Source organism: Mustela erminea, chromosome 14 (assembly GCF_009829155.1).
Source record: "Mustela erminea isolate mMusErm1 chromosome 14, mMusErm1.Pri, whole genome shotgun sequence".
Taxonomy (NCBI): Eukaryota; Metazoa; Chordata; class Mammalia; order Carnivora; family Mustelidae; genus Mustela; species Mustela erminea.
The window spans coordinates 9,367,296-9,438,080 of NC_045627.1; the positions used below are offsets into that span (position 1 = coordinate 9,367,296).

The 70,785-nt window shown below is 48.1% G+C and overlaps 2 protein-coding genes and 1 pseudogene across 3 annotated transcripts; 1 reads left to right on the forward strand and 2 right to left on the reverse strand.

Annotated features, from left to right (window-relative positions):
- The first annotated feature begins 9,929 nt into the window (after positions 1-9,929).
- Positions 9,930-12,806, forward strand: LOC116573593 (annotated as a pseudogene).
- Positions 12,807-27,267: 14,461 nt separating this feature from the next.
- LOC116573085 (spermatogenesis-associated protein 31E1-like) lies at positions 27,268-31,007 on the reverse strand. 2 transcript variants are annotated; one of them, XM_032312750.1, is made up of 2 exons: positions 30,956-31,007; positions 27,268-30,180 (listed from the first exon to the last, which is right to left on the reverse strand). In XM_032312750.1, exon 2 carries the CDS (start codon positions 30,063-30,065, stop codon positions 27,327-27,329), a length of 2,739 nt encoding a protein of 912 aa, XP_032168641.1. In that variant the 5' UTR covers positions 30,066-30,180; positions 30,956-31,007; the 3' UTR covers positions 27,268-27,326. The 2 variants fall into 2 exon arrangements, with proteins under 2 accessions (XP_032168641.1, XP_032168640.1); XM_032312749.1 differs by lacking the exon at positions 30,956-31,007 and having other exon boundaries at positions 27,268-29,840; positions 29,874-30,195.
- Positions 31,008-32,185: 1,178 nt separating this feature from the next.
- Positions 32,186-33,630, reverse strand: LOC116573594 (spermatogenesis-associated protein 31E1-like). The gene is made up of 3 exons (XM_032313761.1): positions 33,445-33,630; positions 33,032-33,089; positions 32,186-32,485 (listed from the first exon to the last, which is right to left on the reverse strand). Exons 1-3 carry the CDS (start codon positions 33,628-33,630, stop codon positions 32,421-32,423), a joined length of 309 nt encoding a protein of 102 aa, XP_032169652.1. The 3' UTR covers positions 32,186-32,420.
- Positions 33,631-70,785: the final 37,155 nt, after the last annotated feature.

The window sequence follows — 70,785 nt, forward strand, 5'->3', positions numbered from 1 at the left end:
GATCTGACTAGCTCCTTGATCAGCGTTAAGAAGTGGGTCAGATTGAGCAGGGTGGAGATGCGTAACAAAGAAATAAACGTGGACACCTGTGGCTGGCTGATACTCAACCTGGATGGCTCAGTGGGTTAAGGGCCTGACTCTTAATTTCAGCTCAGGTCAGGATCTCAGGGTCAGCTGGGCTAACCAGCACTTAGCAGGGAGTTGGCTGGAGATATTTTTTTCTCTCTCTCTCTCTCTGCTCCTCCCCCCTGTTGTACTTTCTATCACTCTCTCCCAAATAAATATATAAATCTTTTTTTTTTTTTAAAGAATGATAAGAAAGGCTGCAGGGCTAAACAAAGTGAAAGGCCAGTGAGTCATCATGGCATCTCAGATTTCAAAATGATAATGAAGAAAGTGGAGAACAACCCATCCTCCAAAACATGCCAAACTCACGGGGGGGGAGGGGGAATCTGTTGCCTTTAAAAAAATGTGCCCTTGGAAAATATTTCCAAGGACATCTTCTGTTACTCACTCATTGGGCTTCTTATGAATATTTATAGCACAGGTATGGGATGAATGCTGTTACATAGAGCATGAACATGGAAACAGGCAGAAGCCATGAACCCGGCATCAGAGAATGCATTGCTAAGGCAATTTCTGGTGCTTCAGGATTTCTTGTCAATTTGGCTGTGACTGTAATGGTATCTGTGGGGTGCTGTATACTATGGACACGGCTCAGGGGCCAAGCCGTGGACTACAGCTTATCTTCCCAGGTCTGTTTAGGGAGAGGGCCAGAGATCAGTATTGTTAAGTAAATTGCACATTTTTATTAAAGCAATAATCTTTGAAGAGTTTAAGTACTATTTTCCATTTCAGATGTTATGTACCACCTGAAGGGACAGTCAGCACTTAACATCATGGGAAAACTGGGGGTGACCCATGGGTTTATGCTGTTGAATAAAGGTGCAAGAACCTCTAGGAGCTTCAGAAAAGCACACATTTGCTCAAAATAATTTTTTAAGTGAAACTGTATTAGGAACTAGTTTCAGTCCCTTTCTGGCTCACATTGGCCACTTTTAAAAAGGGGTAGAGGGAATGTAGCCACAGCACGGATTTAACCATTTCCACACCAGACCTGGGGAAACTCATGCTCTGCATTCTGTGTTCTCCAGAGAAGGACGAGCACCACTGTGATCCAAAAAGCGTGACCACACAGCATTCCCATACTTTCATGTAATCAATGGCGCAGGTGGAAACACAGGTGACCAGCCAGTCAGGCAAGTGACTGTAGCTGGGGTCGCTGGGGCCAGGGAGTTAGTCTGAGTCAAGTCAGCCCACGGAAGTGCTTTTTTGTATATATATATATATATATATATATATATATATATATATATATATATTTACGTTTTTTTTTTCATTTATTTATTTTCAGCATAAAAGTATCATTATTTTTTCACCACACCCAGTGCTCCATACAATCCATGCCCTCTATAATACCCACCACCTGGTACCCCGACCAGTGCATTTTAAAGGAAACTTGATGTAATGGGGTGTAAACATTGGCAGAGAGAGGAGCCCTGTAGATTTCCTGCTCCTGCCGCCTACAAATACCAATGATTATCTCACTGTCAAGGAAGAGCCATGCATCATCTGTTTTCTTATAAATGGCAGAATCAGAATCTACAAGTGCCTTTGTGTAACAGAACAGGTCTTATCAACTTGACATTCAGCACAATCCAATGTCCTAGTACAGTCTGCTTCAGATTCACTTCAACTTGCTTGGTCTTTTGAGGATCCAAGAAGCTAATTAGTACCATTTCATAAAAATTTCCTAATGGGGGGTCAGGGCTCAGATGGTTAAGTGTCTTTCTCTGTCTGATCTTCAGATCCTGGGACCCAGCCCTGTGTTGGCATCCCAGCTCAGTGGGAAGTCTGCTTCTCCCTCACCCTCTGCCTGTCCCCCTGTTTGTACTCTCTGTGTCTCTCTGAGTGTGTGTCTGTCTCTCTCTCAATTGAATAAATAAAATCTTAAAAAAAAACCCTCCCAACATCATATCTGGGGAGGGACTGTCACTTCCTCGTCAATTAAAGATGACAATAACCCAAATTGTTGAAACTTTTGTGCATATCCAGCTCTGATCCTGGGATAATTTGGTAGGTTGTCTTCATCATGTTGATGGTTTCCTTTTCTGTGCGCCATACTTTTCAGTGCTCTGAGAACATGCATGTAAGCCCATTTTTAAAATTCAATAGCTCCTCCTGGAATATTCTGGAGTGGATGACCACCACTCACACCTCATCAGCACATATGAGAGCACCTGTGATTCTGCTCCTTCCCCAGCATCATTTTTTAGCTTAGCCAATCTGATGATTGAAACACATTATCATATCCTCCAATGTGTGCTGTTCACTCTGTCGATGGAAGACTCAGGTAGGAGGCAAAGTAGTTGCAACGTCACTAATCCTAGAAAGCTAAAAGGCTAGAGAGGATATGAGGCAGGAGCATCCTCTGTGTAGTGGAAGGGACCACAAAAATCCTTCAGGTCTCACTGAACTGGCTTTATTTACAAAAATATTTATATTGGAAGCTAAATTCCTTCTCTAGATACTAACATAAATATTAAGAAGGTTTCATTGTAACTCTGGGAGATATGCAGAACCATTTGGGAGTTCTTGTCTATTTCAGGGAATGTTCTATAATCTGGGGCTTGTGTCTCTCCACCCAGCGTTTGGGCAGGAGGACCTCAACTGACCTTTCCGGATTTGAATAGATGACACTGAGGCACAAATCTGCTCAGTGCTACCACCTGGGCTGTTGAGTGAGCACTCCGAGGTAAAACATTTCTCAAACCTTGGCATTCATCACAGAAAAGGCAGGGTGGTACACCCTGTGTTCTATCATTGGAGATTTTATTATGTATCAGGTGAAGCACAAGGGAGAGGAAAACAGGAGTGGAATCCATCTCTGTGAGCATCAGTGTCATGTAATAGTGCACTTCAGATGTCTGCCCAGCATAAATACATGGAAACACTGATTTTCTTACAAAAAGATACATATTACACATAAATATGTAGATCAGTGTTTATAACTAAACAACCAAAATGTTCCAAACATGAAAGTCCCATCTAAATTTCTCCAAAAGCTGCTATATATCTCAAATGTTTACTTTTCCCTATGCTTTATTTATGAAAAGCTCCTTTTTTTCCATCACTTGGAAAACTCAGGGCTTGTTAGCTTGAATGTCCCTGGCCTATATTCAAACACATTTTCCCTCCTCTTCTTTGCTTTAATAAAATCCATCCCCAAGTGTGAGGCCTGGTCTGATCTGTTTTCTGTTGCGTCACGGTCACCTTGTTCCACGAGCCCTGGTGGTGGGCCAGCCAGACCCAGGCCCTGCTGCCTGGCACAGTCAGAATGCAGCCTGCTAACAGCCACAGCCCAATACCTTCATTTACTGCTGAAAATCTCCAGCCAGGAGGAATCAAATACCATCCACTGAGAATCAAAAGCCTGCATTTTCTTTTAGGTTTGGGAACCATCAGAAAGTGATCTTAGCTGGAATCAGCTTGTCATAAGAAGGGCAGTGGGGAGGTTTCAAAACTGAAAGTCGCACTGGGATCTTTAAGGTCTTGGCAGCAAAGACCCTTGCAGGGCACAAAGCATCTTACAATCGGTTTTTCTCCTCCCTTCCTATCGGCCATTTAATTTTTGTTATGTCTGATTTTATTTCCAAAGGGGTTGTTTACATTAGAGTGTACCTTAGTGTTTAAAAGCTACAAGCTGACATTTATGAATTATATAGAAGATGTAAGGAATAAGGAAAAGAAGCCCATACACATCCCAACCATTTTAAGAAATGCGGTATCATCCACATCTTTAGAGCCGTCTGTACATCCCTCCCCCTGTTTGTCCATCAGTCCTGTTCACTATTCTCTGTGTTTACCTTATATTTTTACCAAAGTAAATGCATCGCTAAATCGTATTTGATTTTGTATAGTTTCGAAACTAGAACAAATGCAACCATCCTGCACAATTTTTCTGCAAGTCGCTTTTATCTCTTCCTCAGTAGCATGTCTAAGTAATGTACACTTACGATGTTTCACGGTAGTTCACTGTAACTTGAGCATGATACTGCAGAGCACATACCTTCCACTCGACAGGACTGGGTTGGTCCCTGTTTTTTATTACTACAAAATGGCAGGTTTTCTCTAGCTCTATCAGCAGAATCACTCTTTCAAAAGGCCTGCTCTCTTCAGCCTGGCCCAGGTCCTGGTGAAGCATTTTCAAAAGCGATGGCTCTAATTCACAGCCCTACCACAGTCAGAACCCATGGGCAGAGGCATGACATCATCACACAGGCAGCTTTCCGTGGTGTCAGCAGAACACTCCATACCCAAGACATTCTCAGAACTGAAGCTACTTTCTAGACAGCACCGTGAATGTTGAGAAACTTGGGCTTCTGGGTAGCAGTTCGCTGCAAGCCTGGGATAAATGTGAACTCATTTGGAAGTCCTTACCTACTTCCTCGGCTTTGTAAATTTTGAATAATCATTAATTTTCTAAGTCCCTCTAGCTGAAGTTCGTGAAGATTAATTGAAATAAAACATCTTAAGATGTTTTCAAAATGTACATGGCTAAAGAAGCACAAAAGAAGTTTGAGTTTCTTTTGTACTAGGGTGATGCAAGGAAAGAACATATTATGTGGGGACACTGGAGCTGCACACAGAGGACAAAAGTTCCTGGAATTAAACAAAATTCCAAGGACAACTCCAGATTTTTTTCTTTTTTTTTTCTTTCTTTTCAGCATAACAGTATTCATTGTTTTTGCACCACACCCAGTGCTCCATGCAATATGTGCCCTCCCCAATACCCACCGCCTGGTTCCCCCAACATCCCACCCCCTGCTCCTTCAAAACCCTCAGGTTGTTTTTCAGTGTCCATAGTCTCTCATGGTTCACCTCCCCTTCCAATGTCCCTCAACTCCCTTCTCCTCTCCTTCTCTCCATGTCCTCCATGTTATTTGTTATGCTCCACAAATAAATGAAACCACATAATTGACTCTCTCTGCTTGACTTATTTCACTCAGCATAATCTCTTCCAGTCCCGTCCATGTTGCTACAAAAGTTGGGTATTCATCCTTTTTGATGGAGGCATCATACTCCATAGTGTATATGGACCATATTTCCTTATTCATTCGTCCGTTGAAGGGCATTTTGGTTCTTTCCATAGTTTGGCGACCGTGGCCATTGCTGCTATAAACATTGGGGTACAGATGGCCCTTCTTTTCACTCCATCTGTATCTTTGGGGTAAATACCCAGTGGTGCAATTGCAGGGTCAGAGGGAGTTTCTATTTTTAATTTCTTGAACAATCTCCACACTGGGAATGCAAGTTGGCTGCACCAACTTGCATTCCCACCAACAGTGGAAGAGGGTTCCCCTTTCTCCACATCCTCTACAACACACGTTGTTTCCTGCCTTCCTAATTTTGGCCATTCTACCTGGTGTAAGGTGGTATCTCAACAGATTTTTAAAAGCTATGAAACTGATGGAACACAACTGGAGATCACAATGGGAACAGGTATTCTCTGAGCTTCACGCAGGATGAAAGGCAAATTGACAAAGGTCTGTCTAGCACGGTGAGTGGGTAGCAGTGTCAGGCCTGGGCGGGTGGAGGGATGACAGAGCTACAGGGCTAGCGGTGGAGAGGGGAGGTGGTCCGGCTACTTGTGTCCCTTACCTGCCCTCAAGGGCCCTTTGTGACCAGACCACAGCTCTGTGATGTGGGCATGAGGCTTGTGTCTGCATGGACACACCCAGGGCTCAGTTGCCAGAGGGCAGCAGTGCGATCGGTCACTAACTCTCAGGGCTCAGTTACCTGAGGGCAGCAGTGCGATTGGACATTAGTACTTTCTAGAGGGAAGGGATGGAGAATTATCTCTTCCCTCAGGAATTCCTTACTGATGGTTGGCTGAGCCCCAGTCCCACTCTCTGGGCCATTAATGCCATCTTTGCCTTTGTGTGTGGACTGGGGCTCTTCGTCTTTTTACTTTCCTACTTCCAGCCTGATCCGTCCTCACCACGAGGCAAGAAACACAGGAAGAGTGGGAAGGTAAGGAACCCTTGGCCCAGACCCAGCAGAGTGTAACTTGATCATCTTTTCTATTATTCTTTCCACTTTTTCCAAGTCACTGGAAAGACCCCTGAAATGGGAAAGAATAGAATGGGTATTCTCAGGAGAGAGTAGACCACCATCCATCCAGGACAAGCCAGACCAGGCAAGGGTTAGAGGGACATGAGGTTTTCTCCCTGAAGATCTCGGGCCGGAGTCCAGGTGTGGTGGAGGGGTCCAGGGCAGCGTCCCAAACACAGTGACCGGTGGCCAAGAACTGGAGGTTAAGAGCTGCCTCTCTAGCGGAGGTCAGGCCCCTGAGCACTGGGTCATCTGCTGCTGGGGTGGGGGTCTCAGCCTCCCCGTGTTCTCTTATCTCAGTACCAAGTGGAGCCACTGGAGAAGGAGCAACAGAAGCAAAAAACATCAGACCGTGAAAGGTGAGTGTCCGCCACTCACCCCTGCGTGCCCCAGTTACACTGTGTCCCCCGCTCTGAAGGCCGAGTCCCACTGTCTCCAGGACACCAGGGCCTGAGCCCATCCCTCAGGAAACAGAGCCCTGGGTGGGGGTTGGGGGCTCTGAGGAGGGAGAGTGAACCCGGAGGCTTCCCAGATTGTGCACCAGAATGAAGCCCTGAGGGGCTGGAAACTGGTATTCCCTAACCAGGCGCCCCAGGGCCTGGACTGGGGGCGGGACCTCCCGCTCCCACTGTGGACAAGCTGTTCAACTCTGCTTAGATTCCTCTGGAGGCTACAGTAGGCCTTCCTCCCCCAGCAAGGTCATGAATGGGGAAGCACTTTGGAAAGACAAAGCGATCCCCATCATGAATCCTGTAGTCACCATGCGGGCATGTGGCCTTGGACAGTGCTGTTTGGGACTCCCGAGTCCAATCCCCCAAAGGTCTCCCCTAATGGGAAATTGTACCCAGCCTCCCGTAAGATCCCTGGACCCTGTCTTCTGCTGTGACCCGGTCTCCTGTTTCCAGGTTTCAGAGAATTTATGAAGAGTCTGGAAGAGGTTCAGGACCTGTTCTCCCTTCTGGAAAGGTAAAGAATCTGCTCCCTTCTCCCCTGGGTGGGCCTTCCTGAGTCTATGGTGTGACCCCTGGGCTGCAGGGAACAGCCTCTGGGGCTGTTTGTGGGGGCTGGGAGGAGCCATGGGGACAGACTGTGACCAAAGACCCAGGGTGAGGGACAGCAGGAGCATTGTGATGTGGGTGTGGGGCGTGGACGGCCGTGGGGACTGCTCCCGGACTCAACTGCTACAGCGGCAGCTCATGCCTCCTGTCTCCCACAGCCACCTGGAGAGGCTCTCTGACCAGGGGGGCTTTCACCATTTCTTACGTCAAGCAGCCCCTGGGCAGGTGCGCCGAGGGGTGCCAGCTGGAGCCCGTCATCCATGTAGGGAGCCTCTGCAAGATGCTGCTCCCGCTGTGGCCTCATCACCTGCCCTAACTCCACTGACGGGGTCTCCTCAGCCTCTGGCCTCCACCGTGCCAGCAGGACCAATGACCTCAATTTCCGTTGCTTCACACTCCTCCCTTACTACTTCCTGGATAGTAGAGCCTTTCCTCCCCCCGGATGGCTTTCCACACCAGCCACTCGCTCTTCCCCCTTCCCCGCCATGTCTCCCTCCTTCAGAGGCCTGCCCTGGCCTCTGACAGCCTCCTTGGCCCCAGAGCGGCCAGACTCTCCTTTGACTCTCCCTCAGTGTGACTCAAGGGCACCCCTGCCGTGCCCCATCCCACAGAGCTCGGCTCCGCACACGCCTTGGTCAGCTGACAGGTCAGCTTCTCCTGTCCCAGCCATCTCGGGCCTGAGCCGCTCACATTGCCCCATTTTGGCCCTGTCCTGGTGGCAGGCAGCTGCCAATGCCTGGAACCTGTCCACCTCAACATGCTTGGAGTCCCGTCAAGCGCCTCTGTCCCATGGCCCACCAGAAGCCTTGTTCTGGGGAGACCCCACACCCAGACAGGAAGAGACTAGGATCCCCCCTTCCATCAACCCGGACGTCCAGAAGCTTCTGGAGATACTCATTGCCAAGAGGTCTTGGAGGGAGAAGGACAAGAAAGAAAGGTCAAAATACCAGCTGACCTCTTTCAGGAGAATGTTCAAGTCCCCAGGTGACGGGCAGGACACCATGGGCCGCCCGTCCTTCTGGAGCATGAGGGGCAAAGCAAAACAGCTGCTTGGTCCTGAGAAGCCCCCACGTCCCAAGAGTCCAAGGGACAATTTAGAGCAGAAATGCCACCAGTTCTTCTGGGGTCTCCCCTTTCTGCACAGCGAGTCACTGGTGGCCACTGTCAGGGTGACCGATCCCCCATTGGAGTTCCCGTCTGTCATATTCAATGAGCTCTCTCATGCCTTGCCACTCCAGATTCAGGGCAACGTGGTTCCAAGCCTCTCCCTGACCCATGATTTACATGACCCTTCAGCCAGTCCCCAACCCTTGACCCTGAGATTGTCCCAGTCCCTGCCCCTTCCTCCATCTCAGCCCCAACCCCTCCCTCTGACTCAGCCCCAGCCCCTCCCTCTGACTCAGCCCCAGCCCCTCCCTCTGACTCAGCCCCAGCCCCTCCCTCTGACTCAGCCCCTTCCCCAAGCCCTCCCTCTGACTCAGCCCCAGCTCCTCCCTCTGACTCAGCCCCAGCCCCTCCCTCTGGACCAGCCCCTGCCCCAGCCCCTCCCTCTGACTCAGCCCAAGCCCCTCCCTCTGACTCAGCCCAAGCCCCTCCCTCTGACTCAGCCCCAGCCCCTCCCTCTGGACCAGACCCTGCCCCAGCCCCTCCCTCTGACTCAGCCCAAGCCCCTCCCTCTGACTCAACCCAAGCCCCTCCCTCTGACTCAGCCCAAGCCCCTCCCTCTGACTCAGCCCCTGCTCCAGCCCCTCCCCCTGACTCAACCCCAGCCCCTCCCTCTGACTCAGCCCCTTCCCCAGCCCCTCCCTCTGACTCAGCCCCAGCCCCTCCCTCTGGACCAGCTCCTTCCCCAGCCCCTCCCTCTGACTCAGCCCAAGCCCCTCCCTCTGACTCAACCCAAGCCCCTCCCTCTGACTCAACCCAAGCCCCTCCCTCTGACTCAACCCAAACCCCTCCCTCTGACTCAGCCCCTGCCCCAGCCCCTCCCTCTGACTCAGCCCCAGCCCCTCCCTCTGACTCAGCCCAAGCTCCTCCCCCTGACTCAGCCCCAGTCCCTCCCTCTGGACCAGCTCCTTCCCCAGCCCCTCCCTCTGACTCAGCCCAAGCCCCTCCCTCTGACTCAACCCAAGCCCCTCCCTCTGACTCAGACCTTGCCCCAGCCCCTCCCTCTGATTCAGCCCCAGCCCCTCCCTCTGGATCAGTCCCAGCTCCCACCTCTAACTGAGCCACAGACCCAGGCAGGCCTTGCACCCTCTGTCCCAGTTGGACCCTCGTCTCTGCCACCCGAGATGGGGAGGTGCCAGGTGTCTTGCCCTGTAGTCCAGAAGACACCATCTTACACGCCAACTGCTTTTCAAAACCTGGAATGTCACTTTCTGGAGAAGCAACTAGAAAGGGGCAAGGTACCCCCTGTGATGAAAAGATCTCAGCAAGTCTTTAGCCAAGGTCCTCCTGACCTTCCGCAGGGTGGCCAGGCCCCCGAGGGCCATGGGTCAGTCTCTGTCTTTCCTGGAGAATTGATCGACTCTGAGCTCTGGGAGCAACTGGATTGGCACCTTTGGAAGAGGCTCATGAAGCAAGGAAGGGGCTCGTCCTGCAGGATCCAGCTATCCCTAGAGATACAGCCTCACCAAGAGTTCCAGAAGGTGCCCCAGGCACACAGCTGGCACAGTCCCAAGGCCAAGTCTGAGTCTACAAATGAAGCTGCCAGGCCACACAGAAGACTGGGTCCAGGTACCCAGGGAAGGACCGTGCCAAGAAAAAGACTGGGCAAGGATTCAAGGTCCAGTGCAGGGAGGATCCAGAAAGATCTACACAGGGGCTCAGCGAGGCTCTCCAGAGAAGGCTCCAGGAAGAAATCGTGAGGAGTCAGACACAGACATGAAGCCCTCCACAAGCAGCACAGACGAGAAGCGCCTAGAGAAGGACCTGAGAGCCCATTTAAGGAAGTTGGGGCAGTTCAGAGAGGGTCAGATGCCTTTGGATGTTCATCCTTCCAGGCTTGCTGCCCACCACTCCTCGGACCTTCCCAGGAAGCCAAGCTCTCACGGGAAACCTGGAAAGCCAGCGCTTTCCAAGTGCTGGGAGCCCTCCCACGATTTTTCCATCCTCAGTCCATATGCTCAGCGGATGCTAGAAGCACATATCAAAAGGCTCAGGGTGAAGCACCGTTGGGGCCTCCCCCTCAAGGTTCTCAAGGACTATAAACCTCTTCAAGTTGAAGAAGGGCTTCCTCCTCTCCCAGTCCTTCCCTTCCCGCTCAGCCACCTGCATATCCAAGGCTGGCTTGAGCACCAAGTTCAGTGGGAAATCCTTCTCAGCCCTATCAAGGAGAGGTGATGAAAGAGTCTTACCCCACTTGGGGGGGTCCCCTCGGTGCTCCCCAGCCTACGTGTGAGGAAATCCAGCAGGCTCTGGAAGGGACCTCACCTGGGGGTGGCCCTCTAGCTGGAGAGGGGCCCAGGTCACCTTCTCGGACCTTCACATACAGCTTTGTGGGCAGAATCTGGCACAGTGAGACTGTCTCTAGGACTCTTATGAACAGCAGCTTGCAGTCAAGTCCAAGTCCAGCAATGGCCACAAAGGAGCTAAGGAGGGTGAATGGGGGTCGGGCCTCACGGGACATGACCATGCTAGAGCTCAACTTAGAGCACCAGAATCTGAGTGCCAAAGAGCCCGGGGAGGTGGGGGACTTCAAGGAGGCCCCTGCCTGGGGAGTCACCTTAGAACCCCGTGTGCTGGCCAACAACCAAGGCCTCCGTGGCAAGCTGAGAAGATCGGGGTCTGCAGAGAAAAGTGACAGTCCCTTGCAACGTACAAAGTTGGTCACCCGAGACCTCGAAGAGCTACGCCTTGAGGCACGGCGCAGGGGATCGGAGCCCCAGAAGTTGATGGAGTCAGCGACCCGGCTTCGTGATGCCACCCCCACTGTGCGCCTACAAGACTGTGAAACTGGGGTCCTCCTTCAAGACTGTGCGACGGAGAGTCTCCTTCAAGACTGTCAGTCCAACATGTTCCTCGCTGCTGACATCTTGGCTTCTCAGGGATCTCTGTCTAGCTTCCAGAGCAGGTCCAGTGAAGACACATCTACTTCTGAGGTGCTGCATGGCCAAAGATCCCGTGGCCAGAGCCCCCACAGGCAGCCAGGACCCCTGGGACTGGAGCACCAATGTAAGAGCCTGAGCAGGTCATGTGTCCCCCCCGTGGAGATAGAGAGCTCCACGAGGTCCCCCTCGAGAGAGCCCACCAAGGAGTGGTCAGAAATGAAGCTCCTCCAGATCAGTGAGGTGAGACATCCAGTCCAGAGCAAGGAGTCAGGAGAGGCCTCGGGAAGCAAGGCCTGTGAGATCTTGCTGAAGAAAGAGGAGGCGCCTCCGGAAAACTACTTCAGGAGAAGGATGACGCACTTGCTCCAGTGGTTCTTTCCCAGTAAAGGCAGAGGACTGGAAGATTCCCTTCAAAAGGGCAAGTCTTCATCATCCCAGGGCCGGGGACAAGTCATGGGCAGGTCAGCCATGGACAGGGCTTCTGCCGAGGCTCAGGTGGTCGTGAGGGCTGTGGAGCAAATCCTAGAGGAGAAACTGTTGCCCAACCAGGGACTCAGGGTCCCGAAGGTTGGCTGGTGCAAAAAGGATCTCCAGGCTTCAGCAGACCCCAATGTCTGCTATCACAGGGTTCTCTCCTACCAAGAGCAGAGGAGAGTCATGAGGGAGACAGCCAGTCCACAGGGCACCCCCAGGGGCCACAACTATGCCAACAAGACCGAGTGGATCGGGTGGCCCTTCCCCACCAGGGTGCCAGAGTGCCCGAGCAGACCCTGCCAGAACGGGTCCCTGGTAGGGGGCCCTTCAGGCCGCACCCTGCAGGCCCACTGCCCCAGGCGCTGCCTCCTTAAAAAAGACAGTTCACCTGGCCAGCCACTGCGTGCTTCTCACGCCTTTCCTGGCAGAACAACTTTCCCCCAAGAAAAAACGCAGACAGTGCAGAGAAAACCTTTTTGTTCTCACATTAGTACATCATCTATGGGCTAATGGCGTCTTCATGCCACAGTTACTTTGCTTCCCCAAAATAAATGTGATTTGTTTTTGGGGTTTTTTTTCCCCCTCAAGAGTGGTGCTGGCCTCTGTGTGTGTCCTGCTGCGGTGGGAGGGAAGGATCAGGGTCTGCTCTCCCCGAGGACCTGCTTTGGTTTCCAGAATGAATGGGGCCTTGGAGGATGGTTTATCTCGGGGTCCACCCCCGCCCCCTTCCTCCCTCTCCTTCAGTTTCCATGACAAGGTGAACAAGACCCAGACCGGGACCTCTCCTGCTTTCCCTCCACCTGGAGCTTGTGTGGCTTTAGGGAGGGTTTGCGAGGCAGAAATCCCGCGGAGGCTTTAGGAAGACGGAATCCTAGGTCAGAGTGGGGCCCGCAGTTGGGAGACACAAGACTGGCCTTGAGGGCAGAGGTGAGAAATCCTGTCCCACCCCCCGCAGTCTCCTGTGGGGAGTAGAGGAGGGCCACCCCAGGAGCCATCTCACCCCAGGGAATCCCGTCTTAGCTCCCTTAGCCCCTCTTCTCACACTCAGATCCACAAGGGACAAACTCGAACCCGGTGCTGAGGGTGTGTGGGGCGTGCCACAGAGATCCCCAGGGTCCAACCTGCCCAGGCCCAGGGCACTGAAGGGGCCTGCCCACCAGCACCCCCTTCCCCTCTTGGGGGATTGAGGGAGTGTGGCTGTGGGCAGGGGCCCCTGTACTTAGGGTGGGACGCCAGGAAGGAGGACAAGTGACAGAGTGTGCCCATGCCTGATGTGACGACTGAAGACCCTTGGTGTCCCACTGCCACCTATGGGCCCAGAGGGGAGAAGTTAGAGGCCCTGGGGCTGTCCCCGCAGGGTCTGTGCCCCACTCCAGCTGCCAATCCCAGGGGTGAGGGGGTGGGGGTAATGGGGTGGGGGTTGTACAGAAGCCACCTGAGCTCCCACACAGACGGCCAGGTGCCCAGAGGCAGCAAAGCCTTCAGGCAGAGAAGTGAATTTCTGCACAATTTGATAAGCTTGTAGGACTGGGGTGCCCAGACGGACTTGTGGTCTGTGACCTTTATGTACACGTGTGGCCCAAGGATGGCTCCCAGGGGACTGGTGGGGACTCAGAGGCCAAGGGACTGGCCTGGCTCCTGGTCTTGGTTACCCCAGAGCCTGGAGGGGCAGGAGGCCCTCAGATGGGGCTTCTCCCATCCCCGGCTGGAAGGGACGTGTCCAGAAGGAGGGTGGAGTCTAGGAGGGCGCCCCCTGCATGTCCCGCGCCCAGCCCAACATTGTCCTCCAGGGTCCCCCACACATCGCTCTGATGGGAGACCCACACAGAGACCCAACACAGAGACCTCTGACAGAGACCCACACAGAGACAGTGCACAGAGAGCTCTAACAGAGACCTCTGACAGACACCCACACAGAGACTCCACAGAGAACCCTCAGCACGACACTACACAGAGATCTCTGCCAGAGACTCACAAGGGCAGGGGCTAAGTTTCTGCTTATCATGATACCATTACTTATGATCATGCACGTTGTAGACTGCAAGGCCTTCTCAGAAACACCCAGAGACCAAGCCCATCCCATACTGAGAGATACCCAGCAGCTGTTGCTGTTGGACTGTGACAAACACCATGGCAGGGGCCACGAATGCCCTGGTGTGAACAGGGGAGTGGGGAGGGCACCCTGAGGGCAGGCATCCCGCACGCCGACTCCTATGATGGGGATCTCCCCCGGAAGCTTGTGTGCACACAACTACGGACCATGCCTCTCCCCGTGACAGAGGAGCTTTGCTACGCATCCTCGCAGTCCATTTCCGATGGTGTTTGGCCACTTATGTAATGGAAGACCATCGGTTTCCAAAATTTCATGAAATTTACATTAACTGAAAATTTTGTTTTCTAGACTCTATCTATTGGGAGGGGAGGGGCAGAGGGGGAGGAGTAGAGGAGGGAGGGAGAAGGACAAGCAAATTCCACACTGAGCGGTGAGCCTGGGCCCACCGGTTCTCAGGACCTGAGATCCTGACCTGAGTTCAAACCGAGAGTTGGTGCCTTAACTGACTGAGCCAGCTGGTGCTCCTGAGATTCTTGAACTAACTTTTGAAGTACGCAAGAGAGGAGAAAATACGGTACCAAAGTATTCACAAAATGGTAATGATGGTGATGTTCTGTGCTTGTGGAGGGTTTCCTCCTCATGAAGCCCCGACTCAGGACCTTGGCTTAGAGCACCTCGCTCACAACCCTAACCCCCTCCTCTAACCCCTCCCCTAACCTCTCTTCCAACCACTTGTCTAACCCCTCCTCTAGCCACTCCCCTAACCACTCCCACCTTCCCATGAATCAATCCATGTAACTGATGAAGAGCAGGAAAGTTTGTTGCTGTTGTCTGCTTTGTAAAGCAAGGTTGCTTGTTGCCACCTCTCTTCTGGATTATTTCACAGACATTAGACGAAGCTTTAGAAGAAAGTTCTCCCTCATCTAGGAGAGTGGGTCTTCCCACGTTTTATCACAAACCTTTCCTACAAACATCTCAGAAATGCCAATATAATACATAGTATTTTCTACAGATGAACAAAAGCAAAGATTTATCTCATTCATGTAAATGCTAAGAAAGCAAGACAGCGAATTAGTGATTGAAGCCTCACACCTGAGGCTTAAGCAGACGAGCAGAGACCTGCAGTCGATCAGCTACAGAGAAGGACGAAACACGTAAGCGACCTCGACTTCGCAATCAGGGGGAAAACTAGGATGTAGGATTTGAAAAGTCCTAGAAATGGTCACTGCCTTTCAAAACATCCCCCCTATTCTTCCCCACAGAGTCCGAGAGGCCAGCAAGGCCTCAAACTTTTGATTTACCATGAGTCATAAAAGCTTTTCAATCTGGAGAAGTCCCTTTCTGAAATGGAAACACCCTTTTGTGGCATTCTTTTAAGTCAGGTTCTTTCCTTCATTTCTTCATCCAAATGTATTGGTTGAACAGGGTAGACATGGAGCCTGGAAGAGGACCCCCCATCAGTCTCTCTGCTGGCTTGAACCACACAGAGAGACAACTAAAGAAAAGGGCTCACCTGCGGTGAGATCTGTTTCTAGGACACTAAATGTGATTTTTTTCATAAGCAGGATCTCAAGAAATCCATGCGTTGACCCTGTGTGTTAAGGTTAATCAGGCTGTTTTTTATGGAAAGAAAGAAAAACAGAGGTTGCGGTCTGGAAAGTTTCTTGGCCAAGGGGTCATCCCCCGAGAGGCCTGCCCCTGAGACTGAGGGTGGGAGGTTTCTGGAACAATGTCCCCCACACTAGGGCATGTGCTGGGAGGAATCCACTTACTGACAGGAGGTTTTATCTACACATACTCCTTGGTTTTCCTACCAAATAGGACTGCTGAGTCATGGAATCACAAAGTAGGAATTCTCAGGGGAAACACCAAGAAACAAACATCAAGACTAGGGTGCTGAGTGACTGTCTGTCTTAGGTCAATCCTTCATCGGTCTCATGCCTTCAAACTACCCTTTGTCTCATGCCACAGCTACCCATGTCAGCATGTGGAGGGTTCGGACAGATGGGCTTAGAAGCCCTACAAACCCTGACTAAAAGAAAGACCCCATGACAAGATTTCACCAATGCCCAGGAGTTTAAAGGACAGCAGAGAGAGCCAAGCTTCCACATCAGAAGAAGCCAGGGACATCTGGAGGAGAAAGGTACAGCTTAGCCCCTCACAGGCCTGCTTCGCATGGAAAGAAAGGCAGAAAATTCTGGCACTCCTTCCTGTGAGCATTGAATGACCATCCTTCCTTCATTCAAAACTTACCACCACCCCACCAAAAAAACGTAAACGAACAAACAAACAAACGTAACATGTGAAAAGGCTGAGCCAGGGACAGTGGTTTCTACCCCAACTATTCCTGAGTCAGTATTATGGTCTTACAATACCTCACTTTTATTGTTTAACTGTCTCTGCTCTGAATACATTTCAGAGAAAATTCTGAAGTAAGCATTCAAGTGAAGCCATAAAAATGTTCTGTACTATGATCAAGTGGGCATTTTAACGACTTATAATTTCGCTTCTAATGTAGGAAATGCTCCATACCTCCCAAACTAAGCTTGTTAGGGGTCAGACAGATTCATGAATGTGGGCAGTCTCTATTAGATTTCTGTCCTGGGTTGTTTTACTTCTAAATGTTTATAGCTGCTTAAGCAGTGATTTAGAAAAAAATACTTTCACTACTTTTTTTCACTCTATGAACCCACCTCAAGTATTGTGGAAATATTAAAAGATATAATTCTCTCATTCCATCCTCATGCCTCGAAGCCTTTAGTTTGTGTTTTTGAGAACACTTGCACTGAACGTGATGTAAGTGTGCTTGGGTGTCCTGATATAAGGGTGGTGTTTTACATTCAATGTCTGTTTCTCGAAGGTTCACTTCAGCCCAGAGGAGCTGCTGACATGTTCTGTTGCTTCTATGGGGGTTCTGCCTGTCTCATCCCTGGGCTTACTGCCCTGCTCTGTGCCACCAACAGTTTACCAAACTGCTGGGGGTCTGTGTTCTGGGATCCTGGCTTCTCAGCTGGACCCACTGGGAGAGACCTGGAGACCACATGATCTGCCCACAGAGTCCTACCATGGCCCAGGGTAGTAACAGGGAAGATCAAGGGCTGTGAGAATGCTTAGCACTGCTTCGCCTGGGCTCCCTGCCCCCTCTCGCCAGGGCAGCACCCCACCTCAGCCCCTGGCCACCCACTCCCAGGACGCAGTGGTGGCTGCTACAAACTAGGGTTGTAAAAGCCTTCTGCCCACATGTGGCATACATGTCATCTTAGTGAAGCAGTGACAAACCAGGGAAGAAAACAGTATCTGTTAATTAGCTCTAATGCAGAGTTCGACTGTCCTGCAGTGTCCGTGCCTACATCTTTGACTCTTCATGGACTTCCACTCTTTCCATGCAAAATCGAAGGGACAGTGATGCCCTGGCTAGCCCCCACCATGGAGGAGGGAAGGGGTGCTTGTGATTTATAGACTAAGAGGAAAGCACAGGAATCCCATGGGCAATGATTTGTGGAACCAGGCCAGGTTGGAAGAAGTAAAAGGAGGAATGAAAACAGAAAGGTGCAGTGTCCTTTTCTTTCAGAGAGTAACAGATGAACAGCGTCTGAAAGGTGGCCAGGAGCTGGGGTCCAGGGCCCCTGAGCCTCAGCAGAACGCACAAATCTCAGTTCCACATCACCATTAATGAACTGAAATGTCTCCTCTCTGTCAGTTTCAGGTGATGAAAGACTGTTTATATATTTTGGAACTGTCCCAGGCAGTACCAGAGTCTTGGTTCTCTTACCTGAGAAGGAAAGTAAGGTTGAAAATGAGAATACAGGGTGAAGACTGATCATAAATTGTTAGCATTTCCTCTCTCCCTGATGACTCAACATCGCCAGGCAGAGGCTGTGAGCCCCCTCCTGGGCCCACCAGGGTGGTCAGGCTGGCTCCCGTCATAAGGTCCCCATCTTACCTTCCCCTGTCTGTGACCCAGGGACTCCAAACATAACAGTGAAATCCCCTCAAGTCTTTGTGGCCATCCCAACCTGAAATACAGGGACCTGCCCAGGGTTTCTCAGTGATTCAGGTCTGCACCTGCTGGATACGGTCACCTCCTGGACCCGCCTGCCATGAGGCCACCAGCAAGGAGTGCCGGTTGTGCCTCCTGCCCTAGCACCTGTGAGCATAACAAGTCCGGTCATTTCTTAGCTTTCCTGTGCGTGACTTCCACAACCACGTTGGAATGTTCCTTAAAGACCCCACAAGGGGGACTAACCTCGCCCACTCACAACAGAGTGGTATTGGCAGAAAACAGAATCTTCATTACAAATACATGTGGTCTGGGAAAGCTAAGCGACTTACTAAACCTGCATCTAGAAGGTGTCCTGCATCCTAGATGCCTGATGAACTCAGAGAGCCCGTTTCATGCACAGTGGATCACAACAGCTCAGTTCCTCTTCGCCCCGAATCCTTGCTTCCCTGCTCATGACTGACCCTGTTCTCATGACCATCAGCGGGGGCTTGTGACTAGTCAATTCTGATTGTGTAAAATACACTAGAAGGAGGACCTTGCGTGACAAATGATTGAGACAGGAGAAGTCATACTTCTGCCACAGTCTCTTAAAACACCAAGAAACTTCTTAAAACTTGAATCAGAAGATGTCAGGATACCTAGCACAGGAGGCTATGCAGCTCTGTCGGAGTGGGCCAGTCCCTCAGATCACTCACCATCTACGACTGATTTTAAAAAGACAGTGTGTACTAAGTAAATGTAATTTAACTTATATAATTTTGGAATGCTTTACAAAAAGGACAGAGTTCCTGATATTATCTTTTTATAATTAAGAAAAGAGTTAGTTTGACCTTTGCTCCATATGTATTCAAGTGTGTTATTTAAGCCTCATTTTACTAAATGAGATGAACCATAAAGCTATGGGATATTGTAGCATGAGCAATTCAGAAGTTCCGAATGCAGCTGAAAGGTTAACCCGTGCAGAGAGGATCTAAGGGCAGGGGACCTGGAACAATGTGCTTGTAGATGTCACCATAGGCTTATGTCATACACGACTTTTCAGTCTTATAATGAATGGGTTTTGTGAATTCAAAATTATTCTGTAGAAGCTGTCATAGCTGTCCTTGCTCTCCGCATCACTCTGGTGATTGGGCACTAGGAATCCTGTAAAACATTTTACATCAGACCTGCCCACCCACCAGTGATAAAACTACAATATGCTCTATATACAAAGAATCATTTAAAAGGATTTTTAGGAGCTGGGATTCTATGAGATGACAGCTGCTTTCACCTGAAAATGCAGTAAATACGTTCCTTACAAGATTCCAATGACTGACGGGTGAGAAAACATACCGAACACCAAGTGCAAGGGGCCGGAGCCAGGCTCTCAGGGCTGCGGGCCAGGAACCAGCACCACCAGATCGGGAGCCCCAGAGCCTGGGGTCCACAGCGAAATGCAGTAGGTGCACTGGTCCGAAGTCAGGGAGTGCTCCCTGGAGGAGGAGGCAGTGGATGCGGGGTTTCCACAGCACAGAGTTTAGACTGAGGCCACCAGAGCAGGGACGACGTGGGCAGGGCACACTTGCAGGGAAGAAACTGAGCTGGAAGGAGGACACTGGGGGCTGGCAGGCTGCCCCCAGGGCACGGGAGGATGTTTAGGACACGGGCTGGCCAGGGGACGAGCCTGCAAACCAGGTAAGGACATTGCACTGTGAGGGGTACTGAGTGTCTGAGCCAGGAAGGGTGACATGGTCCCTAGGCAAGGGGAACCCAGGGAGGCTTCCAGGTGCCGACCGGCACCTGCTCCAGTGGGATGATCCAGCAGGGCCTGGAGTGGGGGAGGGAAGTGGGGCTGCTGTGAACCTGGGCTGGGAATCTATCTTTACAGACTGTATCTGAAATGGAGCTAATTAGTGATCAGGACTGAATGAAATGGAGTGAGACCAGTTCTTGGAAAGTTGCAAGGTGGTTTGCCTCCTGGTGGCCAGCCTGGCTTTTGTCGTTGTTTGGTTTCCCTTCTTTTACAACCAACTGCCATGAAGTAAGCGTCTGGCAGAGTTCCAGTGACTAGCTGGGCATGGGTGGGGGCCACGTGAAGCAGGGTCCCCATCTTCTCGTGTGGATACAGCTCACACAGGGCTCCCAGGGGGAGGGCCTGCACCCTTAGAGACTCACGTGGATCCTGAGTCCTTGACCCTCCACAGGCTGAGGTCAGAGAGAGGACTGTTCCTCCTTCCTCTGGAGGGGGTGCCCTGGAGAGGGCCCTGAGAGGGGGCCTGCAGACCTGTCCCTTCTTTGCCAGTGGCCTCCCTGCTGCACTTGTTGGGGTCCCTGGGCTGTGAGGATGTGCCCCACAGAAGTGGTAATTTAGTGAGTCCCCAAGACTTCTTCCCCCTGGGTGATGGTCACATCCAGCTTGCCCTCAGGAAACATCTAATAGGAAATGGGAAGTGTGGGTGCCTGAAAATGGGCTGGAGTAGGGAAGGGCAGAGGGGCTTTGCAAAGCCAGTGATAGAGGTACACAGGACATGGCTGGAGGTTAGCAGGGACATGGGAGGAGCCTGTCCGAGTGCTGCGTCCCAGGTGGGGTTCCAGCTCTCCGTCAGTGTCACACACTGCCCACAAACCTCCCCTGAGGAGGGAAGGCTGCTTTGGTTGCCAGTGTGTTATTACAGTAACTATCATGGCCTGAGCACCAGTGGGATGATCCCTGGTACCCGGGAGCCTTGGTAGTGCCCTTTCATGCTATGAATGTCCAGACACGTGGTGTTTCCAGCAGCATCTGGAGAGACGGATACCAGCCCTCAGTTCAGGAAGCACATCTGTGTGCAAAGAGGAGCCTCTCCACTCATACACGACCAATCAGTTTAAAGGTCCTCTTAAGGACCTTATCAGGCTGGCAGGGTAAAGATTTCTTCTTCCAGCAGTGACTGAAACCTACTAACACTGTGTTTTCATTTTAAAAATATGGAAACTGGGAGATGAAAATAACAGAACATGAACATGTATGCACCAGCACATTTTGAAATAGACTGGATACTTAAAAAACCTACTTAAAAATTGAGGAGAGTGATGTCAGCAAGATGACACACAAGAAAACTCCAGGCCTGTTCCCTCCACAGAAACACCAAAAACACAACTAGAGACTGACCAAAATAACCATTGGGAACTATGGGAATGGCCAAAGAGTCACAGCAACCAAGTGAGTGCTTGGTCAAGAATGAGTCACCTGTGGCAGGGCAGGAAATTCCGTGACCATGCTGGGCAGAACACCTTGAGCAGAGTAGTCGCCACAAGCAAGTCCCCTTTGCAAACCAGAGAGAGCAAAGTGGACTAATCTGAGATCCTTTGATTTCTAACCTGTCTAGGGGATACCTGAGGGACTGGTCTTGGGACACCCAACACAGAGTTCAGACAACCAAAAGTGGCTCACGGCTCAGAAGGGGGGAAAACACTGGAAGCAGCAGGTACAACTTGTGAAAACCGTCCTAAAGGTCATTACAGACACAGACATCTGGGGCAAGTGATTATAGATTGAGGAATACAATAGAACAGCTAACATCCCTAAAATGAGCAAGGGTGTGAGCCTTACAGAGGAAGAAATTAAAAGCAGCCATACCAATGGGAGACCTGGGAAGAGAGCATGTGCACAGATGTAGGGATAACACAGGTATGAGAGAAGTGCATGCCAGGCTGATTAGCAAGGGTCTCCCCTGCATGAAGCCAGCATGCAAAGCCTGGGAGAGGGAGCTGTTTTTAAAAATACCTAGTTTTCAATAAGAGATCACAAGCTATACAAGGAAGAAGGAAAATATGGCTCATTCAAAGGAACAAAATACATCTCTAGAAACCATCCCAAAAGAAACATTGCCTTTGGACTTACTAGAGAATGGCTTTAAAACAATTGCCTTAAATATGCTCTAAAGGCTAAAGGAAAACATGGACAAAAGAAATAAAGGAAATCAAGAAAATATATGAGCAAAATGAGAATATTTACAAAGAATTTGGAATTATGAGAAACAATCAAACGAAGGGACACCTGGATGGCTCAGTGGGTTAAAGCCTCTGACTTCGGCTCAGGTCATGACCTAAGCGTCCTGGGATTGAGCTGTGCATCCAGCTCTCTGCCTAGCAGGGAGCCTGCTTCCTCCCCCCCCCCCCCAAATGAGAGACAAAAGAAAAGAAGAAAAAAAAAAGAAGAAGAAGAGAGAGAGAGAGACAGGAAAGAAAGGGAAGATGAAAGAGAAGGTTCAGCCCAGATGGGCCCCAAGGTAAGATTTATGAAGTAGACAAACAAAAAGAGACAAAAAGACTGATACAAGTATATGACAAGAGAAAAAAATCTATATATGCAAATAAAGGAAGAGCCTCGTCAAAAAGAACCCCAAGTGTAAGATTTATATGCTATCAGGACAAACACAAAAACACAGAAACACTGGTGGAAGAAGATGGGGGAGTTCTTATAAATTCTCAGTGTGTGCGAGGAAGGTTGTTTTGAATCTTCCTGGATGTATCTTGATATCTTTGTTAAAGGACTCAACTTTCCTAAGATAAACGGGATTAAAAATTGGTTTACCTATAGGGGTAGTATTGATTGGGGAAAGGGGATTACTTTCAAGTTTAACTCTATATGAATATTAGAGGATAAAAATAAAAAGGAATAAACTAGACTAAACTAAACTAAAATTTAAAAAAAGGAATTCAAAAAAATAAAAATGCAAAAGAAAAACATAGGGGTATGTATCAAAAAGTCCAGGATAGAAGGGTATTATGGAATTTGATGTACTGTAAAGCTCGCTGTGGTGGTAAATAGGTTAAAAAAATTACCTATGTGTAAAAAAAAAAAAAATGAACCAGAATAGTGGGAACGAGTGAACAATACAAGTTTTCCTATGAAGTAGTGGTTGTTCTCTTGTAGTCCTTTTTTTTTTCCCTCTTTTTTTTTTTTTTCTTTCTTGGTTTGTTTTCTGGGGGAGGGGCCTGCCACTTGGGTTGTCAGTCAATGATGTTTCCTGAGTTAAGTCCTCCCGCCCCCCTCAAGGGGGTGGGCTCTGAGGAAACTGGTTTTTTTCTGGCTTTTGTTCTCTGGCGGTTTTTATGTTTGTTCACATTTTTTTTTCTCTCACCTTGACCACCTTTGATGGTTTTTGTAGTTTTAGAGGAAAACAAACTGCACCCTGATCTCCCTCTCAGAGAGAAGCCTAAGTCTGGGTGCAGAGCCTAAATAAGTTCCCCCTTGGCCGCTGGCAGAGCTGGTTCCAAGTTGCAGACCCTGGGGGCACAGGATCTTTTGCTTGTACCCAAAGCCAAGGAAGTGGCGGCTGTCTGGGAGCTCCCTACCGCCAGAGAGGTTCCAAGCAGCGATCGCACACTGACATTTTGCCGCTGGCCCGGGCTGGGAGTGCCCGGCTTGCACGCACCTCTTTCAGAGGCGGCTATGGGTCGCGCGCGCGTCTCAGGCACTGAGAACAAGGCGCAGGTCTGAAAGCACCAGGCTGGGCTTTTGTGCACCTCTGTCAGGGGAGAGTTTGGGGCGCGCATCTTAGGCTTTGAAACAATGGCGCGGGTCAAAGAGCCCCGGCCGGGCCTTTGTAACTCTCTCAGGGGAGCATGAGGGACGTGCGCGTGTATCTCAGGCTTTGTGGTAGGGCTCGCGCGTTCTGCCGACCCCGTGGCTCCCATCCCCTCACAGGAGCTAGAACCCACGCATTCTTGGGCGCGCTGGCGGCTTAGGGACCAAGACCTGGTTTCTCTGCCGCACTCTCTCTGCCTCAGCGCCAGGGAGGCTGTCCTGGGACCGGGGACTTAAGCCCTTGTCCCTAGCCGCTCCGATTCCCAAAATTTCCCCCCGCGATCCTTTGCTCTTTTGGAGTGCTTTCGACCAGTCTCCAAGTTAATCCTGGTCCCCAGACGCAGGGCACTCTCGCTCGTATTGGGGTATTACTTTCCAACAGGTCGCCTCTGGTGGCTCCCTCCCCCTTCTGTTTATCTTCCGATATCAGTCCGCCATTCCACAACGCTTTACCTGCCCACTGGCGTCTTCTGCCCCTGTAGAGATCCAGACGTGTATGATTCTGATCTCAGGCTGATTTCATGGGTGAATGGAGTTCTTTGGTAGGTAATCAGCTCACTTTGGGGTACAGGCTGAAAAGGCGCCTCTTCCTACTCCCCCGCCATCTTGTCCCCCCCAGGAATGTCAAGATTCTTACATCACAAAATGTTAAAATGTATTTGATGTGTGCTACACATGTAAATATCCTGGTTCTGAGTCTTATGAATTACATGTTTGCTTTAATGGTTGCTACAATTCATAACATTTTTTTAAGTAGGCTCCACAGAGCTCAAACTCGTAACCCTGGGTTCAAGACATGAGCTGAGATCACGTCAGACACTTAACCTACTGAGCCACCCAAGCAATGCAGGTTGTGAATGATTTTTTTAAAAACCTCTTCTCTTTAAGGTGGTGAAGTTCATTTTGGGCTGCTATGTAATGAAGCCACATGGCCGCTAGATGGAGGTGTTGTAAAGCGCAGAGCACACTGCCCTTTTGCAGAGACTTCATTATTTTAAAAGATTTTATTTTGGTGGGGAGGACAAGATAGCTGGGGAGAAAGAAGGAAAGAACCTGACTTAAAAGAATGCCACAAAAGGGCGTTTCCATTTCAGAAAGGGACTTCTCCAGATTGAAAAGCTTTTATGACTCATGGTAAATCAAAAGTTTGAGGCCTTGCCGGCCTCTCGGACTCTGTGGGGAAGAATAGGGGGGATGTTTTGAAAGGCAGTGACCATTTCTAGGACTTTTCAAATCCTACATCCTAGTTTTCCCCGTGATTGCGAAGTCGAGGTCGCTTACGTGTTTCGTCCTTCTCTGTAGCTGATCGACTGCAGGTCTCTGCTCGTCTGCTTAAGCCTCAGGTGTGAGGCTTCAATCACTAATTCGCTGTCTTGCTTTCTTAGCATTTACATTAATGAGATAAATCTTTGCTTTTATTCATCTGTAGAAAATACTATGTATTATATTGGCATTTCTGAGATGTTTGTAGGAAAGGTTTGTGATAAAACGTGGGAAGATCCACTCTCCTAGATGAGGGAGAACTTTCTTCTAAAGCTTTGTCTAATGTCTGTGAAATAATCCAGAAGAGAGGTGGCAATAAGCAACCTTGCTTTACAAAGCAGACAACAGCAACAAACTTTCCTGCTCTTCATCAGTTACATGGATTGATTCATGGGAAGGTGGGAGTGGTTAGGGAAGTGGCTAGAGGAGGGGTTAGACAAGTGGTTGGAAGAGAGGTTAGGGGAGGGGTTAGAGGAGGGGGTTAGGGTTGTGAGCGAGGTGCTCTAAGCCAAGGTCCTGAGTCGGGGCTTCATGAGGAGGAAACCCTCCACAAGCACAGAACATCACCATCATTACCATTTTGTGAATACTTTGGTAACGTATTTTCTCCTCTCTTGCGTACTTCAAAAGTTAGTTCAAGAATCTCAGGAGCACCAGCTGGTTCAGTCAGTTAAGGCACCAAGTCTCAGTTTGAACTCAGGTCAGGATCTCAGGTCCTGAGAACCGGTGGGCCCAGGCTCACCGCTCAGTGTGGAATTTGCTTGTCCTTCTCCCTCCCTCCTCTACTCCTCCCCCTCTGCCCCTCCCCTCCCAATAGATAGAGTCTAGAAAACAAAATTTTCAGTTAATGTAAATTTCATGAAATTTTGGAAACCGATGGTCTTCCATTACATAAGTGGCCAAACACCATCGGAAATGGACTGCGAGGATGCGTAGCAAAGCTCCTCTGTCATGGGGAGAGGCATGGTCCGTAGTTGTGTGCACACAAGTTTCCGGGGGAGATCCCCATCATAGGAGTCGGCGTGCAGGATGCCTGCCCTCAGGGTGCCCTCCCCACTCCCCCGTTCACACCAGGGCATTCGTGGCCCCTGCCATGGTGTTTGTCACAGTCCAACAGCAACAGCTGCTGGGTATCTCTCAGTATGGGATGGGCTTGGTCTCTGGGTGTTTCTGAGAAGGCCTTGCAGTCTACAACGTGCATGATCATAAGTAATGGTATCATGATAAGCAGAAACTTAGCCCCTGCCCTTGTGAGTCTCTGGCAGAGATCTCTGTGTAGGGTCGTGCTGAGGGTTCTCTGTGGAGTCTCTGTGTGGGTGTCTGTCAGAGGTCTCTGTTAGAGCTCTCTGTGTACTGTCTCTGTGTGGGTCTCTGTCAGAGGTCTCTGTGTTGGGTCTCTGTGTGGGTCTCCCATCAGAGCGATGTGTGGGGGACCCTGGAGGACAATGTTGGGCTGGGCACAGGACACGCAGGGGGCGCCCTCCGAGACTCCACCCTCCTTCTGGACACATCCCTTCCAGCCGGGGATGGGAGAAGCCCCATATGAGGGCCTCCTGCCCCTCCAGGCTCTGGGGTAACCAAGACCAGGAGCCAGGCCAGTCCCTTGGCCTCTGAGTCCCCACCAGTCCCCTGGGAGCCATCCTTGGGCCACACGTGTACGTAAAGGTCACAGACCACAAGTCCGTCTGGGGACCCCAGTCCTACAAGCTTATCAAATTGTGCAGAAATTCACTTCTCTGCTTGAAGGCCTTGCTGCCTCTGGGCACCTGGCCGTCTGTGTGGGAGCTCAGGTGGCTTCTGTACAACCCCCACCCCACTACCCCCACCCCCTCACCCCTGGGATTGGCAGCTGGAGTGGGGCACAGACCCTGTGGGGACAGCCCCAGGGCCTCTAACTTCTCCCCTCTGGGCCCATAGGTGGCAGTGGGACACCAAGGGTCTTCAGTCGTCACATCAGGCATGGGCACACTCTGTCACTTGGCCTCCTTCCTGGCGTCCCACCCTAAGTACAGGGGCCCCTGCCCACAGCCACACTCCCTCAATCCCCCAAGAGGGGAAGGGGGTGCTGGTGGGCAGGCCCCTTCAGTGCCCTGGGCCTGGGCAGGTGGGTCCCTGGGGATCTCTGTGGCACGCCCCACACACCCTCAGCACCGGGTTCGAGCTTGTCCCTTGCGGCTTTGAGTGTGAGAAGAGGGGCTAAGGGAGCTAAGACGGGATTCCCTGGGGTGAGATGGCTCCTGGGGTGGCCCTCCTCTACTCCCCACAGGAGACTGCGGGGGGTGGGACAGGATTTCTCACCTCTGCCCTCAAGGCCAGCCTTGTGTCTCCCAACTGCAGGCCCCACTCTGACCTAGAATTCCGTCTTCCTAAAGCCTGCGTGGGATTTCTGCCTCGCAAACCCTCCCTAAAGCCACACAAGCTCCAGGTGGAGGGAAAGCAGGAGAGGTCCCAGTCTGGGTCTTGTTCACCTTGTCATGGAAACTGAAGGAGAGGGAGGAAGGGGGCGGGGGTGGACCCCGAGATAAACCGTCCTCCAAGGCCCCATTCATTCTGGAAGCCAAAGCAGGTCCTCGGGGAGAGCAGACCCTGATCCTTCCCTCCCACCGCAACAGGACACACACGGAGGCCAGCACCACTCTTGAGGGGGGAAAAAAAAATCACATTTATTTTGGGGAAGCAAAGTAACTGTGTCATGAAGACGCCATTAGCCCATAGATGATGTACTAATGTGAGAACAAAAAGGTTTTCTCTGCACTGTTTGCGTTTTTTCTTGGGGGAAAGTTATTCTGCCAGGAAAGGCGTGAGAAGCCCACAGTGGCTGGCCAGGTGAACTGTCTTTTTTAAGGAGGCAGCGCCTGGGGCAGTGGGCCTGCAGGGTGCGGCCTGAAGGGCCCGGCACCAGGGACCCGTTCTGGCAGGGTCTGCTCGGGCACTCTGGCACCCTGGTGGGGAAGGGCCACCCGATCAACTCGGTCTTGTTGGCATAGTTGTGGCCCCTGGGGGTGCCCTGTGGACTGGCTGTCTCCCTCATGACTCTCCTCTGCTCTTGGTAGGAGAGAACCCTGTGATAGCAGACATTGGGGTCTGCTGAAGCCTGGAGATCCTTTTTGTACCAGTCAACCTTCGGGACCCTGAGTCCCTGGTTGGGCAACAGTTTCTCCTCTAGGATTTGCTCCACAGCCCTCACGACCACCTGAGCCTCGGCAGAAGCCCTGTCCATGGCTGACCTGCCCATGACTTGTCCCCGGCCCTGGGATGATGAAGCCTTGCCCTTTTGAAGGGAACCTTCCAGTCCTCTGCCTCTACTGGGAAAGAACCACTGGAGCAAGTGCGTCATCCTTCTCCTGAAGTAGTTTTCCGGAGGCGCCTCCTCTTTCTTCAGCAAGATCTCACAGGCCTTGCTTCCCGAGGCCTCTCCTGACTCCTTGCTCTGGACTGGATGTCTCACCTCACTGATCTGGAGGAGCTTCATTTCTGACCACTCTTTGGCAGGCTCTCTTGAGGGGGACCTCCTGGAGCTCTCTATCTCCATGGGGGGGACACATGACCTGCTCAGGCTCTTACATTGGTGCTCCAGTCCCAGGGGTCCTGGCTGCCTGTGGGGGCTCTGGCCACGGGATCTTTGGCCATGCAGCACCTCGGAAGTAGATGTGTCCTCACTGGACCTGCTCTGGAAGCTAGACAGAGATCCCTGAGAAGCCAAGATGTCAGCAGCGAGGAACATGTTGGACTGACAGTCTTGAAGGAGACTCTCCGTCGCACAGTCTTGAAGGAGGACCCCAGTTTCACAGTCTTGAAGGCGCACGGTGGGGGTGGCATCACGAAGCCGGTTCTCTGACTCCATCAACTTCTGGGGCTCCGATCCCCTGCGCCGTGCCTCAAGGCGTAGCTCTTCGAGGTCTCGGGTGACCAACTTTGTACGTTGCAAGGGACTGTCACTTTTCCCTGCAGATCCTGATCTTCTCAGCTTGCCACGGAGGCCTTGGTTGTTGGCCAGCACACGGGGTTCTAAGGTGACTCCCCAGGCAGGGGCCTCCTTGAACTCCCCCACCTCCCCGGGCTCTTTGGCACTCAAATTCTGGTGCTCTAAGTTGAGCTCTAGCATGGTCATGTCCCGTGAGGCCCGACCCCCATTCACCCTCCTTAGCTCCTTTGTGGCCATTGCTGGACTTAGACTTGACTCAAAGTTGCTGTTCATAAGAGTCCTAGAGACAGTCTCACTGTGCCAGATTCTGCCCACAAAGCTGTATGTGAAGGTCCGAGAAGGTGACCTGGGCCCCTGTCCAGCTAGAGGGCCACCCCCAGGTGAGGTCCCTTCCAGAGTCTGCTGGAATTCCTCACACGTAGGCTGGGGAGCACCGAGGGGACCCCCCCAAGTGGGGTAAGACTCTTTCATCACCTCTCCTTGATAGGGCTGAGAAGGATTTCCCATGAACTTGGTGCTCAAGCCAGCCTTGGATATGCAGGTGGCTGAGCGGGAAGGGAAGGACTGGGAGAGGAGGAAGCCCTTCTTCAACTTGAAGAGGTTTATAGTCCTGAGAACCTTGAGGGGGAGGCCCCAACGGTGCTTCACCCTGAGCCTTTTGATATGTGCTTCTAGCATCCGCTGAGCATATGGACTGAGGATGGAAAAATCGTGGGAGGGCTCCCAGCACTTGGAAAGCGCTGGCTTTCCAGGTTTCCCGTGAGAGCTTGGCTTCCTGGGAAGGTCCGAGGAGTGGTGGGCAGCAAGCCTGGAAGGATGAACATCCAAAGGCATCTGACCCTCTCTGAACTGCCCCAACTTCCTTAAATGGGCTCTCAGGTCCTTCTCTAGGCGCTTCTCGTCTGTGCTGCTTGTGGAGGGCTTCATGTCTGTGTCTGACTCCTCACGACTTCTTCCTGGAGCCTTCTCTGGAGACCTCGCTGAGCCCCTGTGTAGATCTTTCTGGATCCTCCCTGCACTGGACCTTGAATCCTTGCCCAGTCTTTTTCTTGGCACGGTCCTTCCCGGGTACCTGGACCCAGTCTTCTGTGTGGCCTGGCAGCTTTCATTTGTAGACTCAGACTTGGCCTTGGGACTGTGCCAGCTGTGTGCCTGGGGCACCTTCTGGAACTCTTGGTGAGGCTGTATCTCTAGGGATAGCTGGATCCTGCAGGACGAGCCCCTTCCTTGCTTCATGAGCCTCTTCCAAAGGTGCCAATCCAGTTGCTCCCAGAGCTCAGAGTCGATCAATTCTCCAGGAAAGACAGAGACTGACCCATGGCCCTCGGGGGCCTGGCCACCCTGCGGAAGGTCAGGAGGACCTTGGCTAAAGACTTGCTGAGATCTTTTCATCACAGGGGGTACCTTGCCCCTTTCTAGTTGCTTCTCCAGAAAGTGACATTCCAGGTTTTGAAAAGCAGTTGGCGTGTAAGATGGTGTCTTCTGGACTACAGGGCAAGACACCTGGCACCTCCCCATCTCGGGTGGCAGAGACGAGGGTCCAACTGGGACAGAGGGTGCAAGGCCTGCCTGGGTCTGTGGCTCAGTTAGAGGTGGGAGCTGGGACTGATCCAGAGGGAGGGGCTGGGGCTGAATCAGAGGGAGGGGCTGGGGCAAGGTCTGAGTCAGAGGGAGGGGCTTGGGTTGAGTCAGAGGGAGGGGCCTTGGGCTGAGTCAGAGGGAGGGGCTGGGGAAGGAGCTGGTCCAGAGGGAGGGACTGGGGCTGAGTCAGGGGGAGGAGCTTGGGCTGAGTCAGAGGGAGGGGCTGGGGCTGAGTCAGAGGGAGGGGCTGGGGCAGGGGCTGAGTCAGAGGGAGGGGTTTGGGCTGAGTCAGAGGGAGGGGCTTGGGTTGAGTCAGAGGGAGGGGCTTGGGCTGAGTCAGAGGGAGGGGCTGGGGAAGGAGCTGGTCCAGAGGGAGGGGCTGGGGCTGAGTCAGAGGGAGGGGCTGGGGAAGGGGCTGAGTCAGAGGGAGGGGCTGGGGTTGAGTCAGAGGGAGGGGCTGGAGCAGGGGCTGAGTCAGAGGGAGGGGCTGGGGCTGAGTCAGAGGGAGGGGCTTGGGTTGAGTCAGAGGGAGGGGCTTGGGCTGAGTCAGAGGGAGGGGCTGGGGCAGGGGCTGGTCCAGAGGGAGGGGCTGGGGCTGAGTCAGAGGGAGGGGCTTGGGCTGAGTCAGAGGGAGGGGCTTGGGCTGAGTCAGAGGGAGGGGCTGGGGCAGGGGCTGGTCCAGAGGGAGGGGCTGGGGCTGAGTCAGAGGGAGGAGCTGGGGCTGAGTCAGAGGGTGGGACTGGGGAAGGGGCTGAGTCAGAGGGAGGGGCTGGGGCTGAGTCAGAGGGAGGGGCTGGGGCTGAGTCAGAGGGAGGGGCTGGGGCTGAGTCAGAGGGAGGGGTTGGGGCTGAGATGGAGGAAGGGGCAGGGACTGGGACAATCTCAGGGTCAAGGGTTGGGGACTGGCTGAAGGGTCATGTAAATCATGGGTCAGGGAGAGGCTTGGAACCACGTTGCCCTGAATCTGGAGTGGCAAGGCATGAGAGAGCTCATTGAATATGACAGACGGGAACTCCAATGGGGGATCGGTCACCCTGACAGTGGCCACCAGTGACTCGCTGTGCAGAAAGGGGAGACCCCAGAAGAACTGGTGGCATTTCTGCTCTAAATTGTCCCTTGGACTCTTGGGACGTGGGGGCTTCTCAGGACCAAGCAGCTGTTTTGCTTTGCCCCTCATGCTCCAGAAGGACGGGCGGCCCATGGTGTCCTGCCCGTCACCTGGGGACTTGAACATTCTCCCTGAAAGAGGTCAGCTGGTATTTTGACCTTTCTTTCTTGTCCTTCTCCCTCCAAGACCTCTTGGCAATGAGTATCTCCAGAAGCTTCTGGACGTCCGGGTTGATGGAAGGGGGGATCCTAGTCTCTTCCTGTCTGGGTGTGGGGTCTCCCCAGAACAAGGCTTCTGGTGGGCCATGGGACAGAGGCGCTTGACGGGACTCCAAGCATGTTGAGGTGGACAGGTTCCAGGCATTGGCAGCTGCCTGCCACCAGGACAGGGCCAAAATGGGGCAATGTGAGCGGCTCAGGCCCGAGATGGCTGGGACAGGAGAAGCTGACCTGTCAGCTGACCAAGGCGTGTGCGGAGCCGAGCTCTGTGGGATGGGGCACGGCAGGGGTGCCCTTGAGTCACACTGAGGGAGAGTCAAAGGAGAGTCTGGCCGCTCTGGGGCCCAGGAGGCTGTCAGAGGGCCAGGGCAGGCCTCTGAAGGAGGGAGACATGGCGGGGAAGGGGGAAGAGCGAGTGGCTGGTGTGGAAAGCCATCCGGGGGGAGGAAAGGCTCTACTATCCAGGAAGTAGTAAGGGAGGAGTGTGAAGCAACGGAAATTGAGGTCATTGGTCCTGCTGGCACGGTGGAGGCCAGAGGCTGAGGAGACCCCGTCAGTGGAGTTAGGGCAGGTGATGGGGCCACAGCGGGAGCAGCATCTTGCAGAGGCTCCCTGCATGGCTGACGGGCTCCAGCTGGCACCCCTCGGCGCACCTGCCCAGGGGCTGCTTGACGTAAGAACTGGTGAAAGCCCCCCTGGTCAGAGAGCCTCTCCAGGTGGCTGTGGGAGACAGGAGGCATGAGCTGCCGCTGTAGCAGTTGAGTCCGGGAGCAGTCCCCACGGCCGTCCACGCCCCACACCCACATCACAATGCTCCTGCTGTCCCTCACCCTGGGTCTTTGGTCACAGTCTGTCCCCATGGCTCCTCCCAGCCCCCACAAACAGCCCCAGAGGCTGTTCCCTGCAGCCCAGGGGTCACACCATAGACTCAGGAAGGCCCACCCAGGGGAGAAGGGAGCAGATTCTTTACCTTTCCAGAAGGGAGAACAGGTCCTGAACCTCTTCCAGACTCTTCATAAATTCTCTGAAACCTGGAAACAGGAGACCGGGTCACAGCAGAAGACAGGGTCCAGGGATCTTACGGGAGGCTGGGTACAATTTCCCATTAGGGGAGACCTTTGGGGGATTGGACTCGGGAGTCCCAAACAGCACTGTCCAAGGCCACATGCCCGCATGGTGACTACAGGATTCATGATGGGGATCGCTTTGTCTTTCCAAAGTGCTTCCCCATTCATGACCTTGCTGGGGGAGGAAGGCCTACTGTAGCCTCCAGAGGAATCTAAGCAGAGTTGAACAGCTTGTCCACAGTGGGAGCGGGTGGTCCCGCCCCCAGTCCAGGCCCTGGGGCGCCTGGTTAGGGAATACCAGTTTCCAACCCCTCAGGGCTTCGTTCTGGTGCAGAATCTGGGAAGCCTCAGGGTTCACTCTCCCTCCTCAGAGCCCCCAACCCCCACCCAGGGCTCTGTTTCCTGAGGGATGGGCTCAGGCCCTGGTGTCCTGGAGACAGTGGGACTCGGCCTTCAGAGCGGGGGGAACAGTGTAACTGGGGCACGCAGGGGTGAGTGGCGGACACTCACCTTTCACGGTCTGATTTTTTTTGCTTCTGTTGCTCCTTCTCCATGGCTCCACTTGGTACTGAGATAAGAGAACACGGGGAGGGTGGGACCCCCACCCCAGCAGCAGATGACCCAGTGCTCAGGGGCCTGAACTCCGCTAGAGAGGCAGCTCTTAACCTCCGGTCCTTGGCCACCGGGACCCCTCCACCACACCTGGACTCCGGCCCGAGATCTTCAGGGAGAAAACCTCATGTCCCTCTAACCCTTGCCTGGTCTGGCTTGTCCTGGATGGATGGTGGTCTACTCTCTCCTGAGAATACCCATTCTATTCTTTCCCATTTCAGGGGTCTTTCCAGTGACTTGGAAAAATGGAAAGAATAATAGAAAAGATGATCAAGTTACACTCTGCTGGGTCTGGGCCAAGGGTTCCTTACCTTCCCACTCTTCCTGTGTTTCTTGCCTCGTGGTGAGGACGGATCAGGCTGGAAGTAGGAAAGTAAAAAGACGAAGAGCCCCAGTCCACACACAAAGGCAAAGATGGCATTAATGGCCCAGAGAGTGGGACTGGGGCTCAGCCAACCATCAGTAAGGAATTCCTGAGGGAAGAGATAATTCTCCATCCCTTCCCTCTAGAAAGTACTAATGTCCAATCGCACTGCTGCCCTCAGGTAACTGAGCCCTGAGAGTTAGTGACCGATCGCACTGCTGCCCTCTGGCAACTGAGCCCTGGGTGTGTCCATGCAGACACAAGCCTCATGCCCACATCACAGAGCTGTGGTCTGGTCACAAAGGGCCCTTGAGGGCAGGTAAGGGACACAAGTAGCCGGACCACCTCCCCTCTCCACCGCTAGCCCTGTAGCTCTGTCATCCCTCCACCCGCCCAGGCCTGACACTGCTACCCACTCACCGTGCCAGACAGACCTTTGTCAATTTGCCTTTCATCCTGCGTGAAGCTCAGAGAATACCTGTTCCCATTGTGATCTCCAGTTGTGTTCCATCAGTTTCATAGCTTTTAAAAATCTGTTGAGATACCACCTTACACCAGGTAGAATGGCCAAAATTAGGAAGGCAGGAAACAACGTGTGTTGTAGAGGATGTGGAGAAAGGGGAACCCTCTTCCACTGTTGGTGGGAATGCAAGATGGCTGCACCAACTTGCATTCCCAGTGTGGAGATTGTTCAAGAAATTAAAAATAGAAACTCCCTCTGACCCTGCAATTGCACCACTGGGTATTTACCCCAAAGATACAGATGGAGTGAAAAGAAGGGCCATCTGTACCCCAATGTTTATAGCAGCAATGGCCACGGTCGCCAAACTATGGAAAGAACCAAAATGCCCTTCAACGGACGAATGAATAAGGAAATGTGGTCCATATACACTATGGAGTATGATGCCTCCATCAAAAAGGATGAATACCCAACTTTTGTAGCAACATGGACGGGACTGGAAGAGATTATGCTGAGTGAAATAAGTCAAGCAGAGAGAGTCAATTATGTGGTTTCATTTATTTGTGGAGCATAACAAATAACATGGAGGACATGGAGAGAAGGAGAGGAGAAGGGAGTTGAGGGACATTGGAAGGGGAGGTGAACCATGAGAGACTATGGACACTGAAAAACAACCTGAGGGTTTTGAAGGAGCAGGGGGTGGGATGTTGGGGGAACCAGGCGGTGGGTATTGGGGAGGGCACATATTGCATGGAGCACTGGGTGTGGTGCAAAAACAATGAATACTGTTATGCTGAAAAGAAAGAAAAAAAAAAGAAAAAATCTGGAGTTGTCCTTGGAATTTTGTTTAATTCCAGGAACTTTTGTCCTCTGTGTGCAGCTCCAGTGTCCCCACATAATATGTTCTTTCCTTGCATCACCCTAGTACAAAAGAAACTCAAACTTCTTTTGTGCTTCTTTAGCCATGTACATTTTGAAAACATCTTAAGATGTTTTATTTCAATTAATCTTCACGAACTTCAGCTAGAGGGACTTAGAAAATTAATGATTATTCAAAATTTACAAAGCCGAGGAAGTAGGTAAGGACTTCCAAATGAGTTCACATTTATCCCAGGCTTGCAGCGAACTGCTACCCAGAAGCCCAAGTTTCTCAACATTCACGGTGCTGTCTAGAAAGTAGCTTCAGTTCTGAGAATGTCTTGGGTATGGAGTGTTCTGCTGACACCACGGAAAGCTGCCTGTGTGATGATGTCATGCCTCTGCCCATGGGTTCTGACTGTGGTAGGGCTGTGAATTAGAGCCATCGCTTTTGAAAATGCTTCACCAGGACCTGGGCCAGGCTGAAGAGAGCAGGCCTTTTGAAAGAGTGATTCTGCTGATAGAGCTAGAGAAAACCTGCCATTTTGTAGTAATAAAAAACAGGGACCAACCCAGTCCTGTCGAGTGGAAGGTATGTGCTCTGCAGTATCATGCTCAAGTTACAGTGAACTACCGTGAAACATCGTAAGTGTACATTACTTAGACATGCTACTGAGGAAGAGATAAAAGCGACTTGCAGAAAAATTGTGCAGGATGGTTGCATTTGTTCTAGTTTCGAAACTATACAAAATCAAATACTGATTTAGCGATGCATTTACTTTGGTAAAAATATAAGGTAAACACAGAGAATAGTGAACAGGACTGATGGACAAACAGGGGGAGGGATGTACAGACGGCTCTAAAGATGTGGATGATACCGCATTTCTTAAAATGGTTGGGATGTGTATGGGCTTCTTTTCCTTATTCCTTACATCTTCTATATAATTCATAAATGTCAGCTTGTAGCTTTTAAACACTAAGGTACACTCTAATGTAAACAACCCCTTTGGAAATAAAATCAGACATAACAAAAATTAAATGGCCGATAGGAAGGGAGGAGAAAAACCGATTGTAAGATGCTTTGTGCCCTGCAAGGGTCTTTGCTGCCAAGACCTTAAAGATCCCAGTGCGACTTTCAGTTTTGAAACCTCCCCACTGCCCTTCTTATGACAAGCTGATTCCAGCTAAGATCACTTTCTGATGGTTCCCAAACCTAAAAGAAAATGCAGGCTTTTGATTCTCAGTGGATGGTATTTGATTCCTCCTGGCTGGAGATTTTCAGCAGTAAATGAAGGTATTGGGCTGTGGCTGTTAGCAGGCTGCATTCTGACTGTGCCAGGCAGCAGGGCCTGGGTCTGGCTGGCCCACCACCAGGGCTCGTGGAACAAGGTGACCGTGACGCAACAGAAAAAAGAACCAGGCCTCACACTTGGGGATGGATTTTATTAAAGCAAAGAAGAGGAGGGAAAATGTGTTTGAATATAGGCCAGGGACATTCAAGCTAACAAGCCCTGAGTTTGCCAAGTGATGGAAAAAAGGGAGCTTTTCATAAATAAAACATAGGGAAAAGTAAACATTTGAGATATATAGCAGCTTTTGGAGAAATTTAGATGGGGCTTTCATGTTTGGAACATTTTGGTTGTTTAGTTATAAACACTGATCTACATATTTATGTGTAATATGTATCTTTTTGTAAGAAAAGCAGTGTTTCCATGTATTTACGCTGGGCAGACATCTGAAGTGCACTATTACATGACACTGATGCTCACAGAGATGGATTCCACTCCTGTTTTCCTCTCCCTTGTGCTTCACCTGATACATAATAAAATCTCCAATGATAGAACACAGGGTGTACCACCCTGCCTTTTCTGTGATGAATGCCAAGGTTTGAGAAATGTTTTACCTCGGAGTGCTCACTCAACAGCCCAGGTGGTAGCACTGAGCAGATTTGTGCCTCAGTGTCATCTATTCAAATCCGGGAAGGTCAGTTGAGGTCCTCCTGCCCAAACGCTGGGTGGAGAGACACAAGCCCCAGATTATAGAACATTCCCTGAAATAGACAAGAACTCCCAAATGGTTCTTCATATCTCCCAGAGTTACAATGAAACCTTCTTAATATTTATGTTAGTATCTAGAGAAGGAATTTAGCTTCCAATATAAATATTTTTGTAAATAAAGCCAGTTCAGTGAGACCTGAAGGATTTTTGTGGTCCCTTCCACTACACAGAGGATGCTCCTGCCTCATATCCTCTCTAGCCTTTTAGCTTTCTAGGATTAGTGACGTTGCAACTACTTTGCCTCCTACCTGAGTCTTCCATCGACAGAGTGAACAGCACACATTGGAGGATATGATAATGTGTTTCAATCATCAGATTGGCTAAGCTAAAAAATGATGCTGGGGAAGGAGCAGAATCACAGGTGCTCTCATATGTGCTGGTGAGGTGTGAGTGGTGGTCATCCACTCCAGAATATTCCAGGAGGAGCTATTGAATTTTAAAAATGGGCTTACATGCATGTTCTCAGAGCACTGAAAAGTATGGCGCACAGAAAAGGAAACCATCAACATGATGAAGACAACCTACCAAATTATCCCAGGATCAGAGCTGGATATGCACAAAAGTTTCAACAATTTGGGTTATTGTCATCTTTAATTGACGAGGAAGTGACAGTCCCTCCCCAGATATGATGTTGGGAGGGTTTTTTTTTAAGATTTTATTTATTCAATTGAGAGAGAGACAGACACACACTCAGAGAGACACAGAGAGTACAAACAGGGGGACAGGCAGAGGGTGAGGGAGAAGCAGACTTCCCACTGAGCTGGGATGCCAACACAGGGCTGGGTCCCAGGATCTGAAGATCAGACAGAGAAAGACACTTAACCATCTGAGCCCTGACCCCCCATTAGGAAATTTTTATGAAATGGTACTAATTAGCTTCTTGGATCCTCAAAAGACCAAGCAAGTTGAAGTGAATCTGAAGCAGACTGTACTAGGACATTGGATTGTGCTGAATGTCAAGTTGATAAGACCTGTTCTGTTACACAAAGGCACTTGTAGATTCTGATTCTGCCATTTATAAGAAAACAGATGATGCATGGCTCTTCCTTGACAGTGAGATAATCATTGGTATTTGTAGGCGGCAGGAGCAGGAAATCTACAGGGCTCCTCTCTCTGCCAATGTTTACACCCCATTACATCAAGTTTCCTTTAAAATGCACTGGTCGGGGTACCAGGTGGTGGGTATTATAGAGGGCATGGATTGTATGGAGCACTGGGTGTGGTGAAAAAATAATGATACTTTTATGCTGAAAATAAATAAATGAAAAAAAAACCGTAAATATATATATATATATATATATATATATATATATATATATATAAACAAAAAAGCACTTCCGTGGGCTGACTTGACTCGGACTAACTCCCTGGCCCCAGCGACCCCAGCTACAGTCACTTGCCTGACTGGCTGGTCACCTGTGTTTCCACCTGCGCCATTGATTACATGAAAGTATGGGAATGCTGTGTGGTCACGCTTTTTGGATCACAGTGGTGCTCGTCCTTCTCTGGAGAACACAGAATGCAGAGCGTGAGTTTCCCCAGGTCTGGTGTGGAAATGGTTAAATCCGTGCTGTGGCTACATTCCCTCTACCCCTTTTTAAAAGTGGCCAATGTGAGCCAGAAAGGGACTGAAACTAGTTCCTAATACAGTTTCACTTAAAAAATTATTTTGAGCAAATGTGTGCTTTTCTGAAGCTCCTAGAGGTTCTTGCACCTTTATTCAACAGCATAAACCCATGGGTCACCCCCAGTTTTCCCATGATGTTAAGTGCTGACTGTCCCTTCAGGTGGTACATAACATCTGAAATGGAAAATAGTACTTAAACTCTTCAAAGATTATTGCTTTAATAAAAATGTGCAATTTACTTAACAATACTGAGCTCTGGCCCTCTCCCTAAACAGACCTGGGAAGATAAGCTGTAGTCCACGGCTTGGCCCCTGAGCCGTGTCCATAAGTATACAGCACCCCACAGATACCATTACAGTCACAGCCAAATTGACAAGAAATCCTGAAGCACCAGAAATTGCCTTAGCAATGCATTCTCTGATGCCGGGTTCATGGCTTCTGCCTGTTTCCATGTTCATGCTCTATGTAACAGCATTCATTCCCATACCTGTGCCATAAATATTCATAAGAAGCCCAATGAGTGAGTAACAGAAGATGTCCTTGGAAATATTTTCCAAGGGCACATTTTTTTAAAGGCAACAGATTCCCCCCCCCCCCCCGGAGTTTGGCATGTTTTGGAGGATGGGTTGTTCTCCACTTTCTTCATTATCATTTTGAAATCTGAGATGCCATGATGACTCACTGGCCTTTCACTTTGTTTAGCCCTGCAGCCTTTCTTATCATTCTTTAAAAAAAAAAAAGTTTTATATATTTATTTGGGAGAGAGTGATAGAAAGTACAACAGGGGGGAGGAGCAGAGAGAGAGAGAGAGAAAAAAATATCTCCAGCCAACTCCCTGCTAAGTGCTGGTTAGCCCAGCTGACCCTGAGATCCTGACCTGAGCTGAAATTAAGAGTCAGGCCCTTAACCCACTGAGCCATCCAGGTTGAGTATCAGCCAGCCACAGGTGTCCACAGTTTATTTCTTTGTTACGCATCTCCACCCTGCTCAATCTGACCCACTTCTTAACGCTGATCAAGGAGCTAGTCAGATCTCCCAATCTGTCTGGGGAACAGCTGACCCCAGAGCCATGCGCCCTGGCCCAGTGTTAATTCCAATGTGAGTCGCCTGGCTTCCGAGCTTCCTAACCAGGTTCTTCTCTGTGAGAGGATACTGCACTAGGTTGGGGGTGAGAGTCATTCTTAAGAATCACAATTGTGGCTGACACTGCTATTCTTTAGGCTCAGGCTCAGGCTGAGTGTGTGACAGATGGTCTGTCAGCAATTCTCTGAAGGAAAGAAAACCACGCCTAGTTCTTCAGTGGGTAGCTCTCTGCCAGAGGATCAAACCCAGATTGGCCTGCTCAGAGTTTGGAGTAACCCAGCATCCTGGCTCCATTGCCTCCAGGAGAAGCAAATCCCATGCTCATGTTTTGTTGATGTCTGGCTATATGTCCCTTCTTAGTTGCAGTTGTGTATGTTTCTTATTTGATTAATTTTATTCTTACGATCACTTTACCTACTACTTCATGCAGTTACTGGATTTTCATTTTGGTTTTTGGTTTTTTTTCCTGGGTTTTGGTAGATAGCCTAGTCCTTTTCTATACTTTCTTTGAAGGTGCTTGTTGAGAATTTACTAGAGACTTCAGGTAGAATTTTTATAATTAATAGACAAGGCACATGCCAATAATTTCTGAGTAAATATGATGCCCATCTTCCATTCCTTATTCATCATTTTCTTAATTACAAATGTGAAGTACTTTCTGTAGTAGGGTTGTAGAATGTGTGTGTGTTTACTGAGAGAGAAAAAGAGAAAGGACAGAGACAGAGAAAGAGAGAGATTTATTTTAAAGAACTTGCTGACTGTGAAAGCTGGCATGTTTGAACTCTGCAGATTGGGCAGATGGGTGGCAGACCAAGCTGATGTGACAGTTTGATTCTGATCCCTGCCTGGAGGCAGAACTCCTTCACACCTGGGGACCTCAATCTTTTCTTATAAGACCTTCAACTGATTAGATGAGGCCCACACACGTTATAGAGCATAATCTGCTTTTCTCAAAATTTAAGTGAAAATCACATATTAAAAAATACCTCTGCAGTTACATCCAGACATGGATTTGATCAACTATCTGGATCCTCTGACCTACATAAGTTGTCACATAGAATTAACCATCACAAATGTGCATCGTACGTTCTCTGATAAGGGACCAAGAGAAGGAAGAAACAGATGAGTCAACACAAAATACTCATAACAAAATAAGGAAGAAATTCTCATAAGAATTAGAGTCCTGGAATGCCCGGGTGGCTGAGTTGGTTAAGCTTCCGACTCTTGGTTTTGGCCCAGGTCAAGATGTCAGTGTCGTGAGATTGAGCACCACATGGGGCTCTGTGCTCAGCATGGAATCGCTGGAGATTCTCTCTCCCTCTGCCTCTGTCCCTCCCACAACTTGCACTCTGAACAAAGAAACAAATGAACAAAGTCTTATGAAAAAAAGAATTAGAGTCCTTATTTCTGTAACTGGTCACATGGTCATAGCTGGTATTCTACCTGCTACTTTGGCTGCTCGTTCTACATTACATTCACTGTGAACAAGCACCTCAGCTGGTCATGGTTCTTTATCTGGTGGACTGATCCAACATTTCATTCCTGAGTTTTGTGGACTACCAGTAGTTCTGCCTGGATTGGGCAGCTGTCGTTTTTCACAGACTTTCATACCAGGGCTTGCTGGTTCAATGGAATCTCTTATACTACAGACATGCCCTCCATTTCCTCCACGGTGGATTAGCAGTCTCATTTCTCTGCGTAGTCAGGTCATTAAACACCTTACTTCTCATCATGTCATCTGTGAAGAGATAAGGATTTGGGCAGAAAGCTCCTGTGAATTGGCCGGAAAACACCCAGCAAACACGCTTCATGTGTTACAAGTCTGCAGTGCCACCCCCTGGGCCTGGCCTGGGATCCCGAGTTCCAGCAGCTTGAACCCTGTGAGAAAGCCCTCAGTGAGTCAGGAGCTGGTGAGGCCACCGCCCCCTGCTACTCCGCCTCCTGGGGTACCCTCCCTGGCTCAGGCAGATGGGACCTGGGCCCTCACCCTCACTTAGATTTTCAGCCTTCCTTTTCCAGGGTCCTGTCCATCGAGCCCTCCGGTTGAGGAACCCTGAGTCACACCCCATGGGTCCACATGTCAACCAGGAGGAAATGGTTCCTTTCAGAGCTGTGGAATACCCTCAGAAACTTTCATGTCCCCACTGAGGCCATCCCCAACCATTGGTGCCACACTGGGCTGAAGAGTCGGAGGCTGACTGCCCGGCCACACTCCATCCCTCAACTGTGCTCCTGGAAAGCTCCCCTGTGCAGGGGCCCTCGGGTGGGCAGCGTGTTCTCGGCGTGTTTTCCAGACGGCCGCAACATGCACTGAGCGAGAAAGCACTCTAGGCCACGAGGGACAGTGCAGTTTGAATAGTCACCCAACGCTGGCCAATTCTCACGAGCTCTCTGCCTAAATCGATACCGATATCGATTTGGGCAGAAAGCTCGTGAGAATTGGCTGAAAAACCAGTGGCAAATTCACTTCATGCACCACATGTTTGCAGGGCCACCCCCTGGGCCTTGCACAGGATCCTGAGTTGTCCCGGCTCGAACCCTGCCAGTAAGCCACAGTGTGTCAGGCACAGGCGAGGCCACCACCTCCTGCTACTCAGCCTCCTGAGGTACCCTTGGTCGCACTGGTAGATGGGGCCTGCCATGCTCCCTAGGCCAGGGCCCTGACCCTCACCCGGTTTATCAGTCTTCCTTCTCCAGGGTCCTATTCCTCGAGACCTCCAATTGGGTGTGACTCAGGAAACCCTGAGTCACACCCAATGAATCCACCTGCCACCAAGAGGAAACGCTGCCTTTCAGAGCTGCACAAAAACCCTCAGAGCAAGAGAAAACTTCATGCCCCCACTGAGGCCATCCCCAACCGTCAACACCAAACCGGGAAGAAAAGTTGGAGGCTGATGCCTGGCCCCAAACCCTCCCTTAACTCTGCTCTTAGGAAAGCTCCCCTGGGCAGGGGCCCTTGGGTGGGCAGGGTCATCTCGGCGCAGTTTTCTGGATGGCTGCAACATGCACCGAGCAAGAAATTGCTCTAGGCCTCAGGGGACAGTGCGGTCCCAATTGCTGCCCAACACCAGCCAATTCTCATTAGCTTTCTACCCAAATCAATGGGGGACAGGGCGGTCCAGAGGGCCACCCAACGCCGCCCAATCCTCACAAGCTTTCCGCCCAATTGATTTGGGCAGCCCTCTGGACCGCCCTGTCCCCCGTGGCCTAGAGTGCTTTCTCGCTCAGTGCATGTCTCAGCCATTGGGAAAATGCACTGAGACAACGCAGCCCACCTGGGATCCAGGCACAGTGGAGCTTTCCCAAAGCAGGGTTGTTGGAGGGGTTTTGGCCAGGTGTCAGCTTTCAACTTTTCAGCCTGCTGTGGCACTGTCGTTTGGGGATAACCTCAGTGGGGGCATGAAGGTTTCTCTCCCTCTGAGGGTTTTCCGCAGCTCTGAAAGGCACCATTTCTGGCTTGGTGACAGGTGGACTTGTGGCATGGGACTCAGGGTTCCCCAATTGGAGGGCTCGAGGGACAGGACCCTGGAAAAGGAAGACTGAAAAACCAGGTGAGGGTTCAGGCCTGGGCCTAGGGGCATGGCAGGTCCCATCTGCCAGTGCCAGGGAGGGGACCCCTGGAGGCTGAGGAGCAGGAGGCATTGGCCTCGCCTGCACCTGACTCACAGAGGGCTTTCTGGCAGGGTTCGAGCCAGGACAACTATGGATCCCGGGCCAGGCAGACATGAAGTGAGTTTGCTGGGGGTTTTCTGACCAATTCTCATGAGTTTTCTGCCCAAATCTTGATCAATTGGGGCAGAAAGCTCGTGAGAATTGGTCGGTGTTGGGCAACCCTTCGGACTGCCCTGTCCCCTGTGGCCTAGAGCACTTTCTTGCCTAGGGCCTGTCTCGGCCATCTGGAAAACATGTGGAGACGACGGGGCCCACCCGGGGGCCGCAGTGCAGGGGAGCTTTCCTGAAGCAGAGTTGAGGGAGGGGTTGTGGCCAGGCGTCAGCCTCCAACTTTTGACCCGCCATAGGCGCCAGAGTTTGGATATGGCCCTGTTGGGTCACAAAGGTTTCTCTCACTCTGAGGCTTTTCCACAGCTCTGAAAGGCATCGTTTCTGCCTGGGTGGCAGGTGGACTTGTGGGGTGTGACTCAGGGTTCCCCAATTGGAGAGCTCGAGGGACAGGACCCTGGAAAATGATTCCCCTTTCTCCATAACTTCTCCAACACTTGTTTCCTGTGCTGTTCATTTTGGCCATTCTAACTGGTGTAAGGTGGTATCTCAAAGTGGTTTTGATTTGAATCTCCCTGATGATGATGATGATGAACATTTTTTCATGTGTCTGTTAGCCATTTGTATGTCTTATCTGGAGAAGTGTCTGTTCCTGTCTACTCATTTTTTGACGAGATTATCTGCTTTTTCTTCTTCTTTTTTTTTTTTTTGGTGGGAATGCAAATTTATTTATTTATTTTTTATATGTATATTTTTAATTTATTTGTTTTCAGAAAAACAGTATTCATTATTTTTTCACCACACCCAGTGCTCCATGCAATCCGTGCCCTCTATAATACCCACCATCTATCTGGTACCCCAACCTCCCACACTCCCGCCACTTCAAACCCCTCAGATTGTTTTTCAGAGTCCATAGTCTCTCATGATTCACCTCCCCTTCCAATTTACCCCAACTCCTTTCTCCTCTCTAACACCCCTTGTCCTCCATGATATTTGTTATGCTCCACAAATAAGTGAAACCATATGATAATTGACTCTCTCTGCTTGACTTATTTCACTCAGCATAATCTCTCCCAGTCCCATCCATGTTGCTACAAAAGTTGGGTATTGGTCCTTTCTGATGGAGGCATAATACTCCGTAGTGTATATGGACCACATCTTCCTTATCCATTTGTCCGTTGAAGAAATGTTCATCATCATTAGCCTTCAGGGAGATTCAAATTAAAACCACATTGAGATATCACCTTTACACCAGTTAGAATGGCCAAAATTAACAAAACAGGAAACAACATGTGTTGGAGAGAATGTGGAGAAAGGGGAACCCTCTTACACTGTTGGTGGGAATGCAAGTAGGTGCATGCAGCCTCTTTGGAGAACAGTGTGGAGATTCCTCGAGAAATTAAAAATAGAACTTCCCTATGACCCTGCAATTGCACTCCTGGGTATTTGCCCCAAAGATACAGATGTCGTGAAAAGAAGGGCCATCTGTACCCCAATGTTTATAGCAGCAATGGCCATGGTCGTCAAACTATGGAAAGAACCAAGATGCCTTTCAACGGACGAATGGATAAGTAAGATGTGGTCCATATACACTATGGAGTATTATGCCTCCATCAGAAAGGATTATCTGCTCTTTTGAGTGTTGAGTGTTGAGTGTTGAGTTTGAGTAGCTCTTTATAGATCTTGGATAACAGCCCTTTGTCTGTACTGTCATTTGCAAATATCTTCTCCCATTCCATGGGTTACGTCTTTGTTTTATTGACTGTTTCCTTTGCTGTGCAGAAGCTTTTGATCTTGATGAAGTCCGAAAAATTCATTTTTGTTTTCATTTCCTTTGCATTTGGAGACATGTCTTGAAAGAAGTTGCTGTGGATGATGTTGAAGAGCTTACTGCCTATGTTCTCCTCTAGGATTTTGATAGATTCCTGCCTCACGTTGAGGTCTTTTATTCATTTTGAGTTTATCTTTGTGTATGGTGTAAGAGGATGGTCAAGCTTCATTCTTCTATATATATAGCTGTCCAATTTTCCCAGTACCATTTATTGAAGAGTCTGTCTTTTTTCCACTGGATATTTTTTCCTGTTTGTCAAAGATTATTTGACGATAGAGTTTTGCATTAATACCTGGGCTCTCTCCTCTGTTCCACTGGCCTGTGTGTCGTGTTTTTGTGCCAGTACCATGCTGTCTTGGTGATTACAGCTTTGTAGTAAAGCTTGAAATCAAGCAATATAATGCCCCTGGTTTTGTTTTTCTTTTAGAACATTTCCTTAGCAATTTGGGATCTTTTCTGGTTCCATACAAATTTTGGGATTGCTTGTTCCAGCAATTTGAACAATGCTGGTGGAATTTTTTTTTAAAGATTTTATTTATTTATTTGACAGAGAGAGATCACAAGTAGGCAGAGAGGCAGACAGAGGGGAAGGGGGAAGCAGGCCCCCTGCTGAGCAGACAGCCCGATGCGGGGCTCGATCCCAGAACCCTGAGATCATGACCTGAGCCGAAAGCAGAGGCTTAACCCACTGAGCCACCCAGGCACCCCAATGCTGGTGGAATTTTGACCGGGATGGAATTGAAAGTTCCATGGAACCGGGATGGAATTGAAAGCTCTGTGCAGTACAGACATTTTAACAATGTTTATTCTTCCGTTCCATGAGCATGGAATACTTTTCTAACTTTTTGTATCTTTTTCAATTTCTTTCATGAGTATTCTTTAGTTCCTCAAGTACAGATGCTTTACCTCTTTGGTTAGGTTTATTCCAAGGTATTTTGTGGTTCTTGGTGCCATAGTAAATGGAATCAATTCTCTAATTTCCCTTTCTGTATTTTCATGGTTAGTGAATAAGAAAGCAAGTTATTTTTGTGCATTGATTTTGTATCTTGCCACATTACTGAATTGTTATATGAGTTCCAGGTAGTTTGGGGGTGGAGTCTTTGGGGTATAAAGTATCACATCATCTGCAGGAGATAGAGAGAGTTGGACTTCTTTCCCAAATTGAGTACGTTTTATTTCTTTTTACTGTCTCTTGTTTCTAGGACTTCTAGTACTATGTTGAACAGGAGTGGTGAGAGTGAACATCCTTGTCGTGTTCCTGATCTCAAAGGGAAGGCTGTCAGGTTTTTCCCATTGAGGATGATATTTGCTGTGGGTTTTGCATAGACTAGATTTGATGAAGTTGAGGAATGTTCCCTCTGTCCCTATACTTTGAAGCATTTTAATCAGGAACAGATGCTGTATTCTGTCAAATTCTTTTTCTTCATCAATTGAGAGGACCATGTGGTTCTCTTCTCTTATTGATTTGTTCTGTCATATTGACTGATTTACAAGTATTGAACGACCCTTGCATCCCAGAGATCAAACTCACCTGGTCATGGTGGATAATCCTTTTAATGTACTGTTGGATCCTATTAGCTAGGATCCTGTTGAGAATCTTGGTGTCCATATTCATTAGGGATATTGGTCTGAAATTCTTCTTTTTCATGGGATCTTTGCCTAGTTTGAGGGCAGGTTAATGCTGGCTTCATAGACAGAGATGAGAAGTTTTCATTCTCTTTCTATTTATCTCTTTTTCTATTTATTTTCCTTCTGTTTTCTGTTTATCTAAAGAACCACTTAAGCATTGGCATGGGGTCATCATGTGAAAGTTCCTACAAATGCTAGTATGGCAAATTTTTAACTCATGTTGACTGTACTTCCCCAATGGCAAGTCTTACAGGTAACGCCCAGAAGTCAAGACAAGGATTGTGAGCAATGAGCATCCACTTGGACCCTGTGCCTTCTCTTGAGGGAAGCCTGGTGATTCTTGGGCCTCAGTTTATTGTACACCAAGTAGCACCTCAATAAACCTGGGGGAAATGTCATCACCACTGAAAAACATGTTCACAGGGTGGTAAATGAACAAAACCACACTTCAGAATCTCTGTTAATGAGTCAGTAATAACTTCATCTAGCAATAAACCTCACCTCTGATCAGGCTTTAGATTTCCCTCATGGCATTTGAACAAGCATGAGAAAAGAAAAGGCACCATCATGGTCTTTGTGTGCTGTGTGAAGGAACAGAGACTTGAGGACTACTAGATGAGAAACTGGGCACTGAAGTTTTGGTGCCCTGGTTCCAAAGCCCAAGCACTTTCTCTCACATCTCCACTGCCTGGAAGGGACTGTAAATTTCTACTGAGTTTGGCATCAACTATGACTTTAGTCCTTGCTTGAGAGAGCCTCCTGTGGGGACACATGCCAGGTACAAGACATCAGGCCCAGTCCTTGCTCAGCATTCAAGTACATTTAGCATCCAGTGGGTATTTCCCACACTGATGCTTCACTGTTTCTCCTTCCATCACTCACAAACTCTTTTTTGATTACAGGCAGTTTCAGAGTTAATCCTCCCATAGTCTTCATAGTCTGGAGTTCTGGAGCAGTGTTCCTTGCTGTGGCAGTCAGGCCCTGGGGCAGTCACATCCCACATTCATCTCTGGAAGGAGTTGAGGAAAATTCGCTCCAAATTTCCCCAATTGGGATCTAACATTTCACTTCAGATAATGTTGCCAAAAGTGGAAATGCAGTTGCCTTTTGGGTAATCTGTCTTCTTCAACTGGGCCAGCCATTGTTTCTGTGTGATTATCAGAAGACCCTATTCTTCAGGGATTGAGCATTAAGGTGGGCACCTGGCTTCCTTACAAAGAGGAAGAAAGAATGGGCTATGTGTTGCAAGTTGGAGGAAGAAAAGGTCAGTGATGGGAGAGGAAAAACACCACCCAGATTTCTGCCAAAATGACCACTTAAAATAGGCTCTTGCTTGCTTATGTGGACCTTTTTTTTTTAAGATTTTACTTATTTATTTGACAGACAGAGACCACAAGTAGGCAGAGAGGCAGAGAGAGAGAGAGAGAGAGAGAGAGGAGGAGGAAGCAGGCTGCCCGCTGAGCAGAGAGCCCGATATGGGGCTCGATCCCAGGACCCTGAGATCATGACCTGAGCCGAAGGCAGAGGCTTAACCCACTGAGCCTCCCAGGTGCCCCTATGTGGATCTTTTGAAGGAAACAAACTTAGGTCATCATTTTGAATAAATATAAAATGAGACAAATTATGGTTTGAATTTTCCTTTTTGATCATGTATATGTATGAAATATCTTGCATTTGAATGGACTTTGTTTGCCCTGTCAGCATTAATGTTTCCCTCCACAAAACAAAACCTGAGAGAGCTAGACTGATATATATCACTTATTCACTCCAGAAACTCCTAGAAATCCATAAATTCTAGATTATTGTTCCCAAGCCATAAACAGGGAGACTCTAAGGATCATGAAGGTTACCTGGTGGACTCCATGGGTTAATGCAGCACTCAGAGCCAAGGACTGGACCTTATGAAGAAAAAGATTCCTGAGAGCAGAAGGAAGACACCAGGCACATCAGACCATGAGGTAGATGAAGGGTCTAAGGTTTCAAGATCAGAAGACTTGGTAGAGTGTCCTCACTTCCAGATACTGCTGAGGTAGGAAGGAAATAGCTGCATGAGTAGCAGAAGACTTAAAGCCAGAAACATTTTGGTGATCATGTGCATCTGACTTGGCTGCTTGAGGGACAAGTGTGGAAGGAACTTGCACAGAACACCTTATGGCTCATTGGATACAGTGACACAGCAATGGCCAGGACATGCTCCCTGATCAGCAAGTATACAGGTTGGGAACCTGTGCTTGTGAGAGCATTCTGCTAAGTAGTTAGTAAGTTCCTGTGACCCAGGCATGTTTATAGGGGGCAGCTCAGGACATAGCTTTGGGGCAGTGCTGACTCAGCAAGTCCTGGGTGAGTCAAACCACAAACTTATGTCAAGTTCCCAGGGGATGGTGGGCTGGGTCTTGAAAGACTGGGGAGGCAGAGCTGTGGGTACAAGGGGAATAGACTGAGAGCTAACTTGTCAGAATCTGAGTAGAGCTCTGAAGGGAAGTTTACCTGAGCCTTGGCGGCCAGGGCCCTTCACAGTCTACTTCAAAGGAACAGAGACTCTCAGTGCTGGAATGAAACAGCGGAGCACATAAAACTATATGCCTTCATTTTATTTTATTTTTTTAAAGATTTTATTTATTTATTTGACAGAGAGAGAGAGAGAGAGCGAGAGAGAGAGAGAGCACAAGCAGGGGGAGTGGGAGAGGGAGAAGCAGACTCTCCACTGAGCAGGGGGCCCAATGTTGGACTCTATCCCAGGACCCTATGATTATGACTTGAGCTGAGGGCAGACGCTTAATGACTGAGCCACCCAGGCACCCATATACACCTTCATTTTAGAAGAGAGAAGACTTGGATTCATTCTAATATGTAAGGGAATTTCTGGATGATATGGTTGTTCTATATCCATTTTTAAAGTACTCTTTACCCCCACTGTGGGGCTCAACCTCATGACCCTGACATCGAGAGTCTCTCACTCTTCTGACTGTGTCAGCCAGGTGCCCCTATTTTGAATTTTTTTTTTTTTTAGAAAAATTGATACTGTTTTCCATAGTGTCTGCACCCACTTACAGTCCTACCAACAGAACCTGTTTACAGTCCCACCAAAAGAGCACAGTTCCCTTTCCTCTAGATCTTGGCAAACCTTCTTGTTCAGTCTACTGGATACTAGTCATTCTGACACGTGACAGGTGACATCATTTTGGGCTTTGATTTGCATTTCCCTGATGATATGAGTTCTTCAATATTTTGGATATGAGACCTTTAACAATTAGGTAGTTTGCAAGTATTTTCTTCTCTTCAGTATGCTGTCTTTTCAGTGTGTTGATGACTAGAGATTTCCTTTGCTGTACAGAAGGCTTTTAGTTTGATGCAGTCCCATTTTATTTTTCATTGTAACTTTTGCTTCTGATGTCAAATCCAAAAATCAGTGTCAAGAGGGAAGTCAAGAAACATTCTTCTAAAAAAATGTGTTAAGGGGGATAAATGAATAGATCTCTGCTGATGCCTCTGTGCCCCATTGTTTTAATAGACTCTTGGCTGGCTTAGTTAGCACATCATCTGACTCTTGATCTCAGAATCTGGTGTTCAAATTTTGTTCATAAAATTTATTATAAAAAATCAGGGGTGCTAATAACATTCTGCCCAATTTTCAGCTACGTATTTCATGGGTGTAGCTGTTTTGTTGAAGTCCTTGACACATTGTGATTTTGTTGTTGTGGATTGGGTGGGATAGACATTCAGTTGCATTGCTTTACTTGAGGTAGCCCAGTGTTTCCAAAGCCACTTTGTGTGTGTGTGTGATTTTATTTTATTTTATATTTTATTTTTTATTTATTTTTAATTTATTTATTTATTTATTTTCAGCATAACAGTATCATTATTTTTTCGCCACACCCAGTGCTCCATGTATAATACCCACCACCTGGTACCCTGACCTCCCACCCCGCCGCCACTTCAAACCCCTCAGATTGTTTTTCAGAGTCCATAGTCTCTCATGACTCACCTCCCCTTCCAATTTACCCCAATCCCCTTCTCTCTAACTCCCCATGTCCTCCAAAGCCACTTTTGGTGGAGACTGTTGCTTCCCTATTTTATATTCTTGGAGCTTTTGTTCTAAATTAATTGACTACATATGTGTGGGTTGTTTTGCTGGATTTTCTGCTCTGAAAGCATGATGCCTCCTGTTTTGTTCTTTCCCCAGATGGCTTTGTCTATTCAGGGCCTTCTGTGGTATAATTCACTTTGTAGGATTATTGGTTTTATTTCTGAAAATGCCATTAGATCTTGATGGGGTTTTCACCAAATATTTAGATTGCTTTACACACTGTGGACCTTTGGATTACATATATTCTAGGGATCCATTAGCATGGAATGTCTTCAGACTTAATTCTGGCGTTTTCAAATTCTTTCATTAATGATTTACGTTTTCAGGTCTTTAAGTGATTTAAGTATGCAGATCTTTCACCTCTGGGTGAAAATAATTCCTATGTATCTTATTCTTTTTGAGTGATTATCAATTACAAACTATTTTCTTAATTTCTGTTCTTGACAGCACGTTATTCTTGTATAGAGATGAAACTCATTTTTGTATATTAAATCTGTGTCAATAAGTTTAGGACTTAATCCATCTGTTAGTTCTGCAAGGATTTTTGTAGAGTCATTAAGGGTTCAATATATGACATCATCTTCTCCTAATAAGTAAAAAATAAGCTGGGAATATAAGGTGATGTCATCTAACTGGGAAAAGAGGATACAGATATGCTGTGTGATAGTTTTCAATTTTTCTAAAATGATTTATGGTTAATGTAAGCACAGGAATCCATAAATATGGCTTTTTATCTTTCAACTGGATATACAGAGCTTTGGTGTAGACCAGTTATCTTCCACACTACCCCACCGTACACCCTGTGCCTCTTGGGAAGCATCCACCATTCTCCCTACTTTCTATCCTGAACTCAGGGCCTGACTAGGCTTCTCAAAAAATATTTCTCGAAATAGTGCACTTTTTTCACAGATTTCCTAGAAGACACCCTCCAAAACATTGAATTTTACAGAACTGTTTGGATCTCTCTGAATCCTTGAAGATGCCCAACATTGACTGTGGCTTGCTTTGCAGACACATCAGGGAACTGCTGCAATGTCTCCTGTGGCCACCAGAGGGGGGAGTGTGCTCTTAACAAGGACACTGCTCCACCTCCACACAAGATACAAGTTAACCTCCTTTTCACAATCTCAGCGAATTTCTTCAAGGAGAGAATAAATATTATTCAACAAATTCTTGTGGATCTATTGACCAGTCCCTTCTTACACATACAAATACATAAAATTATAAATGACTGAAGGAAGGTCCATGGACCCTGCCCTCAGAGGAGACACAAAATGAACCCCATATGGGTCACAATTTTAATTTAAGAGCTAAAGCTATAAACCTCAGAGAAGAACGCCTAAGAAGAAATATTCCTGACCTTAGCTTTGGCATCTGTTTCTTAAGGATGACACCAGAATCAACAAGTAGAAGGACAGGTGCATGGGTACATTGGTCACTGACAAGAATGCCTTCCCTCTGGGCTCCACAGGTGCTCCCAGGCACCAGGCAGGAACCGTAGGAGTCATTTCTTTCTACATCCCACTTAGCAGTACCCATTACATTCTCCAATTTAGGGAAGAGGTATGTAGCTTCAGAGCCCTGCTTGGGGTCACCCAGCAACAAAGAGGCCGAGCAGGGGCTAGAACTGCTGTCTCTCTGCCATTGGACTCTGTGTTCCATCCACAACTCACTCCTGGAACTCAGAGTGCAGAAAGCTCCACAGGCCTGGAGACCTCACTGAATCCAAGGGGCAGCGGTGCCACCTCTGACTGGGGCTTGTCCCGTATCTGTTGTCTGATGATGCTGTGCCTTGGCACTAAGGACTCTCCCAGTACCAGCCAGCTTTTGTCTGGGTAGGAGGAGGTTTCTCCCTGGGTATAAAGGCTCATGTAACCTCAGAGTTGAGAAGTCTCTTCTGAAGCATCTGCATGCAACTTTCTCGTGAGGTCAGGCCCATAATGCTGGAAGCCCTGGGTTCATCCTGCCTGGGACTCAATGTGGAGCATGGAAGGGGGCAGTTTCTTAAAACCTTTGTTTCCTTCTTCATCAAACCGAGACAGCATTTCTACCTTCCTCATGGAATTGTTAGGGGGATTGACTGACATGATTCATTCTCTCAAAAGATACTGAGTAATCCTTAGCTTTGCCTGTTAAAATTAGCCCACTGGGAGCACATTGCTGTCATGGGCTCTGGGCTTCTGCCTTACTGTGTCCCTTCAGCCTGCCAGTCCAGGCTCCCCTGACTCAGTTGTCCTTCCAGAAAGCCTTCATCCCCTCCAGTATGGGATCCCACAACACTGGGGCTCATCCATCAGACCCAGGCCAGCCCTGGGACCAGATGTCACCCAGAGCTTGTGTCCGGAACATGGACAATCCTCATTGTGGAGACTGGCATGCAGGAGCCCCCACAGCTGTTACCCGTTTTTGGAACAAATATTGGGGTGCCTTGTGATGGGGCTCTTTCTCCCCAAAGCAGGGAAATGAGCTGCTCTCAGTTCCATCACGACTGTCCCGCTTTTCCTGCACCGTGTAATCATTGGTACATAGCATCTTGGGCCTCCTTGGATGCCTGGGTCCCAGAGCCTTTTTGTAGTTGGAGTTGAAAGAATTTTATGGGCATAATTTTGGTTTTTGTTGGACCTATTAGTAGGATGAAGCCTGGCCACTTCCTACAAGCCAACACTAAGCCTGTGCCATGGACCAATATGGCAGTGCCCAGCCCATGGCAGCCCTTCCCTTAGTGCTCAGAGCTCTCCTTTCTCACTGAGTCCCACTCACTGGTGTTTCTCTCTCTTCCTGCAGAGAGAGCCCCAAATGTCCTCTCTCTGAAGATGTACCTTCTGTGCCTGGTTAGCTCCATGTTATGGCAGAGAAGGCAGGAATTACTGACGATGGTCTCTATTACAGCATCAGATCAAGTGGACTCCCCTTTACCCGACTTTGTGGGAGAAAAGGGGTCTCAGCAGGAAGCACAGCCCCCTCTCTCAGACAGGCTCAACTTGAGGGATGCCAAGTTTGGGGTTGGAAGGGTCAGGGGGTCACAGCTAGAGGATCCTGAGGGGTTTTGATGAGCTGTGTCCAGTGCCAAAGCCCCTAGTTGAGGCTCTGTCCATCCTGCAGCTTCCATGAGCAGCCAATGTGTTTTGTAAAGGCCTCTCTTGCTCACACAAGTTCAAGTGGTTCTTGCTGTTGCCACTAAAACTACAAGTGGATGAACACTTGTCTATAACCCACTGACATGCACTGTCCTTAGAGGTTCTTCCCTGAAAGGATGGGGTTCATCCAGGAAGGACAGGAATCAAGCTGAGAAGAGTGGCCTGGCCTGAACCCCTCTGCTGGCCTGGAGCAGGGTGTGGTTGCTCTAGTTAGAATCTGAGTTACGAAGCACGAGGTGCTGGAGGGGCTGGAGTGTGTCACCAGACAGGGCATGGGTGAGGTGGTTCCAGGACACAAGGCAAGGAATCTTGTGGGAGAGGACATATGAGGGGCATTGTGCGCAGGCTCTTCCATGCTCTATGGTCACTACCAATACCCCGATGGCATCACTGCTGGCTTGTCCTCCTCATGATTTCAGTTCTCATCTATAGAACCCGGGATCCTTCCTTTTCAAAGCAATGCTTCTCCTTAATAAAGAGGGCATAGAGGAGCCAGCAGCCAGCCCCACCCCAAAATGTGGTTAAAGTGTGTTTCAGTATTGGTGTTTATAGGAATCATTCCTAAAGAAACAGAGATTTATACCACAGACATGCTTATCACTTACATTATGAGAGTCAAATAATTGGAAATGGCTTAGTTATTCAATAATAATGTCTGCTGAGTGCTGTCACTGAGAATGCCCAAGGGGACAGCAGCGACAGTGCCTGTCCACTGTGGGGACATACGGTAGAACAAGAGCTCAGTCCTGGAAGCTTCCCTGACCCACTCTGACACAGACACACACACACACACATACACACACACACACACACTACACTTACAGGGAAAGGCAGGGAAGAAGGACACTGTGTCTTATGGGCAATTATTTCTTGGTAGAAGGAACGTGCCTTTTTTCATATTTAAATCATTATTTACTAAATAAACATAGTCTGGATAACACCTAAAGAACTATTTACCTTATTACCTAACTTACTAGCAATAAATGAGAATATTTAAGATACAATTTTAATATTTTATAATATGGCCATTAGAATACTTTAAATGTAGACTACCCAGGAAAATGAAAGAATTGAAAGGTGTCTCATGGACCCAGGACATTTCTCTTGTGCTTTCTGCTTTTCAAGGCATCCTTGTAAAAGGGAACCCTATCACAGATAATGAAAATAGTTCATTTGGAGGCTTCCTGTGATCTTTGTTCTTTCAGGAACATTCCTATGTAATAAAATGTTATTTGTATAAAAGAATTAGAAAATGTGAATCACTCTTATGATTGGCAGACAGACACAGATGCCCATATTGTAGGATTCCAGGCACATGAAAAACCAAGACGAGGTAAAGAGTGGTTTCAGGGACTGGGGTGAGGGAATGAGCAGTGAGTGATTAGTAGCACAGGTGTCTCTGATAGAAATGTTGTAGAAGTAAGTGGTTGTGCCAAACTCTGAATGTACCTAATGAGACCTCGATATACCATTGAAAAATATGTGAGTAAAACTTTATGTAAACCCAAATTCTACTTATTTAATGAACAAAATCTATTAAGGCATTACACAGTTGTATACAAAACACAAATATTATAAAGAAGGCAATGACAGGGGAGGGGAAGGCATTGTTTGGGGCTGCAGCCTTCACCAGCTAATGCTCAGGGTCTAAGGCTGGTTGCTCCACTGAGGCAGATGGTGGTTTATGCTCTTCAGGAACCCCAGGAGCAAGGGCAGGACCCTGCTGGACCTCCAGGTCAGGCAAAGGGGTTGATGGCTCTTCCATCTCAGGAGAGTGAATTAGAGCCCTGTCTACCACCTGCACTGGTCCCAACAAGGCAAGTGCTGTCACTGATTTTCCTGACAGGTAAGCCACAGCAGCAGGGATGGGGTGGGCCAGCTCAGGCTCCAAAGATGCAGCAGGTGCCAGAGCAGGTTCTGGGACGAGCTCCTGAGGTGGATCAGGACCTTGCTCTGGGGCTGGTGCTGTAGCTCCAAGAAAAGAAAGTATCATCAGCATGACCGACTTCCCTTTTGCCTTGTAATAAAAGAAACTTTTCCCACCACTCAGTGTGGTCTGCGTTCAAGACCCAATTCCTGGAAGGTCTCCCCAACTGAAGCCCATGGGGACAGGGATCTGAGACTACTCGCTCCACTTGGCCCAACCTGTAGCCCACACTGCCTCCTTCTCAGGCTCACATGAGCCACCCCCAGTCCTCCTCACCCCCAGGCTCTGGCTCTGTGGTCTCAAGCTGTTGCAGCTGTGAGAGCAGAAGCTGGACATGGCACTCCAGGTCTGAGCCTGACATATTAAGCCCCACGTATGCCAGCAGCATATTCAGGCTGGGTAATTCTGGGGGCTGGAAAAGATCCCCAAGATATGGTTCTAGCCATGTGCTCAAGATGGAATAGAGTGCTCTAGGGACAGACAGGTAGGCAGAGAAGTCAGAGGACAGGGCACCCATCCTAACCAATATCCCAGGGAACCCCTGTGGGAAACTGGGCCCCTGGGTTTCCAGTTCCTGTCAGAGTCCAGTCCTCGTCCTGGTCCACCTGTGATCTGGCAGTCCTGCTGAGACAGGCCTGGTCACAGACAGCAGGCTGGCAAAAAGGCACTGTGAGTGGGGGTCCTTGATTAACGGTGTGACCATTTCTGTCCTTAGCCCAAGGAGTGTGTCCAGCTCCCCTGTTGTCTCCTTGCCCACTTGCCACTTGAATTCAACTGCAGGTGCCGAGGAGGGGTGGGGTCTGGCCTCCTAATTACCCTCACTGCACATGACACTGCTCTGTGAAGATCCAACCAAGGAGGGAACTAAGGGACTTTGTCTCTAGCCAGGCCTTCCCAGGACCCTCCCAATGCCTCAAACGTTACCTCCTGTACGCATTTGCTGCCTTATTCACTAGGTGCCATGAGTGGGTCTCCTTCCACTGACACTAATATCCCACAGAGTGTGGTATGTCTGCTCCCTTAGCGCTCACTGGGTCTCCTGAGAATCATCTGAGAACCCAGTGTCCAGGTTCCAACAGAATGCTGTGTGATGGTTCCTAAATCCTCAGTTCAGGGTCGCAGAATTGGGGTAGAGATAGGGCCAGGAGAGGGCAGGGATGGAGAATGACCCTCTTAGGGGTTCAAGATGTCCTCCATTCCCCTATGCTCTCCCACAGTGCTCACATACCAACCACATCTCCCCAGGACAACTTCCCATTTTCCAGAAGAAGCTCTCAGACCTTTACCCTAAAGCACGAATAACAGATGTGTGGTTGAAGGTCCAGCAGCCCCTGTAATTTTCAGTACCTCGCTTGCCCGGTGGAGAGGGAAGTCCCTCCTTTATCAGCTAAAGCTCACTCATATGTTCCGCTTCTCCTGGGCCCCGCCAACCTCATCATAGCTGGAGAAAATGCACCCATATCTAGAGGAGGCCAGGGGACACCACATGAAATGTCCTGTGGATGCTACATCTCATCATCTGACCCCCTACTACTCTGTAGCCCTGGGGTGCTGCCTGTTCTCTGTAGGGATCCCATTCAGCTCCTAGATAAATGCCTCTACTGAGTGGAGCTTTCTGAATGCTTGTTGAATGAAGGGGCTCCAACAAGCCATCACAGATATGTGAGTGGGCCTGGACACTTACTCACACCCACGATCCCCAGATGGAGTCTCAGATCTCCCTTTAAATGGCAAAACAGCCCAGCGCAAGACCATAGTGATAGTCAAGGATGAGGCAGAGGTTTCATCATGAGTAGCAGGAGAATGCTAAAATTTCCTCTAGCAGACTTTTCCACAGGAGCAGATACCCAGGTGTACTTTCCCCACAAGACCCCACTGCGTCCCTATAATAACTCTGCCCCAGGTAGGAGCAAATTGAGGCTTTGTGAAGTTTGAGGACATGCCAAAGTCTCACAACCAGGCATTGGCCCAATCACACTTGGCAGTTAGGGGCAGAATGCTCATCTTGCAAATAAGAGGTCCAGCACATCTTGGGTGGTGGCAAAGGCTCGGTGTGTACTCAGGAATATGTAGACATACTTAAGATCTCTTCTTAGGGAGGCAGGCACCAGGTGTTTTATTTCTGTCTCCAGCGTGTTGGCCCGGTTGGTCCATAGCACGGAGGTCTCATTTCCCTTCCTGTTTGATCCATTTTTACCATGAAGTGAATCAGGGGAGACATGAATCAGTGCTATAGCCACCAGGAGAGTTGGGGATTGGAGGGCAGACTGAACCCCCAGATCCTAGTGACTTGTGGCAAGAGGTGGGACAAGAGGGCCCACAGTCCTAAAAAGAATAAGGTGACTCAGTGTTTCATTGGGTTAAACGTAAGGCTCTTGGTTTTGGTCCAGGTCATGGTCTCAATGTCCTGAGACTGAGCTCCTCATAGGGTTGTGTACATGGTGCAGTGTCTGCTTGAGGATTCTGTCTCTCCCTCTGCTTCTCCCCAATCTCCCCCTGCCTCTCTCTCAAATCCATCAATCGACCAATCAGTTAACCTTTAAGGAAAAAGAAAAAAAAATGTTCTCGGCATCTATTAAAGGAATTGAAGGAAATGATGTCTGAACTTGATAGTATCTCAGGTCACTTTGTGAGCTGAGTATTGATAGAACCTCTCTGCATGAATGGCATGGATCCTATGATTTCTGATAACATATCCCATTCTTTTTTTTTAATTTTTTATTTTTTATAAACATATATTTTTACATATCCCATTCTTGAGACGAGAACACAGAGATGTTTTAGGTGAGCGAGCTTAGAATATTAGGGCATGGAGGATGTAGGATGCAGTACTGTGTGTTGGTGACAGAAGGGTATCACATCAAAGTCCTGCATCAGTAAAGGGCTCAATGGCTGTGATTAATGACTGGCCTTCAGGAATGGGGTGCAGTGCAGTGATGTCCCTCTTCCTGACCCTGGGAGGGGCCCACAGATGTGTCCCATCAAAACAAAAGGGCAGAGCAAGAGACATAGTACCATGGGCCAGAGATCCCTTTGGATAAAAGTCTCCCAACTCACCATGATCATTTGCAAGACTTGCGGAATTTGGGGAAGGACTGTTGGGCCAATGGGGACACCTGGGAGCACGATTTAGGAAAATCCATAGCACAGTGCAAAAGGATTCTAGATAAATGGGATGGGACATGGTTGAAAGTCTCTTTAATAAGTCTCTATTCCTATAAATACGTGGACAGTGACTCTGCTTCTATCCAAGGCATGGGCAGGACCATGAGGGCAAGTTTGGGGAAGAGATGGGATGCATATTCATGGGAGTACAGGGCTCTAGGAGCTCAGGCTGGCTTCTAGGAAGTGGGGCCTTTTGTGCTGCATCAGTGCCCTGGGGGTCAGTTCTCCCTAGCACCTGCACTCAAGTGCACTCACCCTGAGCCAGCACTGGATTCTGTTGGCAGTGTGCGGCACCTTCTAGTCCTTCAAAGAGGTAGAGCAGGGGATCTCATCATTCAGCTTCTGCCTCATCTCCTTTGTAGAGCTCTACAGAGGCAGTGCCCGGCAGCCAGGCAGGAGGCCTCAGAGCCCTGTCTGGATGGCTTTGTTGGTCTTCAGATCTCGGGAACTCTATTCCAGACACACCACACCCCAGTATGCACACACCTCCACCAATGAGAGAGAAACATGGCACAGCTTCAGGGCCTTGGATGTGCTCTGGCACAGGTAAAAGTCACCTCAGGAATCCTCTTTCCACCCTGCCTACCATGACATCAGTGTGAGCAAGAAGGGATCACCATGGCATCCACTGTGCTCAACGTCCCCCAGGCCATGGGCGGGAAACCACACACAGCCCTCTTTCCCTAAAACTTAAGAAGAAGGAATGGGGCTGCCCTTGGATGGTTCAGAGAGATGGGCATCGCCTAGCCTGCTCAGTGTTAAGTACCTTATAGCCCCTCCTGCCAAATGCCCTGAGGCATTGGGGTCGAGGTTTGAGCCAAAGTCCCCAGCATGTAAGATGCCATTCCCCTGGGGTTTCTGGGAGCCAGAGCCCCGGGAAGTAGGCAAGAAGCAAGAGAACATCTTTCCATATCAGATGTCTCCAGCCAAGTAACTCTGATACTGGACTACACTAGAATGTGGTTGCCTGGTTGCAAGGGTACCAGGTTCTGTTGGGGTCTCTGGTCAAGGATGTGACATCACTGCCTGGGTTCCCCTACTGGAGTCCACTCTTTGTTTGGCACCTACACAAACAGTGCTCTGGTCTGCCATCTCCTCATACCCTTTCTGCATGCAAGGCCACATCTGAAAGCAGCGACAACAACACATCCCTCTCCTCTATTCTTACCTGTTTTTGACTCTAACTGGAATTAGATTCCAGTTAAATTTTGCCTAACTGGAATGGTCTTCTCTGTAAAATACAGATGATTCTAGCAAGCCCTTCTACCAGATATCTGCAGGCATAGATTGGATAATATCTATGATGTTAGAGGAGTAGTGTCACATGTAGGAAATATCTCCAACCAAACTTCCTTCCTCTTATCAACTTCTTTGAATCTGCTTCTAGTCAGATCCCACCCCACTGTCCCGACTGGTTTGTGTGTTTTTGTGTGCACATGCACACTCGCTCCTGTGTGCATGCAAGTGTTCATCATCAGTGCTCACATTCTGGAGTCCCAGAAGATGACAGCCCTACCTATAGAGGGGTGGGCAATAGCTTCCCGAGACCTTAGGCTTCTAATTTTCAATGCAAACCCTAAAGAAGGGACTGGAGCCTTCCCTTGATGGTCAGAATCCACCCTTAACACTAGAGACTGCCTATCCTCTGAGGCAAGCCATTAACTCCTTTCCAAATGGTGTGATGCTGACAGGTGTACATTCACTGAGTTGCCATGACCTGGGGTCCTCCTCGTACAAGAACATGGAGAGATGTCTCCTATGTAGGACATCAATGATCACCCTCATCCCAATACCATTTCCATGTCTACAGCCACTTCCTTCTAGACAACCTTTTCCAGAGCCCCCAGTGAATGACTAGGTACATCCAGGACCCCACCTTTGAGGAAACTCAAAGAGCTGGGTTCATGCCTAATAATCCTTCCTACCAGCCTGATTCCGGGCAAGGCATGGATTCTGCAGGAATCATCACCTTCTCCCTGCAGGGGCTTTACGGGTTGCCCAACCCCTCTGTATACATCCTTTTGCAACCCCCTCCCCTGAGTGTGGCCTGAATTTAGTGATTCACTTACATTCCACAGAACATGGCAACATGACCCAAAGGCCCTGCGGAGATTTGTTTTTTAAAGCCCATTGTCTAGCCCCATGTTGACTCTGACACATGTTCTCTCTCAGATCCTCACACTGGAGTACAAGCACAGACATATGCACGTGGCCTAGCACTGTGGGTCAACAACAGAGAGAACTCAGGTCTTTGAGATGGGCTGTATCTGGCCAGTGCCCCTAAGTGAGTCAGGTTCTCAGTGAAGCAGGTCCTCTCTTGGTGTTGTCAAAAGCCCCAACCAGCTGAGCACGGCTGGTTACTGACCCCCTGAGACGGAGAGACAGTGTTTGTGGGTTCAGACACTGAGTGTGGGGAAATGTGGTCACACAGCACTGGGAGAAGGGCACTAATACTGTCAAACTGCCCTTGGCCGTGGCCCTCCTACCCTCCATCTCTGCTCTCTTCCTCAGCTTCCTCTGGCCACCCTGGCCTCCTTTTTAACATCCCCTCTGGGAACATCAAATTCTGCCTCCAATCCTCTGCTGCATGGTGCTATCTGCAAGACTAAATACACTCAAATTCATGCAGGGCTGTCTCTGCCCTTTCCTACCACAGGACTTCTCAATGTCATCTCAGCATAGCCTTGTCATACCCCTCACCTGGTGGAGCTCAGGACTTAGTTGTAGTCCCTTGCTCTTTTCCTATGGAGAAATTGCTCTTTTCATTTCTTTCTTTTTTTTTTTTCAGAGAAAAGTTGAATGCTTTATTTATAAATAAATATTTTTAAATTTCTATAAGTCATGGACATCTAAAGAAAAAAAGTTTCCTTAGTCTGGAAGAGCAAACATTAGAGAACCAGCAATGGTTAAAAGGACAGCTACAACACGCAATTGCTCTTTTCATTCACATTTTTGTTTCTTGTTTCTCCATCTTCTCCTCTAGACCCTGAGCTCATAGAAGGAGAACCTGGTTGGCTGATAAGCACGGGCACCATCTGAGTGGGCAGTGCCCAGTGGCTGAATGAACGGGAGACAGGATCCACCCCGATACCAACCAGCTCCATTGTTTGAGCCTCATTCATTTTGGCCATGTGTAAGTCCTTTTGTTTTCTTTTCTTTTGTTTTTTTAAGTTAACTATGCCTGATGTGGGGCTCAAACTCCTAACCCTGAGATCAAGTATCCTATTGACTGAGAAATCCAGGTGCCTCTTTGGTAATTTTTAAAGGTTTTAGGCTGATAACTATTGAAGTTTACTTGGTGATTTCAACATGTTGTAGGTATGTTACATTATGCTAAATTATCAAGTAACTCCCCCAATTTGGTAGCTTGCCACAGATTTCCCCCCATGACAGTGCTGAGGGACTTTTCAGATTAGGAGACTGAAATCCTTTATGTGGTCTTTCAGGAACACGGAGTCCCTCCACCATGGGCATTCTCACTTCCCTGGGCTGTGATGCACCTCTGATGCCATCAACACAAGAGGAAAGAGGACAAAGAAAAACACACAGGAGGGTGTTTCCAGCCAGGTCTTGAAGGCCTAAATGTACACTTTTACACTCAATCATGTATTTATTGTTTTAGGATTTTATTTCTTTATTAGAGGGAAAAGAGCACAAGCAGGAGGGGGAGGAGCAGAAGGAGGGGAACCAGAGAGATGCTGAGGTTAGGAGAACAGGGTGTTTCTGATATAGACCTTTGGAGGGAACAGCTTAGGCCCCACAGAGCAAGCCTCCATCAACTGGTATTCCGGGAGTAGTGAGTACTCTCAGATCCCTGTGCCCATGTCCTGCCATCAGAGGAGACCTTGCAGGGATTGCTTCATGGACTCAAAGAACACTGAATGGTGGGAAATTTTTTCTTTATTTAGTAGGGACATGAAAAGTCAATCACGGTGATGATACTTTTCTCTTCTTGGACCTACAGCAGCAGCCCCAGAAGAAGATCCTGAACCTCCTCAGAGCTACCTCTGGCTCCCACTGTGGTACCTGTGGCAGCTTCAGAGCTCGAGTGGAGTGGGTGAGAATAAGTTGTGCAGATGATATGGCTGTGGATACAGCAGAGGGGAGGCACCTATCTGGAGATGCCTACTGCAACGAAGTGTGTGATTGAAACACTTAGGAGTCTACTACTGTGGGGGACACTCCTGGCTTAAAAAGTGTTCAAGTGGTGAAGCTGGGTGGAGTACCAGGTGTGAGAGTATGATCTCAGGATCCTAGGCATCACAAGAAGAACAGGTGGTGTCCGAATGCTTCAGAGTTTCCAGACACCAGTTGGGGAAAAATGGCTGAAAACCACGAAGCTAGATCCTGGCTTTCTGCTGTGTAGCCCTATACTCTGAATCACAGCATGGTAGGGCATTCACTTTCCTGGGAGGGGTCCAGCAAAAAACAGAACCATGGCAAGACCTCCAGCACACCGCAGGTATGGTGTGGGTCTGTGCCACAAGAATCCATAGAAATAGGAATTGGTTCTGACTGGGTGGTTCAGATTGGTTTTTTGTTTTTTTCCTTCTGTGAGGGCTCACTGAAGGACTGGGGTGCAAATTTTCATTTCCTGGGTAGAAAGCCAGGTGCAGTGATACTCATCTCACCCATTGACACTGCAAGCCCTCAAGGAGTAAAACAGCATCGTATACTAGACTCCAGAGCTGCTTACATGGAGGCCTGTTTCTGCTGCTGAGGAGAGCTGCTTCTGCGATAGTTGAAGTACACTTGAGGATCAGGGCAAGGGATCCCTTCCCTAGAAGACCATCACAAAAAACTCACTCCTCTCAAGTTTACTGATAATAGAGGGCTGCAAAGCTTCAGAGCTTAGGGAAAACACTAAGTAGCACTCTTTGTATTTTTATTTTGTAGCCTTTATTTTTTTTCAGGTTTTTCTTATTTATCATCTCTTTTTAAGGAATTTGTATTAGAGAGAGTGTGGGGGGACGTTTTGGGAAGAGGCAGAGAATCTTCAAACAGACGCCCTGCTGAGCTCAGGGACCAACTCTGGGCAGGATCCCAGAACCCAAAAGTAAAAGACCTGAGCTGAAACTCAACAACTGAGCCACCCAGGCTACCCTCCAAGAATAGCTTTAAATGAGAAGAAATTAAAATTAGATCAATCCTAAGTATGTAAGAATTAAAAGAAAGAACAGGAGAAGGAAGAGAAACAAGAACGACAAGAGCAGAGGAAGAGTAGTCAAGAAGTATTATGAATTTTACTAAAGTGTGGCATGAGACAAAACTAGAGAGAAAGAAATTACTTTGTTAGTAGTATCTTTGTGCTATGGGCAAATGTGTTTGGTTTTTATTTTAAACACTTGAAAAAATATTTTCCTATTTTTAAAGCATGCATGAATTATTTCAATTTTGTCTTTATCCTTTAATTTTATCTTCTGAAAGAAAAGATGTTATATAATTTACTTTCTCAAATGTCTTAGGACATCTGGCAGGAATTCTCCTCAACCACACTGCATCGCCAAGGGTCTTGGAGGTGATCCTTGACTGTGTTCTCGAAAATGAACCAATAAGAGTAAGCATTCCTGCATCGTGTTTCTTTTATTGTCCTTACCACAATAAGTACTTACTAATTTAGTTATATACATATTAAATGTCTTTTTCTCTCTCACTTGTCAACTCCAAAAGGGCAATCACCTTTTCTGTTTTATTCACCAATATATAATCAATTGCCTAGCACAATGACACATTAGGTAGGAACTCAATAAATACCTTGGAATGAATAAATATGTAAACCAAGAAAATAAAGTTGTATCAGAGTTTGGAAGTACAATTGAAAATCTATAAAGACAAAATAAAATTTGATTTATTGGAGCAAATGGTTGCAAATTTGTCATCACAAAGTGGGCCATTAGTGTCCAGATTTTTTTCTTTTTACTACTCTTTCATTACTGTGTTTCACTAAGACTTGCTCTTCCCCAAACTGAAAAATATGGCTAATTGTTTTTGACGTAGTGTAAACACCAGAACCAACACTAAGGTGAGGCAATTGATGCATCCAGAACACGCAATGGTCAGGAGACATTCATACCTAGGTTTGCACAAGCCTCACCCATGAATTTTCATGACCCTGCAACTGAGTGGCCCCTTCAATTTTGTACCCTAGTGGCCTCACTTGTCTCATTCTGGTATCTCTGTTAATTTATATATTATTTATTCTTTCTATAAACTTATCCTTGAAAGAGAAATTAGTGCATCTCCAGGCTATTTAAGCTAGCCAACAATAGGGTCATGAATGTTCTTCTTTTCATACACAGCTTTCTTTCCATCTCTTGACTGCCTGCCAAACCCACATAACAAAACTTCCAGGTTGGTGACCACTATCTGTTTCCTTTCCTCCAATCCCATACTGCTAATTGTGACCAAGCTCACTGGCTGCACTAAACATTTTGTTATCCAGCCTTAGCTGGTGTGTAATGAGACTTGTTACTCTTTTTTTCTTCATCACTTTGTGCAGGCCAGAGATTACAAATGAGGTGTTGGGTCTCAGTGCATAGACACCTTTCTTTGCCTTCAACATACTTAATGTTAACTACTTCCCAGCATTTAAAATTATCAATTTTATAGGAAAATCCAGATGTACAAAATCTCAAAAATGAAAAAACACATTTTAGAAGATTTTCCTTATTTTACAGAAGGAGGGAGAGGATGTGCATGTGCATGAATTAGAGGAGGGGCAGAGACAGAGGGAAAGGAACAGAAATCTAAACAGACCCCATGCTGAGCAGGCAGCCCCACATAAGTCTTGATCTCACAACCCTGAGATCATGACCTGAGCTGAAACCAAAAGTTGAATGCTTAAACAACTGAGCCACCCAGGTGCCCCATCAAACACATTTTTTTTTGTAAAGAAAATCTGACAAGTGTCTTTTAACACATTGCTCCAGTCAGCTGGAGCTTTCTTAACATTCAGCTGAAATAAATGCCTTTCTTAGAAGCTGCCAATGGGCTTACCACAGATAAAATGTTTCTTCTCAGTTTTTAGTTATTTCAGATATCTGCATTTTCCAATGATACCTAGCCCTCATATATGAAAACTCTATTGACAGTGGGATGGGGAGATCCCCCCTTTCTAGCAAATGTAAGTTACTGCTCAACTCACTCCAGAAAACACAAGATCCTAAACATTTTCACATTATGTTTATAGACACAAACTCGTTAGGCTAAGAAAGGTCCCTTTGACATTCCAATCACCCATAGCACTGGTATTGTTCTTTTTATTTTTAATTTTTTTTAGAAAAAATACTGTAGTATACATAACATACTATGTTATATTAGTTTCAGGTGTACAATAGAGTGACTTGATAATTCTGTACATTACTTGATGCTTACCATGATAAACATAGTTACCATCTGTCACCACACTGCATTGTTACAGTATTATTGAACATATTCCCTATGCTGTACTTTACATTTTCTGTAACTTATTTATTTTGTAACTGAAAAGATTTTACCTCTTTATCCCCTTTATCTGTTTTTCCCATTCTCCTACCCATTTTCCCTTTGGCAATCACCAGTTTGTTCACTGTATTTAAGAGTTTGGTTTTTGTGTGTTTTTCAGATTCCACATATAACTGAAATCGTATGGTACTATGATTTTTATAGTACTGTCACTCCTCTTAAACTTCCCGTCTTGTCTTTTAAAATCTGTACCACAGGGGAATGGAGAAAGTACCAAATTTGTATCCCATGTAATGTGTGTGTGTGTGTTTGTGTGTGTGTGTAATGTACAGGATAGAGAGGTAGATTCTGTGAATAAGAAAGTGTGAAAGTTGGGAGCTTTGAAGTTAAAAGCTGAAATTCCAGAAGGGGATTCCTGGTTCAAATTTCAACATTGCACATTCCTATCTTGCTGGCCAGGAGTCACACCTATAATGTCTTTACCAAAGTATTCTTCCGGCCAACAATTCTTGTTCTCTCCAGATCATGCTTTTATTGTGTTTTTCAGTGTGGATGGGCTAACAGTTTTCTGAGTATTCAAAGTCTGATTCCTTTTTCCTTAACAACTATTTAACAATTCCTTGTTAAAATCATCTCTAAGCTCTTGCACTCTGCTATGAACTGTAACAAAAATCCAGATTGCACCCCTGACATTTTTTTTTTCTTAGAAATCTCCTCAGGTAATCATTCAAGCTCATCACAAATATGTTCTGTTTTCCAGAAAACACTAAGCACAATTCGGCCAAGTGCTTTACCCCTTTATTACAAAGATCTCCTTTCCTCCAGTTTCTGATAACATTCTTCATTCCCATCAGAAACCACATGAGCATCACCTTTAAAGGTTCATACTTCTACTGACAGTCTCTTTCCTCAATGTAGACTTTTCTAACATACACCTTGGAACTCTTCCAGCCTTTCCCCATCCCACTTCCACAAAGTCACTTCCATATTTACAGGTATTTGTTACAGCAGCTCCCTACTTCTCAATGCCAAAATGCCCAATAGGTTGCTAGCATTGTGTTAACAGAATGCCAGCCACCAGACTGGGTGGCTTAAACAAAAGAAATTTATTTTTTCAGAATTCTGGAAGATGGAAGTTCCAAAATTAAGGTATCAGAAGGTTTGGTTTCTCCTGAAGCTTCTCTTCCTGGCTTGGAGACCGGACCTTCTTGCTGTGTTCTCACATGGTCTTTCCCTATGCAGGTCCATCCTTGGTGTCTCTTCCCATTCTTATAAGGACACCTGACTTATTGGTTAGGATTGGATTAGGATTTAAGTATAATTTAATTTAAGCTACTTAATTATGATTTGTTTAACCTAATTGTTTCTTTAAAGGATTTATTTTTTTTAAGATTTTATTTATATATTTGACAAAGAAAGATCACATTTAGGAAGAGAAACAGGAAGAGAGAGAGGAGAAGCAGGCTACTTGCTGAGCAAAGAACCAAATGCAGGACTCAATCCCAGGACCCCAAGAAAAAAAAGTGTAGTGTGTATGTGTGTGTGCAGATATAGATATAGATACAGACATATCTAAATAGATATATTGATACATAGATATAGATAGATATAGATGTAGATATGGATATCACATCTTCTTTATCAATTCATCTCTTGGTGGACATCTAGGTTCTTTCCATAGTTTGGCTATTGTGGACTTCGCTGCTATAATCATTCGGGTGCACATGCCCCTCCAGATCACTACATTTCTATCATTAGGGTAAATATCCAGTAGTGGGATTGCTGGGTCATAGGGTAGCTCTACTTTCAACTTTACAAGGAAACTCCATACTGTTTTCCAGAGTGGCTGCACTAGCTTGATTTCCAACCAATAGTTTAGGAGGATTCCCCTTTCTCTACATCCTCACCAACACCTGCTTTTTCCTGACTCGTTGATTTTAACCATTCTGACTGGTGTGAGGAGGTATCTCATTGTGGTATTGATTTGGATTTCCCTGGTCCTGAGTGATGTTGAGAACTTTTTAATGTGTCTGTTGGCCATTTGGAGGTCTTTTTTGCAGAAATGTCTGTTCATGTCCTCTGCCCATTTCTTGAACGGAATATCTGTTGTTTGGGTGTTGAGTTTAATAAGCTCTTTATAGATTTTGGAAACTAACCCTTTATCTGATATGTAATTTGCAAATGTCTTTCCCCGTTTTGTTGGTTGTCTTTTGGTTTTGTTGACTGCTTCCTTTGCTGTGCAAAAGCTTTGGATCTCGATGGACTCCCAATAGTTCATTTTCGCCCTTGCTTCCCTTGCCTTTGGCGATGTTTCTAGGAGGAAGTTGTTGTGGTTGAGGACAGACAGGTTGCTGCCTGTGTTCTCCTCAAGGATTTTGAGGGATTTTTGTCTCACATTGAGGTCTTTCATCCATTTTGAGTCTATTTTTGTGTGTGGTATAAGGAAATGGTCCAGTTTCATTCTTCTGCATGTGGATGTCCAGTTTTCCCAGCATCATTTATTGAAGAGACTGTCTTTTTTCTATTGGACATTCAAACTAATTCAAAGATTAGTTGGACATTCTATTCTAGTCTATTGGACATTCAACTAATTCAAAGATTAGTTGACCATAGACTTGAGAGTCCATTACTGGGCTCTCTATTCTCTTGCATTGATCTGTGTGTGTGTTTTTGTGCCCGTACCATACTATCTTGATGATTGCAGCTTTGTAATAAAGCTTGAGGTCTGGAATTGTGATGCTGTCATCTTTGGTTTTCTTTTTCAACATTTCTCTGGCTATTTGGGGTCTTTTCTTGTTCCATATAAATTTTAGGATTATTTGTTCCATTTCTTTGAAAAACATTGATGGTATTTTCATAGGGATTCCATTAAATGTGTAGATTGCTCTATGTAGCATAGATAATTTCACAATATTTGTTCTTCCAAGCCATGAACATGGAACATTTTTCCATTTCTTTGTGTCTTCCCCAATTTCTTTCACGAGTACTGTATAAATACAGAGTACTCAGTATTTCTGGGTACAGATACTTTGTTTCTTTGGTTCAATTTATTCCTAGGTATCTTATGGTTTCTGGTGCAATTGTAAGTGGGACTGACTCCTTAATTTCTCTTTCTTCCATCTTGTTGGTTTATAGAAATGGAACTGATTTCTGTGCATTGCTTTTATATCCTGACATTTTACTGAATTCCTGTATGAGTTCTAGCAGTTTTAGAGTGAAGTCTTTCAGGTTTTCCCCATAAATTATCATGTCATCTGCAAAGAATGAGAGACTTCTTTGCTGATTCGGATGCCTTTTATTCTTTTTATTGGCTGATTGGTGAGCTAGAACTTCCATGGCATGATAAAGTAGAGGAAATGGACATTTGGAACAGGTGTGCAGAGGAAGCAGAGAAGGCAAGTTAAGTTTTACATATACTTTGCTGCTTTCCTATGTTTTTAATACCACTGCATAATAATTTTTGATCTTTTCTTCTTTTTTTTTGAATTTTTGATCTTTTAATTGAAAAGCACAGGCAAGGTATAGTGGTTGTGCTAGAAATAAAAATCTTTATTAGAGAAAAAAGGAATCCCTCCAGAAAGCTGCCAACTTTTGAGTTGCAGATCTCAGAACAGGACTGACTTGAGTGGAGGAGTGGGGGAAAAGAAAGGGTTATCTTCCACTCCTTTCCATGAGACCTGAAACAAACAGCTCCTCCCTTGGCCCACATCTGTGGAACTCAGACTGTTCATCTCTGAAAACCAAGAGTCTTCCCCTTCCCTTTGCATTATTTCCCAGTCCAGAGGACCTGATCCTGAAAGCTGACCTGCCTGTCACCCAGGTGAAATGACTCTGTGTGCTGACAGATCACCCCCTCAGCACAGAGCAACAAACAGGCCCCAGTACCTTATGCATCTGACCCTTGGGCACTGTAGGGCTCAAGGTCATCTTCCAGGGCCTGACAAGTACCCACACACCCACCCTGCTGAGCCCCTCTTCCATCCATCACTGTGACACCTGTGGATTCCTGCTAGTTCTGTAGATTCTATCACTGCTCAATAGAGCAGCCAGCCTGGGCCTTGGAGGGGCTGGAGATTGCCCATTTCCAGGGCCTTCCATCAGCCATGAGGCCAACAAGAGAGCTGCCTCTTGGCTTCCCCATGAACACTCCTCTCTCCCAAGTCAGCTCATGTAGTGCCAGTTATTTCCTTCCTGAATTGTGTGGACTTGGAATGCATTTTGTTGAATAACCATTACACTTAATGTTGGAAGTTTACTATTTTTT

What these genes read in the sequence shown, in the direction of transcription:
- LOC116573085 (XM_032312750.1), bottom strand. Translation starts at nt 30,065, where the DNA reads ATGGGGAGGTGCCAGGTGTCTTGCCCTGTAGTCCAGAAGACACCATCT.
- LOC116573594 (XM_032313761.1), bottom strand. Translation starts at nt 33,630, where the DNA reads ATGGAGAATTATCTCTTCCCTCAGGAATTCCTTACTGATGGTTGGCTG. An exon ending in AACACAGGAAGAGTGGGAAG is followed by an intron (nt 33,090 to 33,444) that starts GTAAGGAACCCT and finishes CTCTTATCTCAG; the next exon opens with TACCAAGTGGAGCCATGGAG. An exon ending in AAAAAATCAGACCGTGAAAG is followed by an intron (nt 32,486 to 33,031) that starts GTGAGTGTCCGC and finishes TCCTGTTTCCAG; the next exon opens with GTTTCAGAGAATTTATGAAG.